At 34.2% G+C, this 67,912-nt stretch overlaps 4 protein-coding genes across 9 annotated transcripts in view; 2 read left to right on the forward strand and 2 right to left on the reverse strand.

Annotated features, from left to right (window-relative positions):
* Window positions 1-17,705: 17,705 nt before the first annotated feature.
* LOC113074101 (mitochondrial import inner membrane translocase subunit TIM44-like) lies at window positions 17,706-23,318 on the reverse strand. The gene is made up of 13 exons (XM_026246824.1): window positions 23,241-23,318; window positions 22,766-22,858; window positions 22,519-22,692; window positions 22,346-22,426; window positions 21,942-22,091; window positions 21,675-21,811; window positions 21,440-21,525; window positions 21,059-21,151; window positions 19,953-20,077; window positions 19,832-19,882; window positions 19,666-19,755; window positions 19,403-19,513; window positions 17,706-18,367 (listed from the first exon to the last, which is right to left on the reverse strand). Exons 1-13 carry the CDS (start codon window positions 23,268-23,270, stop codon window positions 18,248-18,250), a joined length of 1,341 nt encoding a protein of 446 aa, XP_026102609.1. The 5' UTR covers window positions 23,271-23,318; the 3' UTR covers window positions 17,706-18,247.
* Window positions 23,319-23,621: 303 nt separating this feature from the next.
* LOC113074102 (TIR domain-containing adapter molecule 1-like) lies at window positions 23,622-27,187 on the reverse strand. The gene is made up of 2 exons (XM_026246825.1): window positions 26,928-27,187; window positions 23,622-26,025 (listed from the first exon to the last, which is right to left on the reverse strand). Exon 2 carries the CDS (start codon window positions 25,915-25,917, stop codon window positions 24,187-24,189), a length of 1,731 nt encoding a protein of 576 aa, XP_026102610.1. The 5' UTR covers window positions 25,918-26,025; window positions 26,928-27,187; the 3' UTR covers window positions 23,622-24,186.
* A 523-nt stretch (window positions 27,188-27,710) lies between these two features.
* On the forward strand, window positions 27,711-44,822 carry LOC113074104 (E3 ubiquitin-protein ligase UHRF1-like). 2 transcript variants are annotated; one of them, XM_026246832.1, is made up of 17 exons: window positions 27,711-27,863; window positions 29,421-29,583; window positions 29,942-30,190; window positions 31,112-31,260; window positions 32,494-32,709; window positions 32,976-33,091; window positions 33,197-33,383; window positions 35,479-35,602; window positions 35,689-35,796; window positions 37,685-37,789; window positions 37,869-37,975; window positions 39,204-39,366; window positions 39,788-39,925; window positions 40,017-40,134; window positions 40,642-40,793; window positions 40,873-40,971; window positions 41,967-44,822. In XM_026246832.1, exons 2-17 carry the CDS (start codon window positions 29,431-29,433, stop codon window positions 42,114-42,116), a joined length of 2,334 nt encoding a protein of 777 aa, XP_026102617.1. In that variant the 5' UTR covers window positions 27,711-27,863; window positions 29,421-29,430; the 3' UTR covers window positions 42,117-44,822. The 2 variants fall into 2 exon arrangements, with proteins under 2 accessions (XP_026102617.1, XP_026102616.1); XM_026246831.1 differs by lacking the exon at window positions 27,711-27,863 and adding an exon at window positions 28,440-28,574.
* Window positions 44,823-45,760: 938 nt separating this feature from the next.
* The window catches only part of LOC113074103 (lysine-specific demethylase 4B-like), a 47,916-nt gene continuing 25,764 nt past the window's right edge, over window positions 45,761-67,912 (forward strand). For 3 of the 5 annotated variants that reach the window (XM_026246828.1, XM_026246826.1, XM_026246829.1), the window contains exons 1-8: window positions 45,761-45,874; window positions 49,087-49,483; window positions 50,613-50,788; window positions 52,056-52,170; window positions 52,325-52,518; window positions 58,166-58,215; window positions 61,700-61,803; window positions 67,078-67,221. In XM_026246828.1, the coding sequence (XP_026102613.1) occupies window positions 49,106-49,483; window positions 50,613-50,788; window positions 52,056-52,170; window positions 52,325-52,518; window positions 58,166-58,215; window positions 61,700-61,803; window positions 67,078-67,221 (1,161 nt within the window). In that variant the 5' untranslated portion in view covers window positions 45,761-45,874; window positions 49,087-49,105. Of the gene's footprint in view, window positions 45,875-49,086; window positions 49,484-50,612; window positions 50,789-52,055; window positions 52,171-52,324; window positions 52,519-58,165; window positions 58,216-61,699; window positions 61,804-67,077; window positions 67,222-67,912 lie in introns of those variants that run through there. The other 2 variants (XM_026246830.1, XM_026246827.1) reach the window with 2 other exon arrangements.

The following is a 67,912-nucleotide window of genomic DNA, read 5'->3' on the forward strand; positions in this document are numbered from 1 at the left end:
GCATGAGCGTGTGATGGACAGAAGAGATGGCAGTGAGTGAGCGGTTTGGACAGTGCTGGTCTTAACAGGACAGCCTCAATTACACAGCTCAGCAAACGGACACATTCACCTGGTGTCAGTAAGGACAGGAAGTGAGCGTGACGGAAAAATTTTTTGGAGTACAGACTTTACTTTACAGTAAAGTTAACTAGTAAAAACTACAGTAAAACTTGACACCTTATTTTACATAACTGGGTTAAAGACATTGAGCAACACTGAATCTAAAAGTAAATATTTTCATTAAAAAGACAATGCATTGAAAAATAACAGCAATAACACAAGTCTCTTTGTTTCATGAATACATACTCTTTTAAACGGGTTCTTTATAGCAAATCAAAAACATACACTGTAATTCACAAAAACAAAAAAAACTGAATTTATTCATTTGGTGAATCAGTATATACACAGCACAGTCAGATTTTTTTCACAAAAAAAAATCAAAGAGTCATTTGAACCAGTTCCGAATTAAATACATAATGCGCAATAGTCTGATTCACAAACAAATGAATCTTTTAAACCAGTTCTTTTTAGTGAATCCAAATGTACAGTGTCAAAAATTTGTCAAAAACATAGTTAAACCTTTGTGGTCTGACTGATGAACAAATAAAAATCTAAATCTAAATATACAGCATAAACAGTGTGCTGTGATTCCTAAAAATATGAGTTATTTAAAGTGGTTCTTTTTAATGAAGTAAACGAAAAACATACAGAGCAATCAAAGTACTATGATTCACCAAAGAAAAATTAGTCATTTAAACTGGTTCTTTTAAGTGAAACAAAAAACTGCAATCCATGTATTACGATTCACAACAAAGGAGTTATTTAAACCGATTCTTTTTAGTGAAGCACATTAAAAACTTGTACAAAAAAAATTGTTTTAGTTACCACTTCTAATGAATCATCAAAACATAAAAAATAAATCACATACACACTGTTCACAAAGCTACTGTTTTATATATATATATATATAAAACAGTACGCGCACGCGCACGATCTGCTCTTAAAGAGCCCGCGCGCGCTACCGAGACCAATCACCAGCAGAGAAGCACGATTTCTTTCATCAGAACTTCGAGATTGGTTTGTCTTGGAGATTGCATTGTGAATACGATGGTAGCGTTAAAAAGTGGTTTAAAGTTTATTTTTATAACGTTTTTTTTTTTTTTTTTTTTTTTTTTCTTTTTTTTTTTTTTAAGAGCAGTTTTGGTTGTGATTCTTAAATCGGTTAAATAAATAGTGATGGAACTTCATAATTTGGGCCCTATTGGTAATTATTTAAAATTAATATTTTTTTAATGTTAGTCCAAAAGAGACAGAATTAGCTAAGAGTATTTCTTCATATGAATGCAAAGTAGACATACAAGTCGAGTAAATGCTCAAATGAAAAAGGTTGTGAATCCAGCCAGGCTTGTCTAGTTGTTTTCAGCGAGGTCGGAGGTCACGTGCTGATTGTGGGAAGGTCAGCGGGCCCAAATTCAAAAGGACAACACCGATCGCTGCCTAAGGCAAGCTTACAAACACACACACGCAACTGAATACTGAAGAGCTCTCGCTCCGCAGGGAGAGAAAGAGACGCTGTGTCATGTCAAACCTCAGCAAATATGAGTGTGCGAGGAGATAAAATCACTCCAGCCAAATCGTGACAGTGGGAGATCCCAGCGCAGATGTATTAAGAATGGATCACTAAATCACCACAGATGGAAATGTAAATGCTGATTCCAGGTAAACGCAACAATCACTTTTTCAACCTCAAATTCATCTCTCAACAGCGTCAAAAAAAAGGCAAAAAAGTACACCCAACAAAAATATATTTTATGGGAACCTTTTGCTTACTTTACCATTACGTTACAAAAAACCCTGAACATTCTTCAAAACATCAATGTAAAAAAATGCAAATGTTAACTTTCTATTTAACAAACAGAGATTTTTAAGTCAAACCAATGCAGTCTGTCAGTCTTATAATGTAAGTGAATGGGAATCACGGCTAAAACATACAATAAAAAAAATACAAATAAATAAAATATATATACACAAACAAATCCAAATTAAACCCTGCGGCTCATGATGATACACTGATGTTTAAAGAAACAAATCAGTCTGTGCAAGAAACTGTACAGTATTTATATAGTTTTTCACCTCAATGTCTGAACTGTTAGATCTATCCTGTGCGCATTCTTAGCAGCAGGCGAGTGAGGCGTCTTCTTCTTCTTCTTGCTTTATGGTGGATCGCAGACTTATAAGTGCATTACCGACACCTATCCCTCAAGTGGACAATTGACACTATCTACAACTCAATTAGGAGTGTCAATGATCTACTTGAGAGTTATGTGATTTGGTTTTGTTTGAGTATGTTTTTTGTTGTTGTTTTTATTGTCGGTTTTAGCCTTCCACTTACATTATAAGACTGACAAACTGCAACGGTTTGAGTTAAAAGTCTCGGTTTGTGTTCTACTGAAGAACAAAGTCACTAAACTTTACATTTTTGGGTGAATCCCTTATTATAGTTATAATTTTGCAAATATTATGGGAATGCTACTATTGAAAGTTCTCTGAACGTTCAAAATGTCACTTTTTTTAAAAACACAATTTATGAAAACATAGCGTTTTTGAATCTTTTAAAATATAAGTTCTCACAGAGCATTTTTTTTTTTACATTTTAAAAACTTTTTTCCTGGTTATGCAAACGTTAAAAGGAACGTTACATTTTATTCCGTTTTCATTTTGCAAATTTATACAGGAACATTACAAGTGGAAAGCTTCTTTTTTTTTACATGTTCAAACATTAAGGGAACACTCATGATTTTAAAAGCATAATAGGAATTCAGTAGTTTTTTTTATAACTGTTTTTAAAATATAAGTTATCAAACTGTTATTTTCTGAATGTTCAAAATGTCCAGTTTTTTTTCAATATTTAAAAAACGTTATTTTCTTCTCATAGTTAGGTTTTAACGGATCTTTCCATTTTATAACTTTGCAAACATTTGAAAATGTTACAATTCAGTGTTCAAAACATGCTGTTTTTTTTTTAAATGTTTTTAAAATATATATAATCAAAATGTTATTTTCTGAAAGTTGTCAATGTTCAATGTTATGAAAACTATATTTTCGGAATGTTTTCAACATTGAAAACATCCAATCATTAAAGAAAAATAAATCATTTTAATATGGAATATTATGGAAACAATACCATTGAATGTTCCTGAATGTTCTCTGAACGCTCAAACCTAAATATTACGTAAATGTATGCATGACAGAGAAAAACGTTTTTAAAACACTATATATATATATATATATATATATATATATATATATATATATATATATATATATATATATTACACTGGACATTTCAAACGTTCAGAGAACATTCTTTTAGAACGTTACTGCTGAATGTTCTCTGAATGTTCTGAAACAAGTTAAATTCAAAAACCGTCATGCAAACGCCCAAGACTAAAACATCCCCCACTTCGAGTACATTTTCAAGCGTAATTGCCTGACGCTGTAATTAATTTTGACTGAACCTGTCTTGGACATGCTGACTGGGATTAATAACTCTGATCTTTATACAGCATAAATGCTGTATAGAGATGGGAGAGCGATCTAATTGAATTTAACTAGATCGGTAAAAGTTTAACAATGAAAAAAAAATCCTGGATATGATCTGCATTACATCAACCATCATCAATCCATGATTAATATCATTTCAGTTCATTAGTTTTGATATACAGCAACAGACTTTCATAAAATATGGATTAAATCTCAAGGTTTTTAATACAGTATAAATTCATGATGTGAGAAAAGATGTAAATGCTTAATGGACTGCACTTACATGCATTCAAAATGATGAAATAACCCAAAATGATAGACTAATATCAGTGAATCGAAAATTACATAATATTAGTATTAATGCTAAAATATTACTATGTAACTGAATGATTTTTATAAACATGGTTTTACTAAGGTATTTGATAAAGTACTTAAGTATTGAGTAATTCAGGTACTTCAACGAATAAAATGTTACCACAATAAATGTCCAAGAAACATGGTACTTTTTCGTACGTTTCTGTCAAAACGTATATCGGCAAGCTTTAAACAAATAGAAACCGATTTTTTTATTCTGTATGAGCGAATAAATGTAAGTTTTTCCTTGATGACATCTACGTTATTGAGTTCAAGCACAAGCCGTTCAAAATGCTTCACATCTCCAAACTGCCATCAGATATGCATTAAATATGAACACAATGAAACATTAAATAAAGTAAAGTCTTACCTGTTTGCTCTTAAGTCTAATCTGCGCGGAGAGTCTGTTCTGCTGCGTCTGACGCGAAACTTGGGCGCGTTTAACAACTGCGCGCTCCCGCTGCAGCTCCAACAGAGAGCGAGCGGGCGAGCGGGCACGCGCACGATCTGCTCTTAAAGAGCCCGCGCGCGCTACCGAGACCAATCACCAGCAGAGAAGCACGATTTCTTTCATCAGTACTTCGAGATTGGTTTGTCTTGGAGATTGCATTGTGAATACGATGGTAGCGTTAAAATAGAATGTAACTAAGTTATTAAACTTATTGAACTTTTATTAAATATATTGATCAAATATATTAATTTAACATAAATATAACACATAACAGATTTTAATACAGCTAATATTTAATAAATGGTTTATGTAAAGGGGTCATATGATGCAATTTTCAAAATTTCCTTTCTCTTTGGAGTGTTTACAAGCTGTTTGTGTATAGATGATTTCTGTAAAGTTGCAAAGACTAAAGTCTCAAACCCAAAGAGATATGCTTTATAAAAGTTTAGACTCGTCCACACCCCACTAAAATACCTCATTCAAACACACCCCCACATGTCTACCTCACAGTGTGGGAAGATGTGCATAACACCACCCAAATGTTCACGCAAAGAAAGAAGGCTTTCCTTTTATTTCCTTTATTCTCGCTGTAGTATTGTTGTTGCCTCTGCTGATGTTGTGTCGTCGCAGTGTGTTTCATTGTGAAAGCAAAACTACTTTGTTTGGCCTTCCAAAAGAGGACACAAATAGAAATCAGTGGTTAAGTTGTATTTCAACACTGTTCCAGAACAGTCCAAACCAAATATTCAGATGTGTGCAGTGCATTTTTTGGAGGACGAGGACCATTTCCTGAACCTGGCAGAGTACAATGCCGTCTACACCCAACGGCTGTTTCTATAAAGTGGGGTAGTTCCAGCTTTGCATGGACAGTCTGGTGCCTCTGACTCACAGTCTGTAAGTATGTTTTCATATTTAAAGGATTGGCCACTGATGATTCAAACACAAGTTTTGAGCAGTGTAGCACTTGTTGTTTTTCACCTCTCCGATCACAGATGCAGACATTGTATTATGTTCGGGGCGGCAGTGGCACAGTGGTTCATGTAGGTTGTCTACAAACCAGAAGGTTGGTGGTTCGATCCCTGGCTCCAAGTGTCGAGGTGTCCTTGAGCAAGACACCTAACCCCAGCTGATCCCGACGAGCTGGATGGTGCCTTGAATGGCGGACACCATAGTCGGTGTATGAATGAGTGTGTGAATGGGTGAATGTGAGGCAAATTGTAAAGCGCTTTGGATGGCCATGTGGTCTGTTGAAAGCGCTATATAAATGCAGTCCATTTACCATTTTATGCAGCGCGATGCACAATTCATCGCTTCAAAAGACAGTATAAGTCATTAAAATCAGTAATTATGCCCCCACTTGATGCAACTAATACTTCGTTTGTAATGGGTTTTATTGGTTTTGTCTGGTCGTGCTGGGAAATGGCATCAGAATATGTAAAGGGACGTAACAATTCGTCACACACTTGAGGTATTCATCCAATCACAACGCACTGGATAGCTGGCCAATCACAGCACACCTCGCTTTTCAGACTGATGAGCTTTGTAAAAATCAACATGTTTCAAAAAGGTGTGGCATAGAGGAGCAACAATAATGTACAGTATGTGGAAAATGTGTTTTTTTAACCTTAAACCACAAAAACACATTGCATTTACACCAAATACATAAAATAATGTCCTTTTCAGGAACGACATTTGACCCCTTTAAAGACAGAACTTGAGCTTTTCTTGTATTTTGACATGTTATAATCATATATAATGTTTTTATTATTTTTTGTTTTGTTTTTATTTATAGTCACCAGCATCAGGGGTTTGTGAAGTGTCATAAAAATTATTTTTTGACTGTTCAGAAATAAAAACACAACATGTCCCTCTGTGATCTGTGTGGCCCCCCATCTGTTCATGACAGCACCGGCCATCTGCTGTCAACAAGAAACCACATCCACCCAATTACATCACATGGATCTTTCCCAAATCACTACATTTAAACTTAATATAGATGTATACATAACATAATGTGATCAAATCACAAGATGGAAGAAAATTCTTAAAGGGTTTTACACACAACGTTCCCTATTGACTATTTTTAGGTTATAGAAAAAGGAAGTAAGTGACATTATCAGAAAGTTCTGGGAACCAAAACTGTTAGCTGGGATATTAATGTCCAAAATATAACTTTAATTTCACACAATTAAATGCACTATCTATGGAAAAATCATCAAGTTACATTGAGTTTCACTGAGGTTCCCAGTTTGACCAAACACGCTTTTGAGTCCATAACCCTCCAGAACTTATTCCCAAATAACGTAAACCATCCAACCGAAGGTGGCGACTCGTCCATCTGCTCCACATGCTGCCATCTACTTCGCATTCTGCCAATCCTCGTCTGTGCCAAGCGTGCGGACACCAGCGAGGTCAGACTGTGAGATTTGTCTCTGTGAACCCTCATGGAAACATTCATTAAGAAGGTGTACTGGCAAGCTTGCAACTAATCTCCTTAAATTAACTCGTCAGTTTGTCTTGTCATTAATTTTTCTCTGCTACCCTTAAATACACAAATTACTCAAGCACTAATTAATGTTTTCGCATATATCTTCCAAAGCTGTCTTATAAGATGATGTATGCTTTTCAGAGGAGAGATCAGAATGTTCTTGACTGAACGCTTCGGCCAAAGCCACTGACAAGCCAACTGGGAACTGATTCATCAGGTACATGATTCAAAATGTAATTTCTGCTGGGTCAAATCCCAACTACGACAACTTCTCAGACTTCTCAATGGTGTTTTGCATTTGTATGACATTAAAACCCTTGAAGTATCATGGTATTGATATTGTAAAATCACAAGCAGAGCTAACAAAAATATGTTACAAGAATGTTGTGATTATGTTCCCATTAAGTTATGAAAATGTTACTTCTGAATCATGTTCCCTGAACATTTAAAATGTCCAGTTTATTTAAATGTTCTAAAAAAATTTAATGCAAACTTTAAGAGAACATTCCATTTCATAATTTTGTAAACCTCATGGGAATGCTACATCTAAAACGTCCAGTTTCTGAAACGTTTTAAAATCAAGTTTTCTGTGGTTACACGAACATTAAGGGAACATGCAAACATCATGGGAATGTTTTTTTTTAAATGTTCTCTGGACTATTTGAAACAAGTAGTAACATTTAAAAAACGTCCAACGTCCAACTAAAACGTTTCAGAAATAAAACATTACAGGAATATCATATTATAAACATTTTTGAGAACATTATTAAAGACTAGATAACTTGAACGTGCATTCTGTTCTGTTCAGCTTACATTTAGTGGCCCATAGAAACAGCCGCTAAAGCATTTATATATATATATATATATATATATATATATATATATATATATATATATATATATATATATATATATATATATATATATATATATATAAATATAGCAAACACTACCACTACCTGAGTCTCGCTAGAAAAGGGCGTTTATATCACTTCCGTCGCACTCACATCATGGAAACTCCTTGAATGACACACAAACAACGTAAAGAATATTTGATTATTTAAAACAGTAGATTACATACAAAGTCAATGCAGAGACACGAATAGACTTTGTATCGCAAATTGGGTGATACTATTCACCTTAATGGTGTCTAGCCTCCACGCAAGTTAAATAATTTAAACTTGAGCGGGAAATCTGCATGGCGCGTGGTTGCGCAAGTGAATCAGCGAAGACCTTATTGACACGTCCAGTTTTTGTTGTTATTGCTGTTGTGTGTGAAAACACTCCTCATCACACGATGTTTATATTTGTGCGAGTGACGCAAAACCACCTTGTGAGTAATCTAGAACGATCAACGCGATGCAAATATATTATTATATTTTTACACACTGTAACAGTTTTACATTAGCATATTGCTTAGCTAATGAAAGCATAAAATGTATATTGTTTTCGCGAATATTTTGTAAAATTGTATTTTAATTGTAGTTATAGTTGTTTTTAATTCATTCAATAATTCCTCTTGGTTCGACAATTTTATATGAATTATTTCACCCAGTTCACCTTGTCAAATGATGGCCTACATGATGCCTTAAATAACGCCTCATTAGGTTTCGGAACAGACCTTGTGTGTGAGAAAAGAGCCAGTGATGGGCCGGACGGTTCCTCAGAGGAAACTCTCGCAGCTTGTTGCCCGTTAAAAAGAGAAAGCGGTTGGAGTTTCGGGCCAAAAGCAGGTGGGCCGACCAAATCAATAACCCTGATAATGAGATCCATGGGGCGTCATTACCGTCACCCCCTCCGGCCTCACATGCGCCTTCTTCCGTGACGAACGCTGTCTCTGTCGAGCACAAAACGCACCTCATTAACCTTTACAGTTCTCAGAGCACTCTCCTTTTCCTCAAGATATGTATGTGCAGTTTAAATGAAGGTGCGTGTTTTTAAAAGGTTAAATGGAAAGAGAGTAAAATCTTTACACATTACAGAATACACAAACCTTAAATTAAAATTAAAATAGTGCCGTAATTTAGCAAGACTGTCAGCCATATCACTGAATGTGAATTACATGTTCAGATGATGAGGGCTGAACCAAGTTGACAGGAAAAAGGAAGGCGCCTCTGGGTCACTTCCTCTTCAAGCCGTGAACTATAAACAACTCAATCACCTCTTTTGCTCTTGGCTATTTTATTCAGACATTTGACAACCTCACCCTTTCAAAATGTGTTGACAAGTGTTTCAGAAGCTTTTGCAGTAGTTTGGCTGCTGACTGTCTAGACTGCTAACACTTACCCAGCTAACAGGAAATGTTCTCATTGTTTTTTAAAAGTTATATAAAGGTTAGGACAAAATGATCTTAAAGTAACGCTCTTATAACTTAAAATATGTTTTCGTAACGTTGAGAGAAAACGTTCTGAGATGGACATTCTTAGAATGTTCCTATGACAAACCTCTTTGTACTTGATAAACATTTAAAGAAAGTTTTTTTTTTGTAACATTTAAATAATCACAAGAAGAAAACTGGACAATATAACATTCTCAGAATATTAAAAATATATGTTAAAATAACGTTATATTTTGGGTATATTATAAACTTTGCAGAACGCCGGAACTTTTTGTAACTTTTAAATGACATTCTGATTGCAACGAGAAAACTGGACAGTTTAATGCTCCTACAATTTTCAAATATATTTATGTAGTTATATCTATGGTTTAAGTAAAGTTAGTATAACGTTGTAAAAATTTTCTGTATCCTTTAAATAATGTTTTAATCATGACAAGAAATCTGGACATTTTAATGTTCTAAAAATAATCAAAAACAGTTACATTTTGCGAAAAAGTAAAGTTATTAGAACATTGTAAAAACACTTTTGCAATCATTAAATAATATTTAAAAAATGAAAACATTTTGGACATTTTAATGTTCTTAGTATATTAAAAATAAATAATCAAAATAAGGATATAACTTAATTTAGTAAAACGTTGTTAAAGCATTCAAATCACATTATATTTTGGGTAAAATGTAAAGTTACCAGAATGTTGAAACGTTTTTGTAACATTTAAATAACATTCTAATCACAACAACGCTCTTAGAATGTTACAAATAAATGTTCAAGTAATGTTCTAATTTGTGTATAAATTTGAAATTGTAGAACCTTTTGAGATACCTTTTAGTAACCTTTAAATCAAGTTTTAAAAACCTAAATTTGGAATGGTGCAAAGATTTGCATGCGTTAAATGCAAAAATAATGTATAGTTTGTGTTCAGTTTCTTAAGTGAAAATACAACCAACCGAGATGTTGCAGGGAAAATCCAATCTTTGTTTTTGCAAATTCGCTCCTGAGGGCACCTGCAGAGCATCCGAACATCTTTAACCGTTCTTCTAACGCAGGAGTTTCATAACAACCAGCCAAAGGGCTTGATTCAGAAACATTTCCACCAGCGTCCTGCGGCGTCTCTGAGTTGTGTCATGCCCTGCTGTGAAACAGCTCACAGAATTGAGTTGGACTAATGGTCACTCATTTCCCCGTTTCTAGAAGGCCAGCAGGTATCGATCAATATCCCATAGACAACCATCAATCCCAATATTACAATGGGAATGGTTTTATTATGAGCGAAACAGCCAGGCGATAAACACATTATGTCTCTCAATGACCTTGGGAATTGAGTTTGGAGGATTTATGCGTTTTCTTTAGCCGTGGAACAAAAACAAGGCACTTGTTTTGAGCCCAGCTTTATCAGATATGCATAAGATTATTAATATTGCATGAATGCATAATGGACGCAAACATTTCATACCCGCATTAACAATAATTTGCTTAGTATGAGGTGTGTAAAAGTAAATTAGGTAAGAATATTAGACAGTCACGTGCTGTATGCATAATCTCTGTTTACATCTGTCAAAATTCACATACGTCAAATTTTGAGTCCCTAAATATCAAAACCATCAGAAGGTGATTTATTGCTTTAGCTGTACACAGTCCAGTGAAATAACTAAATTACATTTACTTCATAATTACCGTATTTTGAGGCTATAAATAATGTACAAGTGTGTTGCTCACGAGTTACACGTGCATTTCGCACGAACAAAGCTATGGATATTATTGATCATGCCTAATTTAATAACATGTGAAAGCTGACTTTCGTTCTTGAGGGTGACGGGAAAGGATCGCCCGAAATAAAAGACCAGAGCTATTTTATGATTGCAAAGCAGATCTTTAATTAGCACAAACCTGGACGTGAGGCATTAAAAATTTAAATTAGATCTGCACATTTCATCAGTAATTTAAAGAGAGAGAAAGAACAGGGGCTTGATTTTGATATTTTTGTCTAGGTTTTAAATTTCCTCTCTTTTCATATTTCATCCTGGCTTCCTAAATATCCCGGTCTCCCCCCATTCCTCTTCTCTGTCTTGTTATCTATCATGCAATATGACTTTAATATGCTTTAGGCCAGATTATAGCTCATTTATCATGTACAGCAGGACCTTGTAGATTTCATAGGCCAGTAAGTGAAGCTCATCTCGGGGTGCAGCGACTCTAATGTGACTATTTATCCCAACAGAGGCGCCATTGTGAAATCCGTCACCCTCTACATTTAAAGACACAAGCAAACTCAGTTAACATTAATACTAGTCCTGTTGACATTCATGCCTCAAGTGTAATCGACAATTAGGGTGACAGAGCACAAAGCACTATATAGTGCAGACCAAGACTTTGAACATAAATAATATCGAGGCATTTATGAGCCACTCTTTTTTTATGCATTGATTTGTTTCAGAAGGCCTTTATTCATTCCCGGAGCCATGTGGAGCACTTTTCATGATGGATGGATGCACTTTTTTGGGCTTCAAAATCTCAGCACCTGTTCACTGCCATTATAAAGCATGGAAGAGCCAGGACATTTTTAATATAGCTGCAATTGTATCTGAAATTGCTTGAGGGTGAGTAAACCATGGTGTAATATTCATTTGTTGGTGAACTGTCCCTTTAAATGCCAAGAATCGATTAGCCTAGCCTGTTTATAGCTAATGAAGGGAACACTGAAGCAAGCCTCCCATCCAATAAATCACAATAAGATTTCTGCTTTGTTACTTTTGATATGAAACAAAGCTTCATCAAAACACTCAAACACTCATTTTTTCACTCAGTATTTGCAAAAGTTACCATTTTATACATAACTGAATTAAAAAGGCCAAATAACAATATCCTTTGCTTTTGTTGTGCTAGAAACAGAAGGTCAAGGTTGTTTGTGTACTGCGCACTGTTCCAAACGAACCCAATGTCTCTTCACAGACCTGTCAGGAACATACGCTTGCACGCACAGGAACGCTCATTTACATATGCAAATGAGCCTCCGCGGTGGTACTCAGTTAGCGGCTTGCTAATGAGACCCCTCCAGTGCTGATTTATTAGACATTCAGGCCGATTTTCGCATATTGCAGAGAGCAAATAATTAGATCACGTGTCTTGTCGAGGACAGGTGTGCTGTTAGGTCAAAGGTCAAGGATACGTGCGATTCCTCAACGACAGCAAATTAGCTGCAAATCGACGGGTATTTAAACATTCTCCACCGTGGAGCCACATATAATCTCCTCATGAGTCTGTGTTGGCGTATCCTCGCCTGAAATTAAATGAATGATCGCCGCAGACACGGCCATCGCCTCATCCCAACGGCAGATTCTTTATGAGGATCTATGGCTGAGTTTTGGAGGAAGAAAACAATGGCAAATCTGGTTTCTATTGATCAGTAAGTCCTCTGCCTGCGGTTCTCCTGTTAGTGGCTTTCAGGATGGCAATTCGTCACGGGTTTAATGCCGAGGACCAGTAGTTTCTGTCAGGGCTTGGCTTTTTGGGAACAGCTACTCAAGATGATCACAAATAAATGTATTAGATAGATTCAAGTTCTTCAACGATTGCATTACCTATTCTTTAGTATTTCAGGAAATCTTTCTGGATGCTTCCAACATTTTTCCTCACAATTCTGACTTTTCTTCTCTAAAATAAAATGTTGCAGTTACCTTTTATTAATTGTTATTTCCTGGCTGAAACAGACAAAAGAAGAACTGCAAGATAAAGTAAACTCAGAATTAAGAGAAAAAAGTCTAGACATAACAGAGGACAAATGATTTTAATAGTTTGATCCAAATTATCGTTGGGGACAATTTAGTAGTCACTGGATATTGATAGGGACATGTAATAAGTGTATATATTACATTTCTGACTTTTTTAAATTCTTTAATTTTTTTTTTTATTCCAAAAGCATTTGCAAGCCAAATTTCATAATTGTATTTATTTTTTTAAATGATTATTTGGGTACATTTTACAAGGAAATAATAGTCTTCAAAATTATAAAACATCATTTGAATTTAGCTTGAATCTTACAAAAATTAATCGATTCACTACTTCCATTTTTATGGAAGGGCGCTTTTTTATTTCACTTCTTTTGGACTGAAGCAATGCAACAGATCCAAGACAAGTTTTAATATAACTCCGGATTCGGATCCAGATTCGTCTGAAAGAAGAAGGTCATATACACCAAGGATGCCTCAGGGGTGAGTAAAACACAGCCTAATCTTCATTTTTGGGTGAACTAACCCTTGAACTTCACACTCTTTAAACAAGCAAAATTGTGTGTTAGCTCTAGAAAGTCGCTATTGATTTATAGTTAGCTGCTATTAAAGCTTCTAGTAAAAAGTGCATAACTGCAAAGGAAATACTACTCAATTCAAAGAAGATTAAAATTAAAGTTAGCAACTATAAGTGATGTATAGACATTTTTGTGTTGCATATCTTATTCAGGAAAATCCCTCAGGAATCCCAAAATCGGATTAGACAACTCTGAACAGGCACAGTCTGATCCAAGAAACCAACATGAAGCAGGAAATTAGGCTTGAGTGTCTGGAAATTGAGTCTAATTGGGTGGCAAGCCTTATGGGAAGTGGGTGTAGATGTGAGCATGCCCAGTTCGGCCCTCTTTATGTATCTTCCCATCTATCCCCAGGGCAGTTACATATGCCATCTCCTGTTTGTTTGCTCTGTGGAAGTGACAGCTAATCTATGGGCGTAAATCGGACGACTGGAGGTTGAGAAAAGAGAAGAGTCTCTTATAATAACTGACTTATGCATCGCAAGGTCCATCGATGCACTAGACGTGCAAGTGTTTATCGACATGTACAGGAACTCTATGAAGATGAAGAGAGCATTAAGATATTATCATCGGGATGATCTGGATGTTTGGAGTATATCATTGGTAATTACAGTTCAGTGAATGCCGTTCTTTTGAAAGCTGCTTCCTCATTTTTGCATTTTTGCATTAAAACAATATCAAAGTCAGTAAAGAAATCATCTATGCACCATTTCAGACAACGGTATAAATAACCAGTGAATTAATATTTATTCACACAGAACAAATGACCAAAACATACGCCCGGAGGAGAATCATTCATCATGATAAGATGATCATTAAGGACTTAATTATTCATAAATTCCCATTCTAAAGAAAATAAACAATGTATAGACGTTTTTCTTGTATAGCACAGCCAGTGTAGTTCAAATCCCTGAAAAAAGGACTCTAATGGCTCGGTTCTTTTGTGAATCAGAGCATACGGCTTTCCACTGTGTATTTATGATAACGTTTAGTTAAATTAAAATTAACAATGGCAGGTCGTAGGATACATACTACACACTCCAGAAATATTATGTTGTCCTAATAGGTAGTATGCTATTCTAAACTGGTATTTAAGCCACTAGTCGACACATTTTCAAACAAAAGTTGCTTAAAAATTGCTATATACATACTATATATACTGCAAGAAGAGTATGTAGTCACAGTATGATAAAAGTAAGCTTAACCATAATTTAATATACCAGTATTTAAACATATAGCCACTCTGCAAAACCTGACAAGTTCACTTAACTCAAAAAAATAGTTGAAACAGATTACATCGAAAATTTTAAGTCAAATTAACTTAATATTTTTTAGTTCAGTAAAATATATATTTTTAAGTATCTGTTACCATACACTGTAAACCCTAATAAGTTCTCAGAACTCTTAAGTTTACATGAAATTAGAAATTACATTTCCAGTTGCTTTTAATTATCTCAGTTATCTTATAAATATTGATATTTCTCAACTTATAATTAGAGAGTACTTCACTCAAAATTTTCTCTATTTTTCAACTCATATAATGTGGGAAATACACTCAAATTTAGTCCTCAACCTTACCACAGGCTCTACTCTTCACCACAATGGTAACCCTACAAAAAATAAAAACATAATAGAAACCTTTGTAAGTTCTGACATAACACAACATTTAAGAACTAACTTAAAGCTGTAGTAGGGAACTTTTGTAAAAAAAAATATTTTTTACATATTTGTTAAACCTGTCATTATGTACTGACAGTAGAATATGAGACATATAATCTGTGAAAAACATCAAGCTCCTCTGGCTCCTCCCAGTGCTCCTATTGCCATTTGCAGAAAGTCATCCGCTCCCGGTGAAAAACAACCAATCAGAGCTGCGGTCCATAACTTTGTTTGTGTTCAAAATGTAGAAAAATGAACATAATAAGCGAGTACACCATGAATCCATTTTCCAAACCGTGTTTTTAGCTTGTCCTGAATCACTAGGGTGCACCTATAATAAGTGTTTATATTGGGACTATTTTAGATTGCTTCGGGGGTACCGCGGCGGAGTAACCCAGTACCTTTGTGATTCTTCATAGACATAACCAGAGAGAAGTAGTTCCGGCTACGATGTTCTTCCGCAAGACGCAAGCAGTTCTGTTTATTAACCACTATAGAGCGTCAAAAGTTCCCTACTGCAGCTTTAAGTCCCTCTATGTTAATCTGGTTTAAAAACACACAAAATAACACTTAATTTCTACATTTATTTTCCTTGTTTTCTGATGCAAAGCATGCTGGGAACTTGAAAACGCAATCATTTTAAGTTCACCTTACTACAACAAAATTGAGTTTACAGAACTTATTTAAATTAAGTCCAGTGAACTTTCATTATTATTTGAGTGCAATTAACTAATTTCATTGATTAATTTCACTGCTCGGTTTTACAGTGCAACAGTCAAGACATTTTAAAACAAAATTGGCTTAAAAAGCTTAATTTACAAACAAAAGTGCATGGTGATGAGTTCATGTGACAACAGTGTTGCATATTGCATTCCTTTACATTTTTTTTTTTTTTTTACAGTATGCTAGTGTTATATTTTAGGATATCATCTCGTTCTGAGGTGGGTTTCGTGTATTTTCTGTAGGCCTTCTCATTGTGACGGGTCATAACTGCACATCCAGACCATTCATCTGCAGATGAAGGGAAACTTCAGGACGCAGAAGAGTACACCTCAGAGGTCTCCTCAAGCCGAAGAGATCCATCACCAAACATACACGCTTGTCATGGGGACATATGAATGGATGAACAAATAGGAAGTCATGTTTATCAGGCTTCCTCCACGTTTCCAGAGCCCAGGCAATAAATCTGACCGTGCCAAAAAGGAGCGCCCACGTTCATGGCCCACAGAAACCTGAAGAGAACAATTCCCTGAAACACATTACATAACAGCATTGTCTCGCTCACTGTGTAGGTGAATGGCCAAACACTGCCAGCAGTCTTGCTAAATTAGCTGCTAAACTGAATCAGCAGTTTTATAATGTATCTTTAGGCTACACAGGAGGCAAGTAGATGTACCTTGGCAGAGACGTTCGGTTTAAGTCTTAAAAAATTCTAATTAAAACTAAACTACAAGCTACTTTTAACAGTTAAGCGATCAGCAAAAACTAGCTAAGTGCAAAAACAAATCCTAGCTAGTTTGTGTTAGCATTAGCTATGCATATTTATTAAAGCTAGCTAGTTTTTCTAGTAGCTTGTGATCTGCTTTTTACAAATAGGTTGCTTAGCTACTTTTAAAACTACTTTAAGTAGCTACATTACTTAAATGTGGTTAGCTAGTTTACGTAGCTATTTTATTGCATTAAGCTAGTTTTTGTTAGTTGCTAGTATGTATCTTCATTGCAGTAAGAAAGTAGCCTGTAATGTGGCTAACTGCTTTTTAAAAGATTAACTTAGCTTTAAACTACTTTGAATAGTTACATACTTTCATTGTAGTTAGCTATTTTTTGCTAGTAGCTTATAGTGTAACTAACTGCTTTTTAAAAATAGAATCTTAACTTAAACCTGCATTAATATTAGCTATGTTCTTTCAATGCTAGTTTTTGTTTGTAGCTATTTCATTGCAGTTAGCTAATGAACTTGTTAGCTGCTACCATACTTACAGTCATTGCAGTTAGCTAGTAGCTTAGTTTAACTGAATTTAGTATTTAAACTACTTTAAAATGTATAGTTTGTGTTTTACAGTTTTATATGCAATCAGAGCACTATAGCCTCAGGTGCTAATTAAGGTGACAACATTATACCTAAACTAATAATTTAAACTAAATACTACAAAGAAAAGTAGTAAAAAAAAACTCTTTACAACACCAAAACAATGACAATCAGTGACACACGGCTAATATTTAACAACATAACATTTTGTGCATTGCTATAAGAAACAGATTTATCCAGCTAAAGCTGCTAACTAGCTAACTTTTTATATACTGTATGTACATTGTCAACTTAAAACAAATTATAATTAAAACAGCATTTCAAATTCTATGGGCATTCCATATCGTCCCACCATAAAATTAGTTTAAAAATTCAACAAATCAACACATCTTTCGAGGTGAAGCATGAAATAGTTTTAATATACATATGTTTATTATAAAGTTCAACCAGCAATACAGAAGGAAAATCAAACCATTTTCTATTGTCTTGTTGTATTTTAGCCCCACATAACTGAGGTAGAAATTAATATAAAAAAAACTAACTGATGGCTTAATAAACAATCTGTAATTGATAAAAAGACATAACCTGCATCAAATCTTTAATAAATAGAGACATCTACCATTGTTACACCAATTCCAGACTGTATCTTGATTTAAGTCGCATGCGGAGGTCTAGTCATCTTCAGATTCAATCCAATGGCAATTATTTATTATAATTATCATTAAACATTTTCACTGATAGCTTTGTAGAAATGCACTTGATAAGTACTTGACTTTACATACTCCTTCGAGAACAGTTAAAAAGACAATACGCATGAACAAAACGGAGTCTCTCAGTCTTTCAGACTGATGGGGTTTCGCTCCAATGGCGTGAGTCCAACCAACGGTCGGCCATTTTGGCTCAACGCGAACAACCCTGCGGAGCTCTGGGAGAAAACACCAGGGGCGGGGTTATGTAAAACAAGCTGATGTGTGTGGCCCCGCCCCATATTGAGCCACGCCCCCGATCCCTCCCCTTGTGTCCCTGCTGAGGAAGCTGTTGTTTACAGGATCTGCTCAGTGCTGGATGCGGAGATGTCCAAGAGTCTCCAAGCGGCGTAAGGGTTCAACTCATCCTGGTCTCGACACAACGCCCAAACATACATCATCCTCAGAACCTTTTCCTGTGGAATGCACCAATGCAAAGATTTAAGTACTTTTTCTGTGCTTATTACTTTATTTTTTATGATCACTCTCAATATTGATTTTTGTTTTCATAAATGACTGTCGTACCATTAATTATTTATTTAAAAATGTTAACTATTCAATTATCATTTTTATTTTATTAACATATTATTATTTTTCATTTAAAAGTTCTAACTATTCAATGTATAAACCATATTTATTACGTTTGTAATAAAGGTAATCTAAAATATTTTATACATTTATAAAAAGTACTTTTCCCCCCTTTGTTATTATTGCATTACAATAAAAATAAAAATTTCCTTTATTATGATTGTGTACATAAAATTATTATTAAATAATATTTATTATATATTAAATATAATTTTAAAAAATACACTTCATTTTAAAAGTGTAATTCATATAGTCTTGTGTTGAATTAAAATTATGAGGAAGTTGCTAAATCATATATATACATAATAAAAATATAAATTATATAAAATAATTGTTTAATCATTTGCTTCTATATTTAAATATTATATTTGTGAAGTCATTTTTATATATTTTTTTAAATACAATCATAATTAATAATGCATTTTGATTTAAATATATAGTTGTTTTATAATATATATAGATATTAAATTTTTTTTTTTAAATTTGGAAATGTACTTAATTAAAAAAAGAAAATGTGAAAACAACTTAGGTTTTGTTTTATTTTAGAAAAATATATATCTGGTATGTTTTCTTTGGAGTTTAGGGTTAAAAATGACATTTTGGAGAATAATCTTTGTGCATAAACTGAAAACGAGCTTTTAGCCGTTCAGCTTTAATCAAATACAAGACAGCTCCTTCAGCCATCTGCAATAAAACAGCGTTTCTAATATCCAGCGACTCGAGGGCGGCGGGCAACGATAATTAACTCCAAACTCTTAACACAGAAACATCCCTGGTGTGCCGTTACGTTTGGCCTTTTAACAGATTTATATGAGGTGAAGCACGTGACTGATTCACATTCACTAATGCGAGCGCTCACTCACCGGGTCTCCCTCCATCACTTCACCCTTCACATTACAGATGACCATCACCAGCTGAGCCTGGAAGGTGATGATGAGAACGGGACCTTGTTCCATCATCTTCCCCATCGCCAACTACAGCAAAGAAACAACCGAAACGAGTTAATCTGGAGAAGACGACGATGATGATGCATAATGAAATTCAGATGTTCAGAGATCCCATTATTCTGCATTAAGGACCCTCTGATGGAGTTACTGGTCATTAGGAAGCAGCAGATGGTTCTTACGTCAATGTTATCAATGTCCAGGATCTTGGAGTGAAACTGGAGACCCATGGCTTTGGCCTGCTGGATGGGGTGAGCCAGCTGACTGTACGTCTGCAAGCAGAACCAGTGAAAACCAGCGTTACACCATCGAATTTACCACCAGAGTCCTGTAGCAGCAGACACTCACCGCCTCGTAGCACCAGTCCTTCAGGACGTCCAGCTCTCCCTGGATCATGGCCTGCAAACAGAGCCAATGTTCAGCTTTTTTGGCGTTTAGAGCAAAGCATGCTGGGAGTTTGGTGTCTGACCTCCAGGATGTTGGGAATGATGTCCCGCTCACACTGTTTCAGGAAGGAGTCTTTGTCGAAATTCGGATCCACCTTCAGGATCTCGGTCAGAACCTCAGACATCTCAGTTTTGGAGAACAAGCCCCCTGAGAAGAGCAGAAAACACAATGATGATCTATCTATCTATCTATCTATCTATCTATCTATCTATCTATCTATCCATCCATCCATCCATCCATCTATCTCCATCCATCCATCCATCTGTCCGTCCGTGTATCTATCCATCTATCTATCCATCCATCCATCTATCTCCATCCATCTCTCCGTCCGTCTATCTATCTATCCATCTATTCATCTACCATTAATCCATTTCATCCATCCGTCCATCCATCAATCCATCCATCGTCCATCTATCCATCTGTCCATCCATATATCATCCATCCCTCCTTCTATCCATCCATCCATCCATCCGTCCATCAGTCCATTAGTTCATCCATCTATCCATCCATCTATCCATCCATCCATCCGTCATTCATCCATCCAACAGTCTATCTATCTATCCATCCGTCCATCCATCCATCCATCCATCCATCTGTCCGTCCATCTATCTATCTATCTATCTATCTATCTATCTATCTATCTATCTATCTATCTATCTATCTATCTGTCCATCCATCTATCTGTCCATCAGTCCATCCATCAGTCTATCCATCCATCCATCCGTCAGTCCATCCATCCGTCCATCCATCCATCCATCCATCCATCCATCAGTCCATCCATCCATCCGTCTATCTATCTATCTATCTAGTATCTATCTATCTATCCGTCCATCCATCTATCCGTCCATCAGTCCATCCATCAGTCTATCCATCCATCCATCCGTCAGTCCATCCATCCATCCGTCTATCCATCCATCCGTCCATCCATCTATCTATCCATCCGTCTATCCATCCATCCGTCCATCCATCCATCCATCCATCAGTCCATCCATCCGTCCGTCCGTCCATCCATCCATCCATCCATCCATCAGTCCATCCATCCATCTATCCATCCGTCCATCCATCCATCCATCCATCCATCCATCCATCCATCAGTAAGGTTAAGCAGAGATGCAGTGGTGTTGTTACCGATGATGTCAGTCATCTTGTCAGTGACGGCGCGGGACGCTCTGATCAAGGCGTTGTCGCTCTCATCATACTTCATCTTCATCTCAAAGATCCCTGGGAGGAGGAAAGCACATGCAATGACTCGGGATAATAACACAGCACATACTGTGAGTCAGTCTCTCAGTACAACAAACATGTCACATCACACTTCGGGCAAAACACGTCTTCATCTCTGATCCACCGGGCTGTGGAGGCTCGTTACTGAGCCTCATTATCACTGCGCTTAACAAGCCTCTGACTGATGCACTGAACTCTTCAAAGCAACTAACATCAGCAGCCACTGAGCAGCTGTGAATATGTGTGCAGCACAGCGCCATCTACTGGTCACACAGTTAAACTCACTGTTAAAAACAGCATTGTTGTCCTTGAAGTCCTTCCACTGCTGATACCATTTAGAGTCCTTGTGGAGCACGACACCCATCGCCTCCCTTTAAAGACAAAGAAAACACTCCATTAAAACAACATTCATGAGTAAATATTTGAAAATTATTTAGATGCTCTATAGTTCCATCTTGATAGATATCAAACCCACACATATATATCTCATCATAACATTAGTCCTTGAGAGGTGACCTACTCGTTGGCCTCGAACACTTGGGCTTCTGTGCTTCCTGTCTTAGATGAGAAATCGCTCCTCTTCCTGAGTCTGGAGGGCGGCCGGTACGGGCCGATCTGTCCCAGGTCACCGATCTCTTTCTTGACACTCTCTACGCCCTAAAACAACAAGAGCTGAAACTATTGATCCATTCTGTTCATTTATATTCCACTTTCACAGCATATAATCCATCACTTATCAAATAAACAGCATTTCTTTGATTTGAAGAGTCATTGTCATGATATGGACCTGCGATAATGCCCGAAAGGCTCCGGACTTTCCTAGTTTTTCTCCACCTTTAGACACCGTCTCAGCCGAATGTTTGGCTGTTTTAGTCGCTTCCTCCATGCCTTCTTTGATTTTCTTTCCGATGTCCGAACGGCCGACTTCTCCCAAACCCTAATTTATAAATGTATTATAAATATAATGCTTTGCAGAATGATACAATAACCTAATAACACACTGAAAGACAACAACATTGATCAGTTTTGAAAATCACTGCAGTTTAAGACAAGACACCCCGGATGAATAGGGTACAAATTTAGGTTAAAATTTAGGAGATATCACCATACTTCCCCACTTGATTGATAACATTAAGAATCAACTATTTGACTACTATTTTGCACATGAAAATCAGCGTTAGTTCCACTCACCTCCTTCACCGTCTCCGATATCGTCCCGAGTGTTTTCTTCAACACTTCAGAAGTTTTAACTGTTTCGGACTCGATGGTTTTCTGGAAGACACCAACAACAAAACATAATTTCAAAAACCAAGAAAATGAAGTGTTTGGCTATTTTAGAAATACATTAGATATAAAATTCGTACATATTTCCTCCTGGCTTGCTTAAGGGCTTCCGATTCCTCTAGTTTTCTGGCCTCCTCGCGAAACTTCTTGATGTTCTGCTTCATCTCCTTGTTCTTGCTCAGCTCCTGCTTGAGATTGTCCATAAACTCTCCCAGAAAGCCCTTCCGACCACCGCTGGAGGACATAAACCTCGCCTGCACATCACATGCATGTTAAAAAAACCTGTAAAATCACACTTTTCACTAAAACTGAATGGAAAACACTCACCTGTGCCATAGCGATCCTGTACACGTGAGCTCTGTCGTATAATGATGCATACTGACGAGCGAATAAAAGTGCAGAACTTTTCCTGACACACACCTGAGGAGAAAAACATTCATAATAATACAGTATTTCCATAATTATGAATGGTAGTATAAGATAAACATGCTCTGATGTCACTTACAAACAAAATATAACACATACATACAACCAATTTCTGCTCAGTATTTATTTTATGATTTGTACTCAAGTAATGTGATTTAAGAGCTTTGTCTGTTTTGTTATTACATTATTTAATGTTCCATAAAGGCTAGAATCATGTTTCATAGGCATGACTAATCAATCTAATCACATTTCTGCATTAAACATGCACGGTTCTGGTGAACCAACCGCGTGCTCGTGCTGCTGTAATCGTGAACACTGTGTTTAGGATGCACATATTAATAGCACTGTTGATAAACGCTTAAAATGAGAAACTCACTTGGTAACACTGACACAAGGAGGCTGCCATCTTGGAAACGCTGCAAGTGACCTGTTTGGCTGGTGACCTTGTGACGCATTTCAGGGGGAGGAGCAGCCGCAGGTAGCAGCCAATGAACAGACGCCTGCTCTCCGACGTCACACGAAGTCTGTTTTGGCCTTTGACATTTTATATGCTGATTTGTTTTCATAAATCGTTTATTTAAACAATTCGTTTTCTTAATCGTTATATTTTATATGAAGATATATTTCTTAATATTTCTAATTCTTATTTCTTAAAAAAAAGTTTTGTCAAAGTTAATTTATTATTATGACCGAAATAGGTTGTCATTCCACAAATACAAATTTTAAATGTTCATATAAAAATCCACTAAACACATAATTTATTTTTATACAAGCTTATTGTTTATTCAGAACTTAAGAAATTCCCCACAGTAATTACAGAATAATTTAGCATAGTTTGTCACGAGAGAACATTACCATAAATCACACAAAAAAAATGTAAACATTTTCCATGCTGGCATATGATTTGATTTATTTTACTAAAAAAAACAACCTTTTACCTCACAGTAACACCGTTTTGCTCTTAGTTGACGTGTCTTTCTTTATCAACTTTATAATCTTTAAAGCAAAAATGTACTGTAATAACCATATGAATTATGTTGAACATGGAAATTAAGCTTAGACTCAAAAAAAAAAAAAGACCAATAATCCACCATAAAACATACCGACAGCCCTAATGTTGAATTAATACAATGATATGGAACACTATTTCTTGTACTTTTTGGTAGTTGTAGTCAATCATCAGGCATTCTCCAAACCCCGCCCCCTAAAAACACATCAGGCAACCAGATGTAAGCAAACCGGATTTGCTTAATCAAGTTTTCTTTTCAGAAACACATGTGATTTCTCACAACACCTGTTTTAGTGATAAAACACTTTAAACATCAGGTTAAAGAATCAAACTCATTGGGCGAGTTTTTAGCATGGTCGATATTCATGGTTGAGTGATTTCCGATCATAACGTTTTGAGCGTTCTCGATGTGGATGCACGACGGTTGCTGCTGCTGCTGCTGGCATGCGCCATGGTGCATCGTCCCGTGAGGCGGAGGTGAATGCATCGGTGCAGATGTCGGATAAAACATGTTATTTTGCTGCATTTTGCTTTCTAGTCTCATCCGTGCTAATCGTTCCTCGTGTTTCCGAAGCTCCGCTTTTATGGCGTTCTCCTCTTGTTGTCTCTTCTGTTCTTCGACTAGTTTCTTACAGTGCTGTTTACTCTTCCAAACCTTTTTTTGTAATGCCACTTTTTCTCGTGCGATGGCCTTTTGGGCGTTGCGTTCGAACATTCTGCTGCTTTCATCGAGAGGAACCTTCGTCTTAAGCACCAACGGAAAACTTTTGCGCGACAAACAGTTATTGCGAGGTAACAGTGGAATTACAGAGTTCATTTTGTGGTGGTTTTCCAGCGAATTCACGATCGCCGAATCTGCGCTGGTTGCGCTGAGGTTGGAGTTGAAGTTCTGGGTTAGCAGCAGCAGCGTGTATGCCGAATTCTCAATGGCGTCCTCCATACATCGCAACGTTGACTTCCCAGGTTGCGCGAATTCATCGGAAAATGTTGCGCCGACTCCACGGATGATACTCTCAAGTTTATTTCTGAGTCTTTCCGCCTCGTCTGCATCTTCAGGTTCGTGTAGGATCACAAAGTCGTAAAACATTTCTTCCACGTCGCTTTGGCTCGGTTCTAGAGAGCGAAAACTGTCAAGTTGAGATGACGGTTTGTGATCTGTAGCGTTTAGTGGCTGAGCTCGAAGTTTGTCACCATCGTTTGGGGTGGACGAAAAATCGAGATTCGTGTTTTTGGATGTCACAAGTTGGGAGCTTGATTTGTCGTCTAAAGACTGCTTCGACTTTGTCGTGCAATTGACTTCCTCTGTTGGTAGCTGGTCCTTTGCACAAATATTAGTTGATCTATTATCATGATGTCGTAGTTGGTCTTGGCTTGCTGTAGTTTCGCTATCTGTTGGCGTCCGTAGACTCATCGGCTTTGATTGGTCCATACTGGACTCTTTAGCTCCTGGCAAGCTAATTTCGAGACTATAGCATGAACTTAATTGCTGAGATGATGGATGGCTTTCGTGTCGCTCTAGAGACGTCAAATTGTACGTTTCAGTAGGAAGTTCGGTGTTGGATTCGTTGATAATGTCAGGCCCGCAGACTTGCTTTACTTCCTCCTCGAGGTATAAAGATGGCAAACCAGCCGCTCTGCTCGATGCAAGAGCCTCGCAGTATGCTTGATCTCGTAACGATTTGTCGCACAATCTCTCCTGCACCAAAATGGCAAAAATTCTGGCGATATCCAATAATGTATTGGCGTCTGTTGACTTAAAGCCACCAATGTGGCTACTGTTGACACGTTCTCCATGCAATCTGACCATTTCGGCCAAGTATTTTCCAATGCTGCTGTCGCTGTTAGCCGTTAGCTTAGTGTGCGCATCTCCAATCCTCTTAAGGAGAATCAAGCACATGGCATTCACCAATTCCTCGGCCCGACTGCGCTCCATTTTTAACGTCAGACTGAGCCATCGTTCCGGCCCAGCCTGGGAAAGGATCTCAAATGCCTTGGCCAGATTTGCAAACCCTTGATTCATAAGCTCTACTCCACCATCTGCCATTGTTTATGCAGATTCAGATGATCATACGTGAATATGTGCGCTCACATTACATGTTCAAGCCATTCCAATCAATGTGAAGTCACTTAGATGAGCTTGAGCTTCTGAATGCTGAAAGAAAAAGTGAAAGTTATGAGACGATTACAATTTTTAAATATTAATATTCCCCCAGCTAACAAAAATATAAAGATTTCATATGCAAAAAAAAACACTTTTTAATTGTATTTTCCTTTAATCCCCCGAAGAATATATCACAGGTTCAAACTCCTCTTAAAACGTTATTTCTGTATGTTCTCCGAAAGTTTATTTTTAAATGTTATAAGCAGACGTTAAGGAAATCTCATATTATCAACTTGTGAACATTACGGAAAACATTACTATTGGATGTTTTCTAAACGTTCAAAATATAATTTAGTTTTAAACGTTTTTTAAAAGTTCTTGGTTATGTTAACATTAAGAGAACCGTTTTATCATTTTGTAATTTCAGATGTTCTCTAAACGTTCAAAACGTCCCGTTATTTCAATGTTTTAAAAACGTTTTATGCAAACGTTAAGGGAACGTTTGGTTTTAGAATTTTGCGAACATTACGGAAACGTTACTTTTGAACGTTCTTTGAAGCAAGTGGCAATATTTAAAAACATCAGACCAATATGTTTTATAAAAAAATATGCTTTAATGTTTTTGTGCTAACGTTTTGCGAACATTATTAGCAGAACCTTGAACGAGCGTTATATATTAACTTTTGTTCATAACTTCGAGAGAACCTTGCCACAACGTTACAATTTACGTTCTGAAAACGTTCCCTGTTATCTAGGATCGCTGACTAGATCATAAATGGTGTATAAATAATCAAATGGATTTCTGATGTATTCATCGACTCTTTTCTTTAAAGAGCGAAGTCTAAAATGACCGTCATACGTCACGTTTGACCAAATAACGTATAAATATGTACTACGTCATTCATATGTATCTTATAAACATTACAAAGAAGCATAAAAAACGTGTGTCTTACCTTTGTTATAGTTCTGCATTCATCCAAAAGCAGGAACTGAGAAACAGAAACATACGTTGAGAGCTTCACAGCACACACGGTAAATTAGAAGCAAATGACCGATTGTCCGACATAAAGACGCCGTTTTGGGGTTGTTTTGTATCTCAAACATTAAGTGACACAGGGGTGTTTCCAAAGACTGAATGGTTACATTTCGCGTTCTCTTGTAAATGCGGAAGAAGTTATACTTCGTGGACTTCTGTAGGGCTCAATTTGACCAGAGGATGGCAGTAGGAATGTTTTTAATTATTTAGGCTATTTATTTATCACATTACCAAACTTTCAAATAAAAAACGAGCATTGTAATCACGAATAAACAATAATAATAAAAATTAAAAATAACCGTGACTTTTCCACATGTGATTTAAATGGCCATATATATATTATAATTATTAATTCTAAGATAATTCAAAATTGTTTACGTGTTGATCACTTGATGTTCAATATATATTTAAATATTTTATTTTACTTGCATTTAGTAAACACATGTTAATTATATATATATATATATATATTATTAAAAATAAGTGATTCTTTTAGCGTGTGCTTTTATTATTTAATTTCCCGCCAGATTTCGCGAGATTACAGCGGAGCCGAGCATGTGCAACAACGAGAGCAGGGTTTCGCGCGCTGAGCCTAAACTCCATCAACGCGCGTAAGTGACGCGCGCCCCGACCAATCAGCGAGCGGCTCGGAAGTCCGCTCCTCCAATCAGCGGCGCGCCGTGCCCGCGGCGGGAGGGGAACACGTTGTTGAACACACTTTTATTGATTCGAGCCCTAGGTTTAGTGTGTTTCTCTGCGGGGTTGAACTGTAACAAAAGTGCAACGTTTTTACACTTTTAGCACTTTGATTGAATTAAAATCACGTCTTCTGTTCCCAAGAGGAAGTTTACAGGTAAAGATCCAGTTTCGGTTTTTATTTAAAGTTATTGTTTATGAAACCGTGCGAACGCGCCTTATTTTACTGTATAAATATTAATAAACTTGTATATTTATCGTGTGCATGTTAATATTTATATAATTTAAAGTGTAATATTTATATAATATTTAGTGCTTTTTACACGTTCCTGTATTTGACTTTCTGTCTTTGTCTTACATGTCTTTTGAATGTATTTATATTGGACAAATACCCTGAAGTAGGAATTCTGAATGGGTCTGTGCTACTTAAACTCATTATATGTAATTTAAAATAATAAATTATTAGTATTTCCACTCGTCTTCAATTTGTCGTAGTTTATATTTGTAATTTTAAGAGTTTTTGATTCAAGACCACCCACGTCATGACCAGCGCACAACCTTTAATTAAATCATTCCCGTTTGAAGTGACTGATTCCTACCAATAAACCTCAAGTAGACTCATTTCTGAAGGTCAAGACTCATTCCAGCTTCCTGTTGTTGGTTTAAAGTCGTCAACACAAAGACTGATGTTATTTCACCCACTGCAGTGCCATTGAGTGACGTTAGGGGTGTATTTCCGCCAATAGCAGGCTTGGTTTGAAGAGCTGAGATGTAAACAATTAAAAAAAAAACTCTATTATACACTATTTCGCCTGTAGGAATGGCGAATAAGAAACTGAATCTTGACGGGTAGCATGGTGAAATCATGGTTTTGTACCAGTCTTGTTTGGGCATCTTGGTAAAACCACATATTTTGGGCATGCACTATGTTAATACCATGTTTTTCTGGCATGTAGCTCGGTAATACCATGTTTTTCTGGCTTGTAGCCTGGCAATGCCATGTTTTTGGGGCACATACTTTGGTAAAACCACATTTTGGGCATGGCCCATGGTAATACCATGTTTATCTGGCATGTAGTTTGGTGATATCATGTACTTGGGCATGTGTCCTGGTAATACCATGTTGTTGTTGTTGTTGTTTTTTGCCATGTACTTTGGTAATAGCATGTTTTATGGGCATAAACCATTGTAAAGCATTGTTTTTTTGGGTATGTACCATAGCAAGACCAAATTTATTTTTAGGCATATACCTTGGTAAAGCCATGCTTTACATTAGTGTTCTTTAGCATATGTTTGTAATACCATTGTAATAATTTAGTCTCATTATATACACATACTCCATATTCGGACATTCATGGAAAACTTGTAAATTGGAAAACTAATGGAAAATATTGGTCAAATGGTGTTGAAATGAAAGTATCTTGGGTTTTACCATTCGGTAGCATCGCTGTATCATGCTAATGCATGACTTTTGTAAGGTAACAACTCTACATAAATTCGTGAAGAAAGAGATTGCTTTAGAGCAGCTTCTCAGAGTATCAACCCTAAAAGTGCCGGAGGAGACGAATGAGGAAAAAGCTGCCCGTGTTGCTCACGTCACTGTGAAACGAACACCTTTTTCCTGCTCGTTTGAAGGTCTTGGCTCGGAGCCATTGTCTGAACTATAAAAAGCAAGGCGGGAAACGATCTCACTCGCTGACGTCGCTCGTTGCAGGTTTGCCGCCATGTGGATCCAGGTGCGCACAATGGATGGCAAGGAGACCCATCGGGTCGACTCTCTGTCCAAGCTCACCAAAGTGGACGAGCTTCGCGTGAAGATCGCCGAGCTCTTCACCATCGAACCCCAGAGGCAGCGACTCTTTTACAGGGGCAAACAGGTTCAAAAACCATTTTACTTCTCTAATGTGGGCAGGGATTGGTTTTATCTGGCTTAAAGGGGTCTGGCTTACCCAAAAATTAAAACTCTGTCATTTACTCACCCTCATGTCAATCCAAACCCGAACGAGTTGCTTTATGTTGAACATAGAAGAAGATATTTTGAAGATTGCTGATAATCAAACAGTTGGTAGTTACCATTGACTTCCACAGTAGAAAAAAAACATTGATTGCAAACAGTCGTCAAAATATCATCTTTTTATTTTTGGGTGACCTATCTCTTTAAATTGATGAGTTGATTAAAAAATGAACCAGTGTTTTTTGTGTTTGTTGTTATAAGGTTCTCTTTGTCATTGATAGATGGAAGACGGTCACACGCTCTTCGATTATAACGTCGGGTTAAACGACATCGTGCAGCTTCTAGTGCGTCAGGCACCGCTGCCGAAGGACAAAGAGGCCGAGCTGTCCGACTCCGACTCCGGCTGCGGATCGGCCCAGAGCGAGTCGGATAAGAGCTCCACACACGGCGAGAGCGACAGCCAGAGCGCTGGGACCTCGGGACAGACCGATGCGCCGGACCTCATCCACCCTGGCTTTGGCTTTTACAAGGTGAGTAAATCATCGCTTTATTAATATTAGAAACCGTGTCACATTTAATTCCACTATAAACATCTCGTTGGCCTCAAGTGATTTTAATTATATAATAAACAAATTCATTTTTAATGAGCTTTTATGTAATATTTTTTAAAATGTTTTGTTTGTAATATTTATATATTAAATATATTTGAATTGTGTATATATTTTTTTTTTGTTATGTTAGGGTCTTAAATCTTTTCTCGATTTGTTAAATTTGTAAATTGGTTAAGCATTTGTAAAACCATTTACTTTTGCATTTTGAACAAATTGTAAAATCACTTGTGCAAATTGTTGCGTTCAGTGAGCATATTATAAATTGTTGATTCCACTATTAACGTCTTGTTTCGTTTTGACGTTTTTCTTGCTAAGTTTCTCTTGTATTTTAAATCAATTACAAACGTAATATTTAAATGCTGTAATGAACAAACTTTGTTTCTTTTTTTGGGATAGTCAATGTTTTTTTGTTATATCTAAAGTTTAGATATTTATACAATTAAATTTTCACTTTGTAAAATGAAATTCATTTTAATTGTTTTTATAGTAAAGTTTTGTTTATTTACAGTACATTTAGCAGACACTTTTATCCAAAGTGATTCAGTATTTAAATATTTTAAAGATATTTATGGTTTTGTTACACTAGGCTCTAAATTGTAATTTGTGTAAATCATTCATAAAGAGTTTGTAAAATCGTTCTGATGTATCCAAACTAATGTTTAATATTTGTTAGTCACTTTTTACACAAGTTGTTTCGTTCGCTAAAAAAAATGGCAAATGTGACAACTTGCATAAAATGACTCTTAACTTAATAAATTTGATTTCGATCGATTCCACTTCAAATGTCTCGCTGGCTTTTCCCCATCAGATAGTAAATGTCATTTCTTAATTTTTTTCCAGATAAATGAGTTTGTGGATGCTCGAGACCTAAACATGGGTGCCTGGTTCGAGGCGCAGATCATCAATGTGACAAAAGCAACAAAGTCTTCGGATGAAGATGTAGGCACTGATGGAGAAGAGGATATAATTTATCACGTCAAATACGAAGAGTGAGTCTAAATGTTAAGTTACTGTACATATCGCATTAATCCTGACTGTGAATCTTCTTCTCCGATGCAAAAGAATCATGCATAATAATCGCAAGAAACGTCTTTTATATCGAGTCCTTGTGAGCTGAATGCAAAAACACATATACAATGTTATCAGTGTAGTCTGAATTTAATATAATTAAATTAAATTGAGTTATTGGTTTGAAACAATGTAATTTACAACATCAACATTGAGAGAATATTTCTGCAAGTTAAATAGATTCTATAATGTAACTATACCCAAATTAATCTGCATCAAATATCTTAAATGAATCACTGCATCATGAATCAGTCCAAGTTGACTTTTCCCGCCATTGAAGTGTTTTTATTGAGTTAAACACTCAGACTGCCAATACACATCTTCTGTATGAGTACAAACCTCCCACACCAACAAAAACACAAGAACAGGAATAAAAAAAAAACAAAAAAACAAGCTATCTCGTATGTAAACGGATGCATATGAAAAAATTCTACGATCATTAGCAGTAGACAGCATATAAATGTAAAATGCATAATGTTATGGAATAAAATGACTGTGCAAGCTTTGGAGGTGATGGAAGGGATTTACTGGATTTATGCTTTGATAATCATACTGAATATTATCCAGATGTATTTTTTGATAAAAATTAGATTTTTCTCACTTTTTTTTGTTCAATTATACATTTTTATGAAACCTACCTATATTCAAGTGTTGATAAAGGAATGCTTTAAACTAGAATATATATATTTTTTGTTTTGTTTAGAAGTAGAGGCTTTGATCTTTATTGGTATGTTGCATATTCAGATATTCATACAGCAAAATATACTGTAGGTCATCAAATTCTTGTGAAAATCATCAAAATTGCTGACCACTTATGTTGGCGGGGAAAGATTCATTTTCAGTAAGATGTTTTTATGGCCTAATTTTAATGTTGAATCGACTTGAGCTTTTAAGTTTACTAACAACAGACAAGTGTGACTTTGTTTTTCCAAACCCGCTGAAATGATCTACAAAATACAGGGTTTTTCCCTCCAAATTTGAACTGATTTTATCATGTTGAACACCTGGATTCATCATTGAGCGCTTCATGCGCCTGTTACCACCTCCAAGTTTCAGTCTTTCCTTTCATCTGCATCTTAAACCGTTCATCACAGACGGTCTGTTTGATCATCCCACGCCAGTGACTGTTAATCGCGTGGGTTTGCTCTGTGCAGTTACCCTGAGAATGGCGTGGTGCAGCTGCGCGGGAAAGATGTCCGTCCGCGAGCGCGCACCGTCTACCAGTGGCACCAGCTGGAGCCGGGCATGATCGTGATGGTGAACTACAACCCTGATGAGCCCAAGGAGCGCGGCTACTGGTACGACGCCGAGATCCAGAGGACGAGGGAGAAGCGCACCCAACGTGAGGTTTACGGCAAGATCCTGCTCGGGTAGGCCAACATTTAGACTTTTAAAGGGATAGTTCAACTAAAAGACAAATCTCTAATTTACTCAATCCTCCAGTTGTTCCAAATGAGCTTCTCTATTCTGTTGAACACAAAAGAAGATATTTTGAGAATTGTTGGTTACCAACAGGTTACCAACAGGTTACCAATTGTTGGTTACCAAACAATTGCAGTGTGTAAAATTTGCCGTTGAGAAAATAAGATATTTAAATGTCTTGCTGTTCGTTTTTATTAATTAACATTTTCTACAGAGATGCTGGTGATTCTCTCAATGACTGTCGAATCATGTTCGTAACCGAAATCTACAAGATCGAGGAGCCGGGAAGTTTGGAGGGTCCAGGGGCCTCTTCTGACAGCCCTCTCAAGAGTGAGTCTGACTTTGTGTCGTTTCGAACCAACATTTACATTTTGCAGTATTCTGACTCCGTATGTTGAGCACAAACTATAAAGTGCCTTGTTTTTGTTAAATCAGGGTCAAATGGACCCGAGTGCAAGGTCTGTAAAGACGACCCAAAGAAGAACTGCCGCATATGCAACTGTCACGTTTGTGGCGTGAAGCAGGATCCCGACAAACAGCTGCTGTGCGACGAATGCGACATGGCTTTTCACATGTACTGCCTGAACCCGCCGCTCTCCACCATCCCAGAAGACGAGGACTGGTAAACAAGCTTATCTTATAGTTTTGTCCAAAGCAGCGACATCTCAACACTTGAGGGATTTGAACCAACAGCCTTCTGGTGACGTCAAAAAAACACACAAAGTTTCTCAAATTTATCTATGAACTTATGTATTTTAATTGTATAATGAAGAAAGTTTGCTATAGTTAACTTTTTTTGGTACCGTTTTGTTTACACTATTTAAAAATATTAAAGATATTTAAAACAATTACATAGGTTAGTGTAACAATCTTTAATATAATTTGTAAATTGCAGAATTTGTGTAATTCATTCTGAATCTGATGAAGACTGGTAAATTAATTCTCTGTTAAAATGACTAATTGGTCATTTAATACATCCTTCCAAAGTAACAAAATTGACTCTTGAGGGATTTGAATCAACAACCTTCTGGTGACAAAGTTTCTCAAATTTATCTACAAACTTAAATATTTGAATTTGATCCTGAAAGTTTGTTATAGTTGACATTTTCCATAAACCTTTTTTTTTTTTTTTTTTTTGAAGATTAAGTATGTTTAAGATCTTTAAAACAATTATATAGCTTAGTGTAACCATCTCTAATATCATTGTAAATTGTACAATTTCTTTGAATCGCTTGAAAAAAACATTCTTCTGACGAAGACTGGTAAATTAGTTCTCCGTCACTAATTACTCATTTAATACATTTTTCCAAAATAACAATAAATTGACTCTTGAGGGATTTGGACCAACAACCTTCTGGTGACAAAGTTTCTCAATATTATCTTCAAATTTAAATATTTGTATTGTATAATAAAGTTTGTTATAGTAAACATTTTCTGTACAATTTTTTTTCTACAATATATTAAAATATTAAAGCTATTTAAAACAATTACATAGGTTCGTGTAACAATTTTTAATATGATTTGTAAATCGCTGAATTTGTGTAAATCTGTCACTAATTGCTCGTTTAATACATTCTTCCAAAGTGGCAATAAATTGACTCTAAAAGGATTCGAACCAACAACAAAATTGTTAGCTTAAGCTCTGTTTTCATGCTAAATTGGTCTCTTTAGCTACAAACTTAAATATTTCAATTGTATCAAAGTGGACTACAGCAAACTTTTTCTTCATTGTACATAGATAAGACTTTGCATAGATTTGTTACACTAGGCTCTAAAATGGAATAAATAAAATTGTACAAAGTGTTTGTAAAAACATTTTCGGAACAAGGACTAGTAAACAAGTTCTGCATCACTAATTACTCATTTATTGAACATGTTCATCCAAAGCAACAATAAATACTCTTTAGGGATTTTAAACAACTGTTGAAATCAAACTTGTTAGCTTTAGCTGTGGTTTCATGCTTAAAGTTTGTATAAATGTATCTACAAACGTAATTGTTATAATTGTATAATGAAGAAAATTTATTCGTTAATTAACACTTATAAAGTTGTTTGTACAATATTTAAATATATTTGCAATAATTGTTAAACTAAGTTTTAAAATTCACGTTCATAAAATAATTGCAGATTTCTCCGTAATCAGTTAATTACTCATCATTTATCCAATATATTTATCCAAAGCAACAAAAAAATCGATATTTGCGGGATTTGAACCAAAAAACTTCTGCCAAAATCAAACAACTGTTAGCTTTAGCTCTTGTTTTCATGTTTGCAAGGGTTCTCAAATTTATCTACCAACTTAATTTAATTATTTAATGAAGAAAGACAACTTTATGCAATATTTAAATATTAAGTATTTAAAACTATTAAATAGTTTGGTATAACTATCATTTGTAAATTGATGAATTTAAAAAAACACCAATAAAGTGTTCATAAAACAAAACTATTCTTGTTACGATTTCTTCACTTATTACTTGTCTTTTATCTTATACGTTCATTCAAAGCAACATTAAATCAACTTTTTAAATCAAATTTGAACCAATAATCTTCTGGCAAAATAAATGTGCAAAATGTTTGTAAAAAAAAAAGAGAAAAGAAAAGTTTTTGCCTTCATTTAATTGCTCATTAAGCCATTGTGCAAATTGTTTGACCAAATTAAGCATAAAAATAAATACATTTAAACCTGTCGATTCCACCATACATGTCTTTTTTCGCAGGTATTGTCCTGAATGCCGTAACGATGCCAGCGAAGTTGTTCTAGCAGGAGAGAAGCTGAAGGAAAGCAAGAAGAAGGCCAAGATGGCGTCGGCGAGCTCGTCCAGTCAGAGGGACTGGGGGAAGGTGTTTTTCAGACGGACGAATCCTCAAACACAGGGGTGGGATTGGTTCACATGAAGCGTTTATGAAACTGGTGTTGTGTTTTGCAGGGTATGGCATGTGTCGGCCGCACTAAACAGTGCACCATCGTTCCCTCCAATCATTACGGCCCTGTTCCTGGAGTCCCAGTGGGAACGCTGTGGAAATTCAGAGTACAGGTGGGCATCTCTAATCCACTCGAGTTTATCCTGTTTATGCTCACAAACCTCAGAAAGGATGTGACCCTGGACCACAAAACCAGTAATGAGGGTCAATGGTTTTTGTAAATTGAGATTTTTACATGACATGAAAGCTGAATAAATCATCTTTCCATTGATGTTTGGTTTGTTATGAGGACGATATTTGGCCGAGGAGATGCAACTGTTGGAAAATGGAATCTGAGGGAGCAAAAAAATAAATATAAAACACTGAGAAAGTTGCCTTTGAAGTTGTACTAATCCAAACTTAAGTTAACAATATTTTCCTAACCTGATTAAATGTACGCGTCACCATTTACGTAAAATTCTTAAATTTGATGGGGTCCTATTATGCTCTTTTACAAGGTCTTGATTTTTTTTTTTGTGGGGTGTACTAGAACATGCTATCATACTCGGTTCAGAAACACATAATTTTTCACACATTTTACATTATTACAACAACGGAAAATATGCGTTGTAGTTTTTGTAAAGTGGAGCAAAAATGATCAGTAATGTCTAAAATGTAAGGCAGTTAGTTGTATAAACTCAGTATCACATTTGCATTCGTGCTGAATGCCTGGAAAACATGAGTCTTAGTCGTGTGATTTTTACATATGTTATATAGAATATTTATCTTTTTTTATTTTATTTTTAATAGTGTTGATTTCTCCGTGAGAAAGCTGCACGAGCCTCAACTGACTCGACCTTGATACTGTCAATACATAATCTGTTATTAGTCACCGTTTACACTGAAAATAATAAAATCTGAATCATTCGGCCAAAGTTTCGGTGCTGCCCTAGTTATTGTTTGTTATTAAAATTTTAATCCGGTTTCTTGTCTGGTCGGGCAAATACAATTCCTTCACTTGCCCCTTTACAAAATCCACTTGGACAAGCGTTAATGTCGAGGCTGTATATGTATGTATATGTGTGTTAATATATAGGTTTAAACTGTTCTGCAAAGTTCCCCTTTCTGTTAAGCACATTTTATTTGACTGTCCAGCTTTTAATGTACAGAGAAAGCTCTTTTTGCAATAAAGATGCAATAAGTGTTTTTATTTTTTATTATTATTTATTTTATTTTTATTGTATTTTTTTAGAATTGTAAAATTTTGGCAGGAAAAGTTTACAAATTATCATGTTAATTTAAAAAATCTTTTTTTTTTTTTTTTATAAATTATTTGTTTGTTTGTTTTGTTTTTTTTTTGTTTTTTATGGTATTTGCCACAAAAATAGCCTTTGATGCTGACATAATATATGCGTATATATATATTTGTGTAAGTCCGTTTCAATTATTAGTACTAGTTTTAAGGATTAGTTTTATGTAAAAAATTAAAAAGAATTTTAAATATAATTTCCATTATTAGTTAAATAACGGAATACAAAAATGCAAAATAAAATAAAAAATAAATTTCTCTCATCTAAATTATGCATTTCTACAAACTTAACAATTAGCTTTCATTTATTAATTAACTAATCATTTATTATACAATTCAAGTTTAGTTTATAAATATGTTTGAAACAATTACAGTGTTTGTTACAAATTTCTGTAAAATTGTATAATTACCAAGCTAATCGTTTATTTGATCACCGTTTTATCAAATGTAAATGATGCTACATATTTAATATAGTTAAACTTTCAAACAGACTTTTTTTTTTTTATTCGCAAATGTACTTATTTGAATGTTCACTTATTTAAAACGATATAGACTTAAATGTCTCTTAAGTTCTCTAACGCCGCACTAATAATTCAGTAGTTAAACATTGAAAATGTTTACATTAGTCTGTCAAAAGGTGAGTGTGAGTCCTGTTTTTTCCTGATTGTCATGAATGGAGATGAACGTGATCTTGTTGTGTTTCTGATGCTCAGGTGAGTGAGTCTGGCATTCACAGGCCTCACGTCGCTGGGATTCACGGCAGAAGTAATGACGGCGCTTACTCACTGGTTCTTGCCGGAGGATATGAAGACGATGTGGTACGTCTGTAGATTCTCGCCCCAAACTGTCCTTTGAGAAGTTCTTCGTCTGTTCACTTGTGACTCTTGTCTTTATCAGGACGATGGTAAGGAGTTCACCTACACGGGCTCCGGGGGTCGTGACCTCTCAGGAAACAAGCGGACGGCCGAGCAGTCCTGCGATCAGAAGCTCACCAACATGAACAGGTGCGAGAGAGCAGCCGAAAAACTTACGAGATGCGATGATAAACCAGTGTTCAGATAGAAATGCAATATAAAATCTGGATTATTAATAGTAATAGTGATAGTTATTTTACACTGAACAATGCAAAACAATGAAATTATTTTTTATATTTAATAATGAACACCATTTTAGTTAATTTATTTTTTAATATTTTTTTTAAATTTATATTTTCCATTATTTTTGTCAAAGACTTCGGTAAGTCTTCGTACCAAGTCGGTACCAAAACTAAAAATTATAACGTTACCGTGCCAGGTTTTCTTAAAGGTATACTCCACCCCAAAATGAAAATTTTGTCATTAATCACTTACCCCCATGTCGGTCCAATCCCATTATAGCTTTGTTCGTCTTCGGGACACAATTTAAGATATTTTGGATGAAAACCGGGAGGCTTGTGACTCCCATTGACTGCCAAGTAAATAACAATGTCAAGGTTATTATTATTATTTTTTTTATAAATCATAGATACCCTAAAAAGTACTTGTTTTATTATAAATTATACAATTTAGATTGTTTAATTATAGTTTCCATTATTATTAGTTTAAATAAATTATTAGTTTAATAGTTAATAATACTAGATTTTTGATCATGGGAAAACCCTAAAAAGTATTCGTTTTATTATTAAAAAGGATAAACAAGTAAAAATAAGTTTTAACATTTAACAACGGACACAATTAATTGAATTATAACTTTAATAATGTATCAAAGTTCAATATTCAGATTATTATTTATTTTTTATTATATTACAGTGATATACACTGAACCAAAGAAAACAATTTGTTATAAAGTAATTAGAAAAAACAAACACTTGAACTGAATTCTTTTATATTGTATAAAACATTCACATTTATTTATTTTTACCATCATTAATATGATTGTTATTTAACCTATTTTATTATATTCATAGTCTGAGTGACGCAAACTAAGGTTAGACACATTTGAAAATGCAGTAAGATCTCATCCAAATGAAGCGTGTTTTTAACACATTTAATAACATGTAGTTGGATCATGGCTTTTAAATCGTGCGGAATTATTAGTAAATATAGTGCTTTATACAAAGCTGCTTTTTAGAAATAATCTGGAAAATAAGTGTTAAAGATTTAATGAATATTGCATCAAAAGAGGAACAAAAATTGGATAGATTTTGTGTGCATTCTCCTGTTTTTAAGTCTTTATAGTTGTTGTTGTTTGCAGGGCTCTTGCTCTGAACTGCAACGCGGCGGTGAACGAGAAAGAAGGAGCTGAGGCCAAAGACTGGAAGGCTGGGAAACCCGTGAGAGTCGTGCGCAGCTCTAAAGGACGCAAACACAGCAAGTTCTGTCCTGAAGACGGCAACCGATACGACGGCATTTACAAGGCGAGCGATTCCTGGTGTTTTGAGCATGATGGGTTTTCACAGGGTGTCTGTGTGTATTAAACCGCTCTTAAAGCCTTAATGCACCCTTCCACAGATTAAACAATTTTAAAAGGTCTTAAATCAGAGCAGGAAGTTTTTTAAATTTACATTTTGCACTGCAAAAAAAACATCTCATTTATTTTTTTTTAAACTAAAACAAACATTAAAATTGATCAGCAAATAAAAACTAATTCAGATTTTTAATAATCTATAATATTGTAATACTCTAAGTTTTTAGCTTTGAGGTGTTGCTAATAACTCTTTTGGACAACATGATGGATCCTGTAACTTATTCCTTATCATCTTTAGTTGGTCTTAAAAGGGTCTTTTAAAGTCTTAAATAATACTGCAGGAATCCTTAACTAATCAGTGTGTTTATTAGGTGGTTAAGTACTGGCCAGAGAAAGGCAAGTCCGGCTTCCTCGTTTGGAGATATTTGCTGAAACGCAACGATGATGAACCTGCTCCATGGACCCGCGACGGAAAAGAGCGCGTTAAGAAACTGGGTCTCAGCATGCAGGTAAAGTCTGCCTGATTTCACTCACATTTCACACCTAAATAGTTATTTCCTCACGAGATCTGTCCGCTAATCCTCATTCCCCGTGCTTCAGTATCCAGAAGGTTATCTGGAAGCCGTGGCTGCGAAAGAAAAGGAGAAAGAGAACAAAAACGACGAAGACGTTGAGGAAACGCCCACCAAAGGCAAGAGGAAGAGGAAATCCCAAACCGGTAGGTGAAAACATCTTAGTTTGATAAAGAGTAGGGATGCACAATATATCGGCCACCATATCGGTATCGGTCGATAAATGCTCAAATTTCTGTTATCAGTATTGGCCCGGTAAGAAAATTTGGCCTTAAAGGCGATAAATAATGCATTATTTCCTTCAAAAACACTTGACTTGAGACGACTTGTTTGCACTATTAATGCATTATTTTATTTATTTGTAAGACTTTTTATGATGAAATTTGGTAATGGGAGAGTGAAACTATTTTTTTAAATGTACACTGTTCAAACTAGGGTGCTTTGGGATGTGGCTTTTAATGATGAGACCTTTTTTATAATCGGGCTCTTAGAAAGTACATAAAAATTTGGATATAGGTTTATCGGCCAACTTATCGGTTATCGGCTTTCAAATAAAAATATCGGTATCGGCCAAAATTTTATATCGGTGGATCCCTAATAAAGACTAAACACAATGACAACTCCGGGTTTTTCCTCACTTTTCTCTAACGTAGTGGATGAAAAGAGCTCTCCGGCCAAAAGCACGCCTAAGAAGATGAAAGTGGAGGCCTACAAACTGAGCAAAGAGCAGAAGTCCTTGATCAAAGAGGACGAGCTCAACAAGAAGCTGTGGGATGAAGCCATGCAGTCTCTCAACCTCGGACCTGTACGTACACACCAGAGTCTTGTGATTTAAGGTGCTTTCTGAGGATGATTGTCGGTATAATGTGTTTGTCCCACTTTAGCGCTTCATCAACAAAGTGGAGGAGGTTTTCCTATGCATCTGCTGCCAAGAAGTCGTCTTCCAGCCCATCACCACAGAATGCCAACACAACGTCTGCAGGGTAAGAGAAGAAACCACAAACAAACTTGTGTTATATTGCAACAATGGACTTAAGAGTGGACTATAGAAAGCTATTCAGTTTTCCTTTGAATGCATGGAATTCCTTGAAATTCTGAATAAATACATAAAATACATGTATTTCAGTTGCCTTTTATTTAGTCATTAATCTTAATTTAAGTTTATTTACATGCATTATTAATTAAAATACAATTTATTTTAAATATACTTTGTATTTTAGTTCTTCGTTTTAATCATAGTTTTGTTGGTCATTTTAATTTTGCTTTAAAGTTGCATTTTAGCTGCTAATTTTTTATTATATTTTGTTTCACATAATTTAATGTATTTTAGTTTTAATTCTGCTTTATAAATTCTTTAACTATACTCCATCTTATTTATTTAAAAATTTTCTTTAGTAAACGTTATATTTTAGCTATTATATAAAATGTAATTATGCTATATTTCAATCACTTTTTATGTATAGTATTTAAATATACTTTCGTAGTTTAGTTATTTGAATAAATTTATTTTAATTGTACTTAACATTTTAGTTATGTAAAAAAAAATATATATTTTATTTATTTATTATTACTGTTTAATAAGTAATTTTTATATACTGTTATTTTATTTTTATACTATTTAATATGCATTTATTTTGATCCTAATTATATTTTGGTTTTAATTGTACCATTTTAATATTTAAATTATACTTTTTGTTATTTTTTTTTATGTAATTTCATCACAAGCCTGTAAAAAAAAAAGTAATATAAATTAAATTCAAAATTAAAATAATTTATTTTAATTTCAAAATGTGAGTGCGATCTCTGAAATGTATAAAAACTGAAAATTTGCTGGATGTTGTACTTCTATCACATTAGCATCAAAATAAATATGTCTGCTTTTGGGGTTTATGACAACAAATGAGGGTTTCAGATCTTCATTACATATGTGCTAGTTTGTAAGTTTATGAATAAGACATTAATGATTTTCTTCTTGCAGGAATGCCTTCAGCGGTCTTTCAAAGCAGAGGTCTACACCTGTCCGGCTTGCCGACACGATTTGGGCAAAAACTACCAAATGACGGTGAACAAATCTCTCCAAGCCATTCTCATCCAGCTCTTCCCCGGATACAGCAGCGGGCGGTGTTGACACTGATATCGGTGGGACAGAATTCAACGAATGAAACATGGATTTAATTTTTTTATATATTTAACAAATACATCAGGTTTTTTTAAGATCGATGGAAACGCCTCTACCTTGATTGAACACCGCTACTTGATTTGGCCCTGTTTGGTGATTTGCCTCTATCTAGCCACTCGACTTCTATACGTTGTTGTTGTTATTTCTTCCGAATTGTGATCATCTTATTTACGAGTAAAATTATTCTAGTCGTGTTTTAGCCAGAGCCACTTCAATTGACGTATCATTGCCTCCTTGTACCCATCACCAGCACAATGAACCATAGCTATGCACAATTAAAATGTACAGTTAAAAATGAGATGATTTATACGAAAACGCTGGCTTTAGAATCCCGTTTAAAATGATTCCATTGCTTTATAAAAGCATTTTACATTTTTACTGTTCCATCATTACCGCTAACGGAATTCAACGGACGTCAATATCCCAAGTTTTTTTTTTTTTTTTTTGCCATTTGATGTTAACAAGCTTTTGAACGAATGTTATTTAGGATGGTGCTGTAGCAGTAGCATTTTACAATTGTTAGCATTAACTACATTTAAATGAACTATCTATGCACCATTATGTTCAATTTTATCACAAGCGGTATTTTGTCATTACGATGATTTATCCAAAAGCACTGGCTCTAGAATCCTGTTAAAACGGTCCCATTGCGTTATGATCAGTGCTATGATGTTTGATATTTGTACCACCGTTTATGCTAACTAAATGTAGATGAAATTAGCTATGCACTATTTTTATAACTTTTTCACCATACATGATGTTTACAAACTTTTGTGCAAATGTTAAGCTCTGTAAGTGCCGTAGCAGTTCGTTAGCGTTAACTAAATTCAATTGAACTATCTATGAGCGGTTACAATTTTGGCTAATGTTTTTTTGCAAGCAATAATTTGAGATTATGATGCTTTTTTAATTCTGTTAAAATGATCCAGTTGTGCATGATCTGTGTATTTGACGTTTTTACTGTATCTTCGTTAGTGCTAACAAAGTTTAAACAAACTTTACTGTTTGATTTTCGCAACACTAATATCCCAACAGGTTTTTCCATCCGTTGTCGTTAACAAGCCTTCATATTAACATCCATGAGTTTAAGTTGCTGTAACAGTAATGTTTTTACTGTACCATTGTTAACTAAATTTAAATGAACTAGCTATGCACTATGAAGATGTTTGCAACGTTAATCTTTCAACTTTTTTTGGCCAGCGGTTTTTTTGTCATGATCATAACAAACCTTTGTGCAAATGCTATTAAGATCCGTGAATTTAAGGTTTTGTAGCTTTACTGGCGCGCATTTTTTTTACAATTTGGTTTTATTAAATATTTTATCGTACTGTCTTTATTGGTAGCTAACTATATTTAATCTAGTAATTGATTTTATTGGTAACTAACTAAATTTTATTTAAAAATTTATTCATTTGAACCTATTTGTAATTTACATGGTCAAAAAACAATTAATGAACTAGCTATGCACTATGAAGATGTTTGCAACGTTAATTTTTCAACTTTTTTTTTCCAGCAGTTTTTTGTCATTTATGATGTTAAGAAGCTTTTTGTATTAAAATACGTGAATTTAAGGTTTTGTAGCTTTACTAGCGCACAAACCGCTTACATTTTGACTTTATTTAATCTTTTATCGTACTGTCTTTATTGGTAACTAACTAAATTTAATCTAAAAATAGATTTGTTTTAACCTAATAGTAATTTCCGTAAAAAGTCAAAATGTACATGAACTAGCTATGCACTATAAAGCTGTTTGCAACATTAATCGTTCTTTTTTGGCCAGCAGTTTTTCGTCATTCATGATGTTAACAAGCCTTTGTAAAAAATGCTATCAAAATCCGTGAATTTAAGGTGCTGTAGCTTTACTAGCGCACAAAATTTACATTTTGGCTTTATTTAATCGTTTATAGAACGGTCTTTATTGGTAATTATCTAAATTTAATCCAAAAATTATTAATTTTAACCTAGTAGTAATTTACGTAAAAACTCAGCGTGCATTGAAATATTTTTTTTTTTCATCCATTTTGATAAGTTTGACTAAATTTTAATAACCTCTGAAATTAATAGATATTATCCCTGTATTTTCAGTTTTGTTTATTTGCTTCGCTGTTTAACTGCTGTATGTGCTTTAGAAAAGGTGTTTTTTTTTTTTTGTTGTTTTTTCTCACTAACTTCTGCCGTTACGCAAACAGTGGTCATGCGTATAAAACCAGCCCGCGATCTGCATTTCAGGTGATGTTTTAAATCGATCCCGGAACAGGTTTTAAGCGTTCCTGCTCTGCCTTGACTTGTTGAAGGTTTGAGGTAAATCCTTGAAGCGTTTTCCGCACAAACTCCAACAGTTTCTCATTCAGGAAGTATTTAATTGCATTGTCTTTTTCGCCTGTTGACGTTCTTTGCTTTTTGTGAGTTATAGAATTTGCTAAATAAAATGCCTAAGGCTGCAGATAATTACTTATTTTTGTTTCCTTAGCTATACCTCAATTATTTCTAATATTTGAGTAGACTGGAGCTGTATATTCTCAAATTTTAAATTGTATATTTTTAGCACTTGTATTTTGCGTTTTTATGTAGTGTTTGGTGCATAGCTATTTTCTTGCACTGGGGTGAGTGATATATTTTTCAATAAACTGCATTGAACTTTTATATAAAGTAAAACCTGTGTGTCCTTTCTTACTTGTAAAATGCTCTATGCGTATATCCACCTTATTTTGGAATAAAAAGCCAGCAGGTTAGCTGCTATAGACATTATAATGGTTCAGAAAAAAAAAAATGCGCAACCTTCTTTCGAATTGAACTTTCGGGTTTGCCTAAGTTTTATGGTGTAGCTGCTGTTGAAGAGAAATTTGTGGATTCATTTTTCAAATGAGTACGACCTTACCTTTTATACTGTGGAAATACAACGTGAAGGGGCGGGGCTTGGAGGGGCGAGTCTAAAGAATAGCGCACTGTGATCGTTATAATTAATAGAAATACTATTTTGGCACAATTAAGCAAAATAATCGACCGTTTTTTATTTAGAAATATAACTTCTATAAACACAGAATGAGGAGGGTACCTCTCAATGTTTTTCAAGATTTAAGTGAGTTAAGTTTTACTCATAGCAAAGATTTGATAAGTTATTCTAAAGCTGCGATTAAATTTGATAACCCCGAAGGCCTTTTTATAAAACCATTATATCTCTTAAACCACATAGACGTTTTCAAAGCTAAATTTAATTCTGAAAGAAAAACAGATGTATAAAAAGATGGTTAGATGGTCTGCTATTTTTTGTGTATGTGTTCATCGAACATATTTCCACGTCGTTTAAATTGAAGCTTTTCTTATATCTGTAACGTATTTAGCTGAAAACATGCTTAAAACGGGAAGAATCTGGGATATAAACCATATATGGCATATTCCATCAAACGCTGACGTAGAATCAAGTATGTCATACCGGAAAAAAACACTACTATTACGTGATTTCCGTGATCGTATAATGCACAAACTTAACGCGAAAGGACGGTTGAGCTGTCAATCGAACGCGCCAGCCAATGGGAGGTTACGCTTTGGTACGATCCAGCCAATCACTGTACACGTCTCGCTGCAGTGGGCGGAGACGTGGCCCAGCGCTGCCGTAACACTAACGAGCCTTAGGAATCCCCCCCAAAAAAGGACAGAATCTTGAAGAAAACAACGAAAAAGGAGCAAAAAACGAACCAGAGCAGGAGGTAAGGCGATGTATACGATCTATATAGCGCTTTAGGGTCGAGTTCGCGGACACTGGAAGGGATTTTATCGTTATTTTGGATGTTCGAGAGCAGCTGTGTTGATATGCTTGTCAAATCAGCAGCTGATACGCTTCTTGTGAGAAATATTAGCACACTAAAGCATTTGCATGTGAATACAGGCGTGCATTCGATGCAAAAGTCACCGTGTGCGATGTATATGCATTGCTTCAATAGTTTCGCTTGTGATTTTTCATGCATTTCGCTTTAGTAGCCATGATGCATTCTGCTGTAGGCTGCATATACATAAACAAAGAGGCCATTTAAACCTCCATCTCTCATGCTGTTTGAACTTGAGCTGATCACCAGGAGTTTGACATGCATTTTGCATCGATTGGTTATTTCTTTGATGCATGAATGCTCTTTATGGTTAAGCATCAAGCATAGTGTTAATATTCAACAAACTACAAAGTTTTAAGCTATGAAGACATACTTGAGATGAATTTTGCGTACAGTTGCTGATTATTTATTGCATTCTTGCATATTGACGTTGACACATATTTTAATATCTAATCAAATGAAATATAAATTATGCATTTAACATGTAGCTATGGATTTTTTTTATGTACTTATTTTTTCCTTATAAAGGATTATCCAAAATGCCTGTCTGCTTGGTTTGTGTGAGAGCTGGGATGAATTTTCAAGTAGTTATTGATTATTTTGTTCATGAATGCTAAATCTTTTAAGGTACAGAACAGGTTATTGTGTAGTTATTAAAATATAATTCAACATTACATGGTGATTTAATGTTTTCATTGTCAGACATAGCATGAAATCAGTTTTTTTTGCACTTCTGCTTGGTTTGTACAACTTCTGTTTCCAAGAAGTGACAGGAAGAGGGGAAAACGAATATACTGCTTGTTTGTATTTGATTTCTGGCTGTTTTTGGTGATATAATCACTTATTAATAGTCCCTTTTCTTTGTTTTTCCATGCCGTTTAAATAATAATACCTTGAGTCACTTAATTTAAATCTGCGCTCCTTCATGACGTGTTTTTTGCATAAGGAAATAACATGCAAAACATCATGGCTGCCAGACTCTTTGATAGCTAGTTAACAATTATGTATTTCAGATATTTTCAGTTTAGTTTGAATTTAGTGAGCCATTTTATTATTTTAGCATGGTTTTCAACTTCATTGTTTATAAAATGTATTTATACCCCTCTTCATATCTGTAATATTCATTTTAAATTTGTAGTGCTTTAAAATAGAATCTTTGTTTAAAAATGTGCTTTGAGATAATCGTTCCATTTGTTTAAACATTCTAATTCACCCCAGTGCACATTATTTGATCTTAAAACATTAATATAAAACACAAACTTTATAGTCATAGACAAGCTAATGTTCATCAACGACCAACTATCATTTATAATTGACTGAACTGAAGAAAAAATTAGCAGAGATTAGTTTTACATTTGTAATTAAAATTGTAATATCTTTTCTGGTATTTGTATTTCTGTTTGTAAGAACTTGACATAAATAAATGTATTTATACTTTCATATGTTGGGTTGCAACTAATGCTATACATAATAAATATATACAGTAGAGGTCGACCGATATTTAATTTTTGCCGATACTAATAGCTAATTTGGACCACACTGGCCGATACCGATTAAATAACCGATAATTTTTAAACTGGATACTGAACAAAAACTAAAATAGTGCTTTATTTACAAAAAAAGAAAAAACAGTACTTAACCATACTAATAGTAGTAGTAGTAATAATAAAAGTAGAGGTCGACCAATGTATCGGTTTTGCCGATTAATTGACACCGATAATTGATTGCTGGAACAATCGGTTATCTGCAAAAATAGTTTTCCGGCATGGATTTTTGCAGATAACCAATTGTTCCAGCAATAAACTATTGGTGCCGAACTGCCGATTAATCGGCAAAACCGATACATCGGTCGACCTCTAATACACAGTACACAAACATATATCATGCAAACAAAAACGTATTTTGGAAGCGATTTAATCGCAATTAATCTTTTGCAACACTATTTTTGAATTTCTGTCTTTGAGGACCTGAAATAAATACACTTTCTCAAATAACTGATATAAATTGTATCTTGAAATATTAATATATTTAAAATAGGAACATCAATGACCAACTATCATTTATAATTGACTGAACTAAAGAAAAAATTTACACATACTAGTTTTAAATTTGTAATTCGTTTTTAACCTTTCAGGCTTCTTTTCAGAAATTTGTATTTCTGTCTGTAAGAACTTGACATAAATAAACTTATTTAAATCATATAAATTGAAACCTAAAATATTTGTAATAAAATAAAATGTTTAAAGTTATTTGTAAATTACCAACTATAATGTATGATGAGTGAATTTGATTTGATAAAATAAAGGTTAGTTTCATACTTGTTAATAATAATAATAATAAGTTTGTTTTGTTTACTTAGTTCATCTCAGGCTTAATTTTTAAATGTTTGTGTTTCTGTCTTTAAGGACCTGAAATAAATAAAGAAGTCTCTTATTAAGGCTGCATTTATTTGATCAAAAATAAAGAAAAGAAACGTTTTTTTATTCAAAATATCTCTTCTTATCAATTTAACACTAATTTGCCGCAGAAGTTTTAATTTTCAAATAAATAAAAAATAAAAAAAAATCACTGACCCCAGACTTGATTGTTAGAAAAGATTTCTATTTTTACTTTTAACTTTTTATTAATCAGAAAAAAGCATCACAGGTTCCAGTAATATATTAAGCAGCACAACATTTTCAACACTGATAATAAATCATCATTTCAGAATGATTTCTGAAGATTATGTGACACTGATGACTGCAGTAATGATGCTGAAAATACAGCTGCACATCACAGAAATATAACGTTATTTTACATCATCATAATTCTGTATTTCGCAATATAAATTTTTTTCCCTGTATTTTTAATCAAATAAATGCAGGCTTGATGAGCAGAAGAGACTTCTTGAAAAACATAAAAAATCCGACTGGTAGTATAAATTAAAACCTGCCTATATGATCAAGTTAGAAAATCAATATTTTACAGTAAACAATTATTCCAAAATGTGTAATCAGCATTTTTATTTCCCCTCAGATTTTCCTCTTAATGGTTGTAATTATTTGTAATAGTGGTGTGTTTATTAATTGGTGGTGTTTTTGTATTTGCGTCCACAGCTTTAGCTGACCTGCAATCATGGACCCCTCTTTACCTCCAGACCCGAACCCAGAGCCAGAACCGTCTCCAGATGTCACTCCACAAGCAGACGCCGTTCACGGGTCACCTGTCCAACCCACCCTGGACTCAAACCCACAGCCTTCCCAGGAACTGCTTTCAGATCCGACCCTAGAACCGTCTGAAGAACCGACCCTGAACCCAGAAATAAAGCTAGAGCCATCAGCACCAGAACTCACACCAGAGGCACCGGCCCCAGAACCGGCCCCGGGCCCCCCTCCAGCGGCCAACTCCTACAAGATCATGACTTTTAGACCCACCATGGAGGAGTTCAAGGACTTTGGGAAGTACATCGCTTACATCGAGACCCAAGGAGCTCATCGAGCTGGTCTGGCAAAGGTATCGTGTGGAAGTTCGAGTTACATTTAAATTTTAAATTAAATGGAATTTTGATTGAAGTTAAATTTAAATTACACGAAAAGGACTACATTAAAATCTAAAAGTAAAGTTTATTCATTTGTAGGTATCATGAATAACAATAAAAATAAATCAATTTCCTTGATTTATGTGTGTACATATAATAAAAATAATATTTTGTACATTTTTGTATTTAAGGACCTGACTTTTTCATATGTACATCCATATAAATTTAACCCTAATGTATTGATGTTGGAAATTAAAAAAATATGTAAAAACATAAAAAAATAGTGTTTATAGAAGAATATTTACTTTTTTAAATGTTTTTTATTTTTATCTAACATATTTTGTCCAGGCTCATTATTAAATTAACAATTACATACAATTGCAATACATACTTTTGTACAGCACTTATTAATCTTAACATTAAAATAGTCACAAAATATAAGTTTTCTCATTTGCTTTAAATTATGTGTACTTGTATTAGCTTTATATCAATATTAATGTTTTAATGTTAAATAATAATTTTTATATGTGACTTATTTTCTCCAAACTCATTAATCACCATTAAAATGAGCAAATTCACAGTAAATTACAATACATAATACTTTTATGTCTTTTATTGATCTAAATGAAAATAATCACTAAACTTAGCAGCTTTCTTATTTGTTTTCATTAAGTTAAATGTGGGTTATATCATTAAACAACAATAGTACTTTTTCAAATGTTAAAAACTTTAGATCTGTTTTTTTTTTCTTTAGACTTTCTCTAATTAAAATAAAGAAATGCACATAAAATTCCAACTCTTATGACTTTTACAGCATTAACTTATCTTGGCTAATGTTCATTTCTACATATCATAATACATTTTTAAAATTTCAAGTTGTATAAATTCATTAATCATTAATGTTTTATGAACAAACAGAAATTAAATACAGTAATATATCTATATAGATTAATATTTACCTTGAATCAATTCTATAAATGCATTTTTTTATATATCTTCTGAATGCTAAGATCAGAAGTCAGTTTTGTTTTCTAAGCATTTGAACAAAAATGCAATGAAAAATGCTTGTCAATTATCTAACTGAACGGTTATTTTCTCGCTCAGGTTATTCCACCGAAGGAGTGGAAGCCGCGGAGTTCCTATGAGACCATTGAAGAGATGGTCATTCCCGCTCCCATCATGCAAGTGGTGACCGGCCAATCAGGACTCTTCACTCAATACAACATCCAGAAGAAGTCCATGACAGTCGGAGAATATCGCAAACTGGCCAATAGTAAAAAGTACGCTTTGTTTGATCAAATCCAATTTTTATAATGTCTACAATGTGGTTTCTTTATAAAGTTGACCTGTTTTATCTGCATATTTATGTCTTTAATGTGACTAAATGTTGTTTTTGTTATTTTTTTTTAAAAAAGTGACTGAATGGTGAAGTACCCAATTTTGTTTGTTTTTAAAATAGATCTCTTCTGCAGACCAAACCAGCATTTATTTGATCCAAAATACAGCAAAAGCAGTAAAATTGTGAAATAATTTTACTATTTTGAGACACTGTTTTCCAAATGAATGTTGTTCAGTGCTTTGGCGCAATGTATTTTGTTTAAAGCACTATATAAATAAAGGTGATTGATTGATTGATTGACTATTAAAAATAGCTGCTTTCTTTTTGAATATATTTTAAAATGTAATTTATTCCAGTGATGCGAAGCTGTATTTTCAGCATCATTACTGTAATCTTCAGTGTCACACAATCCTTCAGAAATCATTATTTTATGCTGATTTGCTGTTCAAGAAACATTTATGTTATCATCATTGTTGAAAACAACAGATTTTAATTTAAAGATTTTTTTGATGAATATAAATTTCAGAAGAACAGCTTTTATCTGAAATAGAAATCTTTTGTATCATTATAAAAAATGTTTTATCACTTTTGATCAATTTAAAGTATCCTTGCTAAATAAAACTATTAATTTGTATAATTTCTTTCCCATGAAGTAAATAACTATTCTGAATTCAGGTTTTTAAATGGTGAGTGTATAATGTTACAAACGTTTTTTATTTGAGATAAATGCTGATATTTGGATCTTTTTTATTCATTAAAGAATCTTGAAAAAATTTACTTAACTGTTTTAAAAATTAGTTATAATAATAATAATAATAATAATAATAAATGTTTCTTGAGCAGAAAATCACTATATTAGAATGATTTCGGAAGGATGATGTGACACTGAAGTAATAATGAAGTAATGATGCTGAAAATTAATCATTGCATCAATTACATTTAAAAATGTATTAAAATAGAAAGCGGTTATTTTAAACAGGAAAATATTTCACAATATAACTGCTTTTGCTGTATTTTTTATCAAATTAAACAGGTTTGGTGAGCTGAAGAGAAAATAAATCTTACTGCTCAAACTTTTGACTGATAGTGTAGATTAAATGTAAATTTAATACTAAGTTTGACAAGTTTGCGCTTTTACTACAGCAAGTGTTTCATTGGTTCTTCAAGCTTAAATCATACTTTAACTTTGTTTTCTTGGCCAACCTCAGGTACTGCACCCCTCCACACAAGGATTTCGATGACCTGGAAAGAAAATACTGGAAAAACTTGACATTTGTGTCGCCTATTTATGGCGCTGACATCAGCGGGTCCCTCTATGACCCGGTTAGTCACCCTTACTGGGATTAGTGTTTAATAGACTACTATGGTGATATAATGTTTTCTTTTATAGATATATTATTTCAGTTAAAGTTTGTTTTATTTCAAGTGTAATTTTTTTATTCCTATGCACGTGTTTATGATGTTTTCTCTTCATCAGGACATCACGGAGTGGAACATCAGCCATCTGAACACTCTTCTGGACATGGTGGAGCAGGAGTGTGGGATCGTTATTGAGGGCGTCAACACGCCCTACCTGTACTTCGGCATGTGGAAAACCACTTTCGCCTGGCACACAGAGGACATGGACCTCTACAGCATCAACTACCTGCATTTCGGCCAACCAAAGTCCTGGTGAGCGTCCTATATTCACTATATATGTGCGTTTAGTTTGATGGACATTTTTAACACTTGAACTAAGTGATTTAAGAGTGATCAGATTTAGTCACTTTGGTATTTCACCAGAAAGTGAATTGACGTTTTCTTTTTATGTGGATTTGGTAAATCTGAGTATAATTTTAATTGTAATTATATATATTTTTATATATATTCTAGAAATCGATTTTTATGTTTTATATAAAAATGCACTCTGAAAATCAAAAAAAGAAACAATTTGAATTTTATATATATATATATATGCCACGAAATCTGTTGCAAAAATATTAATATGATCATTTATAAGCATTATCTCGAGATAATAGCAAGTCAATTAAATTAACATATTTTAGGAATCAGTATTTTATGTGGTAAACACTATTATGTCACAGATGTTGATGAAAATGTCACATTAATATTTTGTTAAAATATTTCCATATCTGGACGGTTTATAGCCTAATAATTATTCATTACTTATAGTTGAAATTAAGTATATTTTATGTTATATTTGATTTCTTCTGCATTCAATACTTTTGTGTATAGATATAATAAAAAAAGTGTTTTAGTAATCAAATTGTTTGTGTTAAACAATAATATGGCACAAATACTGTAAAATATTTCCTTATCTGGAGGGTTTATAAATCATTTTGCACTACTTACTGTTAAAAACAAGTCATCACACAAGTTTGTTGTATTTGTTTTGTTTTCATGTGCAATCAGTACTTTTTGTGTAGAGTTAAAATTTTTAAATATATTTTAGAATTTTTTGTGTGTGGAAAATATTATTTTGCCACAAATGCTGTTGAAAACATTAATATTTTGTTAAAATATTTAAATATCTGGAGGTTTTATAAATAATTGTGCATTACTTGGAGTTTAAAACTAGTCATCATCGTCACAATTGTTGCATTTGTTTTAATTTCTTATGCATCAAATAAATATGTGCATAGTTATAATTTTATATAGGTTTTATATGTGCATTTAGTTGAATTCTAAAGATTCAAAGTTTGTTGGCCATTTTTTTTAACACACACACACACACTAGATGTAGTATGACCAGATTTGGTCATTTTGGGAGTGTTTAACCAAAAAGTGATTTGATTTATGGCCAAATGGTGCCCATCAGTTTTATTGACATTTAGTGTCTCAACTAGATTTAATTCTTGATTTTACAGTACTAACTTGTCATGGGTGCAGTATGAAGAATCTTAACTTGGGGGCACTGTTGTCATTCACATTGGCTGTAGACGCTCGGGATGATGTCATCGAAAGAGATGAATCATGTGCTATCTGCTTTATCTCACTGTATCTCGCTCTTTCCGCATTTAAGTGCACCACAGGCTCTTAATAATGGAGCCGTCGTTTCAGAAGCAGTTGGTTATGAAGTAAATCCACTAGAGGATCGTCAGGGATGATGTATATGTGCTGTGTTTTCATTCAATCGATAGAAAGATAAATGTACATTGAAATCAAGGTTTTGACAAGATGTGTCAACTGTGGACTAAAAGATGTTAAAACCAAGCTTAACATTCCTTGATCCAATTCCAAATGCTGTTGAAATGATTTGGAATTCTGTTGGTTTCTTTTCCTAAAGTTTAACTTGACTTTTCCTCTCGGTTTTGCAGAGGGAGGCTTAAATACTGTATTTTGAAGTTCAGAATACACAATTTTCCAGTTGGGAGTCTTTCCTGTGCTTTTTCCACGTGAGACTTTTTTCGTCTTTTTTTTTTTTTTTTTTTTATCTTCCCTCGGTCTCATGTTGAATCTTCTCCCTAGTGTATCCTGTCATTTTCTCCCTCTTTCGAGAAAGATGCAAGTATGTTTTGGATATTGCACACTAGTCCTTGATACCCTGTGTTTGTGTTGTCTTAAAGAAACCGCGTTTATTAGACACAGCTGTTCTGTCAGTATTTCGGGCTGTCGTACAGAGTGATATTTCATGATGTTTTGTGCCTTGTAAAAATTAATTTAAAACTGGTAGGAATTTAAGTTAATGCCGTCGGGGTTTCAAAACGTGTGAGACGAAAAGCATAATAGGTTGCATCACAAAATACTTCAGAAAGTAGGAAGCGGGGCTCCCACTAATTGGTAGTGTTTCCCACGATTGAAAAGTCCAATTTATTAAGTGAATTATTTTGTATTAATATATTTTTAATTATGCTGAGTTTTAAAATAGTTATTTTTGTACCAAAAAGTCTCTGGTAAGATGTTTTATATCAAACGTTATATCAAACATCACTTTTATCAGTTTAGTAGAAGTACTTAAATCCGTCAATGTAAATGTTACACAAATGCAACTGCATAATTTTCCAGCAAGGAAAGTTGTTTAATTTTAAAGCTTGTTAGCACTTTGTACCCTCATTTTAAAAATAATGTTATTGACCTCTTTATTTTGTGCATAGCTGCAAATTTCAACCGAGAACTCTGAGTTTGCATGCAAAAAATAATGTTTCTGTAATGAAAAACATTCAGTTCCTTGATCAAAAGATGTGGGAACCATAAAACTTTGAATAGTAAATGTAAATGCAAGAGGTAACATCAAGCCTCATTCGAAAGATTTAATGCTAGTGCTCGACACTGGTCTCTGTAGAGTTTAATGCATTGACTTGAATCTTGTTGAAAGGGTCGTAGATTGTTTTTGGGTCAAGCTCTGGTAGGCACAGGTGTCCAAATGGATAAGGGTGCAAAACTCTGATTCTTTAAGAGGTCTTGCGTAAGTCTTGCTTGCTCTCTTGGGTATCTTTCTGTCTCCATTTCTTCTGTGTCCTCGTATCTCTCTGAAGTGTTAGCTCTTGATGTCTCTAGCTAAGCATTCTCTCTTTCCACCGTTCTCCATAGGCCTTATCTCAAGTTAACTTTCTGCATAGCGGAAAAAAAGACTAGGCTCGTGCACAGGAGAACATTTACTCACCCTTCAACTCGGCTTAATGCAACTATGCGTGCGCTTGTCCTCCCCACTCAAACACCCCCTTCTGCTTTTGAAATTGAATCTGGTTCACTTTTCTGGTAATTACAGTATGTTAAAGTGTGTGTGGTAGCTGTTTGCCTAACCCTCTGTTCATCTACTGTGAAATTAACTTCATTCGCCTCCAACTCTCCTCCCATCAAAGTCATAATTCTCACAGCCTCCTGAGATCTAGTGTCAGATTCTTAAAGATTGCGGAGTGGCCCAAAGTGGTGCACATGCTGCCGGAAATAATCACTGAGAAAGGGAGTGCCGCGGTCAAGGGAATCGCATATTGCATGTTTTCTTGTTCGTGTCCTTTTCAAGATAAAGACAAATAATAGCTAAACGCTGCCTACTGCGTTGGTGACGTTTGGCAGGTAGGGGTTTTGTGTTGCAGCCTCAGCACTGGAGAGATCTTGCATCTAGGAAGTGAAGTACGGAGTTGTTTCATAAGCCATACATTAGGTAAATGGGATGCATCCCTTACATACGCCCAGGCACCCAAGTACCCTTGTCTCAAAATCAAAAACGGTGTTTAGTTGGCACTTCTTGTTCATTTCGTTGCTCCGGTGGTGCCTGAGGAACCTCAAGATGCTGGTAGCCTTTCTTCAGGTAGGTGTTTCCAGTCACAAAAAGCCAAGCCCCTCAGATTTAGCTTGATTTCTGGTGCCCCCAGTGTGATTTTTGTCAATATTTGCCTTCCTCCCCAGATCGAATAAAGCTTCGCCAACTTTCATTTGCCAGATAGAGTCAGTGTCCGCTTGATCTGGTCTGGAGTTAGTGGGGTGTAAAGATACTCCTGTTGGCAGGAAACATTCGTACCCTAATTACAGCTGCCCATCAGATCCAGCTTTATCTGCAAGAAAAGAGAACGAGCCATCTTAACTGTTATTGATCTGTGGTGGCACCTCAAACACCAGATTGAATCTGTTACTGCTCGTGTCCTTGGAGTTGGGGTGCTTGTGGCCAGCCGTTTGATTTCCCGAAGTCGGTGTCCTTGGTGTTCAAGACAGTTCTCAATACATGCAACAGTGCACAACATCATGGGAATTGATTAGCATTCATATATGCTGTGGGTGGAGGCCATTTATTGGCATCTCACTGCTTTGTAATGTCTTGGACTGTTACAAGACACTGTATAATGGTTTTAAGTAGTAAAAACTAAAAATCTCGAGGTCCCTGGGTGCTTAGATTTGGTGTTCAATGTCAGTTTAAACATTAAATATCCAGAAGACGTGAATGAGTAGATTTGCCTGTGCGCTCATCTGAATCGCCAAACCTGTGAAAATACTAAGTTCTCTTTCAAGACGTGTGCTTGAATGGATGAATTCATACAAAAATTATGTCAACATGCTTGTCTTGGTGAGTATCCCAGCAGACAGTACAGTATCAGTGCACTGGATCCAAACATTGTCTTAAAGAGACAGCACTTTCAAATTGTTAATCAAACAAGGAAAATACAAGGAAATCACTCACTGCTCTTGATTGAAAAGATTTTGTAACTTTAATAAGGATTAAACTTTCATGCAGTCAAATATGCAATATTATTTTACATTTAATATGTAATGTTATACCTACCCAAAAAACCTGAAAAGCACAGTTTGTTTTATTTGTATCTTTGCTCGGTTGTATTTATTTGTGCTGTTGCTTGTAGCTTGATTATAACAGTATAGACCTTTTCCGGTATGGAAACGGTGTCTCTAAAACAATGATACGAACCGAACTGTGAGTAATTTGAGCTACTCCCAACTCCATAATTATCTGAATATGTTTGCATCTGACTTTCCATCTCCTTAGATCTAATTTCCACCTTGTTATTGTTCCTATTTGGTTAGTGCATTGCCATGTCAAGTGCTTTCAGTTCCCACCCGCTTTGTTTTCCGCTTTAATTCTTGTACTTTTCTCTCCTGTAACTTTTCAGTAAAAGCCACAACGCATTGTGAAATAAAACAAGCCCCTTCTTGTACATCCCATCAGCTGCATACAAACACAAACGTCTAATCCGTCCACTTGGTATTCAGTTGAATTTCAGACGATCCTGCGCTTGTGTAGAGAGAACCACTGCTGTGAAATTGGTCTGTGTTTAACTAGAAAGAGCCACTCGCCCAATAAAATCCCTGTTTTGTCTCCTGCGTCCAGTAGAGGACACTGCGGCGCCGCTCAAAACTCACCTGAAGCCGTTATTACATTTTTTTTTTTGGAGCTGGAGCCCAGGGGAGGGTGATGCATTGGATTTATATTCGTGTTTCTAGGCCTCGGGGAGGGTTTCGGTTCTCTGGAAACTTGAGAAAATAATTAAGCTAATACAGACAATGTCAACAATAACGTCAAGTTGAACCTTTAGTGGCACAGAAGATATTGTGCCATTTCCTTCTCCTCCAAAATCGTTTCAAATGAAACAGCACAGCAAATCTGTATTAGCATTGCGCGTGTTTGAGCCGATTAGCTGAAATAAATTGGCTCTCGCGCAGTAATTTTCCAGGTTTTGTTTCGCTGTCGTTTGAGTACTTTGTCTTTAAACTAGCGTGTGACTGGTGAAGGTGAAATAGGGGTGAAATGTTCTCTGTGTGAGTGGTTCTCACAGAGAGGCGTCTCGCTGCGCGTCCCTCCAGTGTCTTTCCCTTTTGTCTTTTTCATTGATCCCGTTAATTGATCTCTGTGTTTTCCTCCTCACCGCAGGTATGCGATTCCTCCCGAGCACGGCAAGAGGTTGGAGCGGCTGGCGCAAGGTAAGACCTCACATCTGTTCGTTAGCATGTCTTCATGCAGAAGGGGAACTTGGGAGGTTAGGTGATCAAAACGGAGGCCATTTACATACAGAAGTCTTAAAGGAAAAGGAGCAGAAACAGAATTAATGTTGGAAACTTGAATACTTTTTGTTCCATACTTTTTTAGAGTTTATGTATATATACACACACACACTATACATCTAAAAAATGAATACAATTTAAATGTTTGGAAAAATATATAGTAAAACTAAGATAATACATGTAATAATATATACAAATGAAATAAATATATATTATATACATGTGTGTGTATATATGTACAGTATGTATGTCTATAAAATTATACTATATACTATTATGCTATTAAATGTATTAATACAATAATAAGATAAAATGAACAAACATTTGGTATATCACAATATTATATAATAATATAATGTACTAATTTATTTCTATTTATATAAAACATTTAGAGATAAAAAAATATAAAACATTTTTATAAAACTTTGTAAATGTATTTTTTTAACATCATCTACCGTTTACCATTAACATCAATGGTTGTTATCGTTAACTCTTCTATTCTGTGTGTATATGTGTGTGTGTGTTGTATTAGATTTATCTATTTTGATGAATATATTTGTATTTTTATAAATATTTACATAATTTAAGTATACATGAAACATTTGAGCTAATGTTATGTTTCACTTCTTTTGAAGTCGAACAATAAATTAGTGTAAGTAATAATCAGCAAAATTTCTTAGTTTGTTATTTACTGAAGGTAGAAAGCCATACAGGTTTGAAGTAGAGTAAATAATGGCAGAAGTTCATTATCGGATGCTTGAAACGGGGAAAATCCTTTTTCGCTGGTCTTTTCCTGCCCCAAATTACACAGACGAAACATCGGCGTAATCCTGAATGAGGTGCTGGCAGAAAATCCCCTTCCCACCTCCCGAATCTTCACGCCGCTGTCTAGGAAAGCCCTGGCGTCTGCCTGTGGTTGTGTGGATTGATGTGAAGATGTTTGTGCATCTCTCTGAGATCTGAGGCTGCTGTACTTCAAAACACTAGTATAGCCCACGCACATGTGCTGCTGTCCCACAAACACCGCGCTTCAAACACTCGACATGATGCAGGGTTTTCACTGAGAGATGTCACACAGAGAACACGTCTGTAAACACCAGCAGCGCTTTCACACCATTACTCCATTTGGTGTTTTATTTTTTTGTTTTTCACCCATTGATTAGAATGTTATTTATTATTATTAAATAAAATTTACTCTGTGCTTTATAGATATAAATGCAAGTTTAAGTGTTACATTTTATATATTTTTTTTAATATATCTATTTACAGTTTTATAATAAATATTTCAACATTACATTTTATAAATATTCTTAACTTAATTAATTTATGTAGTGTTTTCTTTTTGTCATTTTTAATTTTCAACTGTTCTTTATAGATATAAACCCAAGATAATTTATATAATATTCATTTTATTTATTAAAATACAAATTAAATGTCTTCTTTTAACATGTAATACTCATTTTATTTATATTTATCTTGTTATATGTATTGAATATACTGAATGTAGGGTTTATATTTAAGAAAAAAAAATATATTGTGTTTTTTATAATAATTTCTATTAAATTGAAGTATAATTTTATAAATGCATACTTTTTTGTAGACATAATATATTTATCTTTTGAACATTTCATTTGTTTTTGTTTTTTTTGTACATATAAAATGTGATTTGTAAAATTTCATTATTTATCGATACTTATTTGCTAAATATTTTTTTACATTTCATTTTATTTCAATATTTTTACATTTTATACATTTAAATACTATTTATTATTATTTGATTATCATTTATAATTTTATTACTATTTTTAAATGTTAAAACTATTTTTTACATTATATATTTTGTGTGTGAAATGGTTCAGCTTTTGCGTGCAAATACAGAAAGACAGCCGCTGCATTGATCGAAGGGATGTGAAACTTCACTTGTTTTAGCGAGATCTTGGAAACAGTAGCATGCTAAACCCAAAGGAAATGGTAGATGGGTGAATGCACTGTCAAAGTTACAATGGCAAAAGTTCTCTGCTAAGTGAAAATTACCCTAAATCTTCTCTATTTAAGCCGGAAAAGCCATTTAATCGTGTTAGCGCTAATGATAGACGCCACGGATGAATCATGCGTGTTTGCACTCTTGTGGCGGTTATCAAACATTTTCTCTGTGTCGTTATGCCCCTTATTGTATTCTGTGGGCAGAAATGAAGAGACGATTATAATAATTAAAGGCTTTCAGCGTGATTCAGTGCGAGGCTGATGTAGTGACCCGCGGCCGTCTGACGCGCGCAAGCTTTTACCCATAACCTCAAAACCGGTGATTACACGTTACGCTCGTAATCATCCCTCGCTCGTCACTGACTCTTGCTTTATCGAGTCTCCACAGATGCTTTACTGGATTAGCTTTACATCGACTTTATGCTGAAACCTTGCTGTAGACTGGCGCCATGCTAACCGCTAACATTTATGCTAAACGAATGATTCAGAGCAGGAAACTTGATTTAAAGTTGATCCCAGTAGTTTTGCATTAGCATGTTGCTAATGATGTTGTAAACTTTATAGGACGGCAATATTGGGTTTAATCATTCTTTTTCAACAATTTATTGATATGACCAAAATAATTAATAATAGCATTAATGATAGCACTAATGGATTATTATTATTATGCTTATTTCAAGTATATGAAGCAAAGTTCATACAGAAATTACAATTTCTTCTCATTATTTTGTAATAACTGGAATTAATTAAAAAGAATAGTTTTTTATGGAATGAGTAGATGTTTGTATGGTTTTATTTTTAAAGTCAATAATACTAATATGCTTTAATATATATTTTATTGAATATATTTATAATGTGTTATTGCAAATGTTGTCATAAAACAAATTGCATGGAGATTTAACAGTATATAATATTATTATTTTTATTTAGTAGCATTTAAAAAAAATAATGTATTTATTTATTTATATGAAATGAATATCTATGTGAAATTAAGAAACATCATGCAATCTATTATTATTAATAATAATAATAATAATACAACAAAAAATGTGGTGTTTTTGCACATTTTGACAATAAAAAATACAAATTTAATAAAAAAAATTTGCAGTATATAATACTATTCTCATTTAGTTGGAATAAATAAAAAATACTTTCAAAATCTAAAAAATTATATTAAATTAAAATAAATTATTTGTATTAAATATCATGCAGTCTTCATAATCTTAATAATTAAATAAATAAATACAAAGATGATAATCATTATTATTATGATATTACAGTTATCACATAGTAACATAAAAAATATTATTATAATATTTACACCCGCGCAGTTTGATCTCTTAATATCATGAGTCTGTTTATTTCAGCGTTTCATCTGTTGGCATTTTTCTCTCTCTTCGCTGTTTGTGGTTTTCTGCAGGCTTTTTTCCAGGAAGTTCTCAGGGCTGCGACGCGTTTCTCCGTCACAAGATGACCCTCATTTCTCCATCGATCCTGAAGAAATACAGCATCCCCTTTGACAGAGTGAGTTATTCATCTATTACATCACTTCCTGTCACTGACACAGCACAAATGTTGATTCATATGATATAGCTGGAGATAAGTGGAATAAATTGTCAATGATTTTATCAATGCAAATGTTAATCACAGCGGTTCACAAAATCAAATAGTGGAAATGTTTAAACCATTTGCAATATACTATAAAAACATTAAAAGTGTAATAATAATTAAACTATAAATCAAAATGTTCATTTTATTTATTATTTTTATTATTAGTAATAGTATTAATACTAAAAGTAATAAAACTAATAATAATAACAAACGTATATGTATGTAGTTTACTTATTTACGATTTATTGTTGTTTTAAGAATTATTGTAATATTTATAATTGTATTGTGCAGATTGTCACTTTATAATGTGACGTATTTTTTTCGTGTTATGATGTTATCATTTGTGTAAAAAAAAACTAAGAAATATTAAATTCATTAAAATGAGGCAGTAATAATATAAAATTATAAAATTAAATAATAAAAAACTCAACGAAAAACTTTAATTGTAATAATTTATTTTATATTTATTATTTTTAAATTAAAAATACTGATGTAATAAATAATAAAACTATATTATTTAAATTTACAATTTGTTATATTAATTGAATTTACATTTTATGAATGGTAAATGGTAAATGGACTGCATTTATATAGCGCTTTCAACAGACCACATGGCCATCCAAAGCGCTTTACAATTTGCCTCACATTCACCCATTCACACACCGACGGCGGTTATCACATAATAACATGCAACAAATTAAAGATTTTTACGCTATTTGATTTAATTTTAATTGTGAAACTATATGATTAACATTTGCGTTGATAAAAAAAATCTTCGATTTATTGAACTACCAACTTTGAGATAATAAATAAATTAATTTCAAATTATTCATAGTTTCTCATAGTTTTGTAAACTTTTTTACAAAAGCAAGTTTATATATCAATATTTATTTTTTTCCTGTGGATACATCATGCCATCTTCATTTCTTACAGTTTGATTATCTAATGATCTAAATATAGCGCAGTTTATATCAAATTAAATTCCTTTCTAAATTGTTCTTGAAATCTTAAAATTAATTTATGCATGGTTTTTGTGAATAATTTGCATAAATTCACTCTATTGGATTTTAACAACTTGTTTTAAATGTTAGTTTTTAATGAAATACGTTTTGTGTGTGTGTGTGTGCAAATTATCAAACTTTTTAATTTTAATTTCTCTCGCTAGTTTTGTATCTAATGCTGTAGCACCAGTGCTAATCCGTCAAACTGAATGAGCTTACAACCAACTTTTTACGAACAACTTATAACTTCGTTCTGCCATTGCATCAGTAAAAGCAAATAAAGCTTATTTATTTATTGTAATTCGCTTTGTTAGAATTTGCATAATACAATACATTTTTTTATAATATTAACAACTAAATAAATTTACCAATGAACAGTGTATTACTATTTAATTGAATTGAATGCTGCAATTTTTAATTCAATAATGGTTTCGCAAACTATTTGTAACTCAGTTCTGTTCCTGTTTCATTAATACGCCAGTGAAAGAAGCTAATGAAGCAATTTTTTTTGAATTTCTCTGTAAATTATTCGGAAAACCATTCTTACGTCTGCCATCCTTTAGATGTTTAATTTCAGTAACAGTGCGTGTGTAAAATGAATACAATACAACAATAAAAAATAAAAAAAATTAGGAAAATTTGACAAAACATTTTGCTTGTTTCATTAGTATACCAGTAAAAGATACTATGGTTTATTTTATTAGCTTCTGATGTTTTAGTAATTAAAAAGCACAAGCAAATGTGTTGAAACAATTAAAGAATTTAATTAATTAAAGAATTAAAACGTTTAAATAATTTTTTACGAACATTTTACTCAAACGGTCTGCTTGTCTTAATTAGCTTCAAACATTTTTTTATAGAAACACAAGCAAATTTAATTTTGTTGAAAGTTGTTGCAACAATTTTAATAAGAAATGTTTTTAATGTTCTACTTGTTTCATTAATACACCAGTAAATAAAGTTGATAAAGCCTATAAGCTTCTGTTATTGGCTTATTGCAGAAATTTGTTGCGACTATTTTCATCAGAATGGTTTAACGAACAGTTTACACAAACGTTAGTAGTACACACACGATTTGCTCTTTTGTGAGCGTTTATTTATTTATTTCTTTAATAAAAGTAAGGTGTGTGTTGTGCACGTTAGTCTTGCTAACAGCCTTGCTAACAAATTTTTCATGCGCAGATTTTTGTTTTTGTTAAAGATCAAACCTCTGTTAGCTCGCTAAGCTTGGTTGCTTTTTGGGAAGTATTAGGAATCTCTGAATGTGTTTTTTTCATGCTAATGCTAATGCAAGATGTAGCACTAATGTCCTGTGGTCAGAAATTGTAGCATTAGCATTTAGCTTTGTGTACAAAGATGAAGAGGTTAGTAAACTAAAGTGCTGTGACCCCTTACACATCTTTCTATGTGTATTTACACAACAATCGTGATTTATATTTATACGTGATTTATACGGGCCGTGGATTACATTTCAATTTACTCCGTCGCCTGCTTCCATCCGTGCAAATTACTCCTTTTTTTTTTTTTTTTCATGGATAATTCCCATTTTCAGGAGCCCGAGACCCTCACAGTGAGATTAAAATGGGAATAAATCTCTGTAATGAGGCTAGATAAAGTTCAGCGCCGCTATACGTTCCGCTCAACTGCTGCAATCCTGATTTTCACTCCTCCATACGATGGATGCTATCGTCACTTTTGAGTCAGAGAGAGTGAGATGAAACCGAAAGGGAGATGAAGTGTTGATCTCAGCAAGTTTCCTGTCTGTCTGACTCTCTTCGTGTGTCTGGGGACGTTATTAGAGCATCAGCTCAAACTCTTGCTACCAAGCAGTCTTCGCGAGTGTGAGGAGAAATTCATTAAGATTCATCTGCTCCACCATTATGGTGACAGTTAATACTGTTACGATACATAATACCAGACTTAATACCAATGTTTTCTGGATGCTGTACCATGGTTTTCTTTTAAATGCTTTACGGTAACGTCACCATGAACTCAAAATGTACTTTTTATTGTTAAAAAGCCTGTCAGACTCTGTAATAGGGCTCATTTTGGTAATAAAATCGGTTTCAAATTATTAAAAGCAAAAGTAAATTTATAATAATGAATAAAAAGTAAATGTATTATTGTAAGTTCAGTTTTATATATATATATATATTTTTTTTATTGTAAATGTTATTAATTCTTTTATTTTTAAATAAGTGCAGTTGCTCAATTCAAATGCAGTTTTTTTTGTAATTCAAATTTATACCATAATACGTGACTTTTTTCTAAATTAGAAATGCATTCTATTTTAAGTAAAAAAAATAATATAGATAACTTTTCAGTAACATTTTGCATGCATACTATTAGAATATAAGCCATGTATTAGTGCTAATTAAGCATGTATTAATGCCTTATTCTACATTACCTTTTTCTACATCACTAATCCTACCCAATGCCTAAACTTAACAACTATCTTACTAACTATTTATAAGCAGCAAATTAAGAATGTATAGAGAGAAAAGTCATCGTTAATAGTTAACAAGTGTAACCTATTCTAAAGTGTTAACAACTTTGTACTTCTTTCAATTAAGTTAAAATGTTTTTAATTATTATTTAATTATTAATAATACTTGGATATACATTTATGCAAAATTCACTTGTTTTATAAAATATTTTGTGTATAATAGTTTCGCAATTTATTATTTATTGTAATGCAAATTTGCACCATAAAGTTTGACTTCATCGCTTTATTAAATATTAGCTTAAGTTAATTTAATACATTTTCTTTCAGATCAGTGCAAAATTATTTTATTTAAAATGAGTAATACTTTTTACATTTCTGCAAGTTATTCGCTCTGTATTAAATATTTTGTATGTAAAAAATTTTCGCAATCATATTTTTTTATGGTAATGCCAGTGTACAGCATAAAACCTGATTTTTTTTATTTTTTTTTTCAAAATTAATTTTATTATTTTAGTTTACTTTTTTCCTTTCACTTCACATTTTTATAGTCATTTTTTATACGTCATTTTGTTTTTCATGCTCATTCATTCATTGACTTTTTTTTTGTTCATTCAATGTTTTCATGTTTTTTTTATTATCGTCTCATATAATATTGTATATTTTTTTTGTAACAACAAAAAGCAGTACTTTTTCTAGTTACCCAACTCAAAATAATGTACCTTTCAGTTTACGAACACAATCTGGGGCAAATTCTACGAAAATGTCTCAGAACGCTATTAATGAATCTAACTTTCTTTCGAAGCATAACTTTACAGATCGCAAAGCTAAAAAATAAAGTGAAATAAAAAGATTCATTAGCTAAGGCTGGCTAACTTTCCGCCATGATCCATGCCTCCATCTTAATCCCTCTCGTAGCATCTGAAAATGTCTTTTAAACGTTTCTTCTGGCCGCCGTCAGCCGAGGAGCCCAAGGTCTGAAGGAGACGATGAATGGATGGAGAAAGCAAGAGAAGATGCTGAAGTTTTCTCACAGCAAATTTATTTTCCCGTCAGCCGCTAATGGCTACAGATATTAGCGCTCAAAGCCGTGTTTCTCAGTCTCGGCTGATTTTCCCGCAATGGCTTTTTCTCCCTCTGAAGTGTCGTTTGCAGCTTAATTCAGTGGTTATTGGCTCTTTCATCAAAGTACAGTTCAGTGCTGCCTTCACACAGATTACTGTAGAGCTCAGTGAAATTAATAATGTGTGGGGAAACGGAGCAATAGCTGGGAAAAAATTAAACGTTCAGCACTTCCTCCTTCAGAGACACATGCGTCTGTCCCATGAAGATGAACCACGAGCTTCATGATTATTACCACATTAGCAGAATTTACAATAAAGTGTAGATACTGACATTCAAACTCAAGTTATTCAAAAAGACACACAAAAAATCTTTTTGCAATCAGAATCAAAAATCTATATTTTTTTATGTAAATTTACACCATGATTCGGTATTTTCGTTCTCTTATTTCTTGTTTTTTTGTGTATAAAATTTTAGCAATTTATTCGTTATAAAACGCTGTACATTTTTCAGTTCCCAAAACATCGGTGTAAAAATCTAATCCACCCAGTTCGATGTATTTTACTTCATGAAATAAAATTTGTGTAATTGCGAAGTTCCACACCATAATCAGCGCAGATAACGTGAAATGAGATTTTGCGCATTTGTGATGATTTTGTGGTTGTCGTCTTTCTTTGTCAGATCACGCAGGAGGAAGGCGAGTTCATGATCACGTTTCCGTACGGATATCACGCCGGATTCAACCACGGCTTCAACTGCGCCGAGTCCACGAACTTCGCGACCCTGCGCTGGATCGACTATGGCAAGATGGCCACGCAGGTGAGCGTAAGTCTAACAGGACAGACGTCAGTCACATGAGTCACACTCCTTCAGTTCATCGTACATTTGTGCTTTTGTTAGTTCTTTCACAGGCATTCATTCATTTTCCTGCTTCGCTCCTGATTCGTTTGTTTGATCATTCTTTCTTTCATTCATTCGTGTTTTTTGCTTATTTATTTATTCTTTTGCAGTTTCTCAGTGTCTTTTGCATCTGTTTTTTTCTTTCATGTTTGTTCTTTTAATTTTTCCTCATGTGTTCTCTCTTTTCATTGGTTTGTTTGTCATTTTCTTTCTTTTTATTTTTGTTGGTCCTTTCTCTGTTTTTTAGTTAGGTTTTTTCTTTTCGTCGGTTCTTTCTTTTTTCCTATCCTTTTTCGTGTCATGTCGTTTTTATTCTTTCAGTTTGTTTGTTTTCTCATTTTTTATTTCATTTTGTTTGTCCTATCCTTTTTCTTTTTTAGTTTCATTTTGTTCTTTTTGTTTGTTCTTTTTCTTTCTTTTCGTTTGTTTTATTTGTTTGTCTTTTCATTTTTTCCGTTTGTTTTCTTTTATTTCTGTTTGTTTTACTTTCTTTTCTTTTGTATTTATTTCCTCTTTTTTGTCCTATTCATTTGTTTTTTCATTTTATTTGTCTTAGTTTTGTTTGTTTATTTCTTGTCATTTTTATTTTCATTGGTTCTTTTTAATCTCTGTGCTT

Source organism: Carassius auratus, unplaced genomic scaffold (assembly GCF_003368295.1).
Source record: "Carassius auratus strain Wakin unplaced genomic scaffold, ASM336829v1 scaf_tig00013688, whole genome shotgun sequence".
NCBI classification, from domain to species: Eukaryota; Metazoa; Chordata; class Actinopteri; order Cypriniformes; family Cyprinidae; genus Carassius; species Carassius auratus.

Excerpts from the sequence above, each read along its gene's own strand:
- LOC113074101 (XM_026246824.1), bottom strand. The coding sequence starts at position 23,270 with ATGGCAGCCTCCTTGTGTCAGTGTTACCAA. Across the intron at positions 22,427-22,518 it reads AGCAAGCCAGGAGGAAATAT|AAAACCATCGAGTCCGAAAC; the intron begins GTACGAATTTTA and ends GGTGTCTTCCAG. Across the intron at positions 19,756-19,831 it reads AGGACTGGTGCTACGAGGCG|ACGTACAGTCAGCTGGCTCA; the intron begins GTGAGTGTCTGC and ends TTCTGCTTGCAG.
- LOC113074102 (XM_026246825.1), bottom strand. The coding sequence starts at position 25,917 with ATGGCAGATGGTGGAGTAGAGCTTATGAATCAAGGGTTTGCAAATCTG.
- LOC113074104 (XM_026246831.1), top strand. Across the intron at positions 35,797-37,684 it reads TGTGGAAATTCAGAGTACAG|GTGAGTGAGTCTGGCATTCA; the intron begins GTGGGCATCTCT and ends TCTGATGCTCAG. Across the intron at positions 40,794-40,872 it reads AGTCTCTCAACCTCGGACCT|CGCTTCATCAACAAAGTGGA; the intron begins GTACGTACACAC and ends GTCCCACTTTAG.